General features: G+C 33.8%; 10 protein-coding genes across 11 annotated transcripts; 6 read left to right on the top strand and 4 right to left on the bottom strand.

Moving 5' to 3' along the window:
* Positions 1–762: 762 nt before the first annotated feature.
* LOC131614488 (uncharacterized) lies at positions 763–3,324 on the top strand. The gene has a single exon (XM_058886061.1). It carries the CDS (start codon positions 763–765, stop codon positions 3,322–3,324), a length of 2,562 nt encoding a protein of 853 aa, XP_058742044.1.
* A 122-nt stretch (positions 3,325–3,446) lies between these two features.
* On the top strand, positions 3,447–5,108 carry LOC131614487 (uncharacterized). The gene is made up of 3 exons (XM_058886060.1): positions 3,447–3,772; positions 3,856–4,024; positions 4,697–5,108. The coding sequence occupies exons 1-3, from the start codon at positions 3,447–3,449 to the stop codon at positions 5,015–5,017; spliced, it is 816 nt and encodes a 271-aa protein (XP_058742043.1). The 3' UTR covers positions 5,018–5,108.
* Positions 5,109–6,098: 990 nt separating this feature from the next.
* Positions 6,099–11,493, top strand: LOC131609711 (uncharacterized). Its single transcript, XM_058881497.1, has 13 exons — positions 6,099–6,395; positions 6,485–6,537; positions 6,635–6,803; positions 6,896–6,959; positions 7,518–7,597; positions 7,767–7,920; positions 8,412–8,473; positions 8,572–8,634; positions 9,203–9,261; positions 9,583–9,664; positions 10,335–10,381; positions 10,480–10,713; positions 11,197–11,493. Exons 1-13 carry the CDS (start codon positions 6,249–6,251, stop codon positions 11,213–11,215), a joined length of 1,233 nt encoding a protein of 410 aa, XP_058737480.1. The 5' UTR covers positions 6,099–6,248; the 3' UTR covers positions 11,216–11,493.
* A 1,883-nt stretch (positions 11,494–13,376) lies between these two features.
* Positions 13,377–14,156, bottom strand: LOC131609712 (protein TIC 20-II, chloroplastic-like). Its single transcript, XM_058881498.1, has one exon. It carries the CDS (start codon positions 14,070–14,072, stop codon positions 13,446–13,448), a length of 627 nt encoding a protein of 208 aa, XP_058737481.1. The 5' UTR covers positions 14,073–14,156; the 3' UTR covers positions 13,377–13,445.
* A 2,538-nt stretch (positions 14,157–16,694) lies between these two features.
* Positions 16,695–21,431, top strand: LOC131609710 (biotin carboxyl carrier protein of acetyl-CoA carboxylase, chloroplastic-like). Its single transcript, XM_058881496.1, has 7 exons — positions 16,695–16,989; positions 17,162–17,197; positions 17,438–17,592; positions 17,737–18,052; positions 18,135–18,206; positions 20,993–21,058; positions 21,151–21,431. Exons 1-7 carry the CDS (start codon positions 16,846–16,848, stop codon positions 21,172–21,174), a joined length of 813 nt encoding a protein of 270 aa, XP_058737479.1. The 5' UTR covers positions 16,695–16,845; the 3' UTR covers positions 21,175–21,431.
* Positions 21,432–33,711: 12,280 nt separating this feature from the next.
* Positions 33,712–35,323, top strand: LOC131609708 (uncharacterized). Its single transcript, XM_058881495.1, has 2 exons — positions 33,712–34,279; positions 34,810–35,323. The coding sequence occupies exons 1-2, from the start codon at positions 33,821–33,823 to the stop codon at positions 34,849–34,851; spliced, it is 501 nt and encodes a 166-aa protein (XP_058737478.1). The 5' UTR covers positions 33,712–33,820; the 3' UTR covers positions 34,852–35,323.
* A 1,377-nt stretch (positions 35,324–36,700) lies between these two features.
* On the bottom strand, positions 36,701–43,385 carry LOC131609707 (glutamine--fructose-6-phosphate aminotransferase [isomerizing] 1). The gene is made up of 11 exons (XM_058881494.1): positions 43,024–43,385; positions 42,756–42,928; positions 42,522–42,633; positions 41,744–41,889; positions 40,440–40,604; positions 39,714–40,074; positions 39,369–39,619; positions 39,154–39,268; positions 37,679–37,934; positions 37,421–37,589; positions 36,701–37,109 (listed from the first exon to the last, which is right to left on the bottom strand). The coding sequence occupies exons 1-11, from the start codon at positions 43,271–43,273 to the stop codon at positions 37,026–37,028; spliced, it is 2,082 nt and encodes a 693-aa protein (XP_058737477.1). The 5' UTR covers positions 43,274–43,385; the 3' UTR covers positions 36,701–37,025.
* A 3,669-nt stretch (positions 43,386–47,054) lies between these two features.
* Positions 47,055–49,487, bottom strand: LOC131609706 (thioredoxin F-type, chloroplastic-like). The gene is made up of 3 exons (XM_058881493.1): positions 49,023–49,487; positions 47,505–47,604; positions 47,055–47,416 (listed from the first exon to the last, which is right to left on the bottom strand). Exons 1-3 carry the CDS (start codon positions 49,334–49,336, stop codon positions 47,282–47,284), a joined length of 549 nt encoding a protein of 182 aa, XP_058737476.1. The 5' UTR covers positions 49,337–49,487; the 3' UTR covers positions 47,055–47,281.
* Positions 49,488–55,125: 5,638 nt separating this feature from the next.
* On the top strand, positions 55,126–58,971 carry LOC131609704 (aspartic proteinase 36-like). The gene is made up of 10 exons (XM_058881490.1): positions 55,126–55,700; positions 56,615–56,744; positions 56,837–57,084; positions 57,235–57,462; positions 57,661–57,823; positions 57,895–57,968; positions 58,139–58,226; positions 58,418–58,493; positions 58,593–58,664; positions 58,757–58,971. Exons 1-10 carry the CDS (start codon positions 55,483–55,485, stop codon positions 58,897–58,899), a joined length of 1,440 nt encoding a protein of 479 aa, XP_058737473.1. The 5' UTR covers positions 55,126–55,482; the 3' UTR covers positions 58,900–58,971.
* Positions 58,972–59,073: 102 nt separating this feature from the next.
* LOC131609705 (uncharacterized) lies at positions 59,074–65,375 on the bottom strand. Of its 2 annotated transcripts, none has more exons than XM_058881491.1 (5): positions 65,148–65,375; positions 64,258–64,505; positions 64,068–64,148; positions 59,447–59,797; positions 59,074–59,323 (listed from the first exon to the last, which is right to left on the bottom strand). In XM_058881491.1, exons 1-5 carry the CDS (start codon positions 65,296–65,298, stop codon positions 59,222–59,224), a joined length of 933 nt encoding a protein of 310 aa, XP_058737474.1. In that variant the 5' UTR covers positions 65,299–65,375; the 3' UTR covers positions 59,074–59,221. The 2 variants fall into 2 exon arrangements, with proteins under 2 accessions (XP_058737474.1, XP_058737475.1); XM_058881492.1 differs by having other exon boundaries at positions 64,258–64,487; positions 65,148–65,374.
* Positions 65,376–69,804: the final 4,429 nt, after the last annotated feature.

Here is a 69,804-nt window from a genome sequence, read left to right as displayed (position 1 = left end):
AATATAAGAGGTGCTCATAGGTTGAGAAAAGAAGAGGTGCTTTACTGGAGTGAATTAAAAAAAATGATTATTAACATTTTCTTTCCTGCAATAGAAGAAGAGTTTTAAAAAAAATATTAAATAAGAGTTTTCTTTCTATTTCTTCACCTTCACCGAATAATGATCAGTTTTTTAGGATAAAAAAGTTGTAATTTTTGACAAACGAGAAATGATTAATCTCACTACTTTTTAACCAAATTAAGAGCACATGGCTATGTGATAGAAAAACTCTAACAATTTACATGAGAAACTAACAATGCATGTGTATGAGACATGAATACTATATCTTGTCTATTTTTAAAAAAATGAGTATAGCTTTTCAAGGAATAAAGGAATAGAAAATATAATATATATATTAGAATGTGTTTGAATTTTCCTTTTTTTATATAGAAACCAAAACAACAAATGCTTGGCTTTTTCCCGTTAGTCTCTTTCTAGTTCAATAATACAGTGCATATATGAAAAAGTTGTAGAGTCATCACTTAAACTAATTTTTCTTTTAAATTAGAATTACAAATATATCACTAATAAAGCTTAGTTATTAAGAATAAAAATGTTTTATATATTCACGTATTTTCTCAAGTCTCACCATGGCATACTTGGATTTTTGACAGCTAGTATTTTAGTTAATAATTGAAAGGGTACTCTACTATTTTATCTAGTAATTGCCAATTTAAGAATGTCTAAAATGTATATAATTTATTTCATTTTAGTAAGCCAAACATGATAAAAAAGGATTGGGTGGAGTTGCCTCCACACAGTCAAGGTTACAAGGATGGTGTCAATTACTTTTTGGATATTGCATTCACCAAAGGAAAGGTTGAAGAAGAAGAGATTTTGTGTCCTTGTGCTGTATGTTGCAATGATAGTTGGGAAGTAAGAGATGTAGTGTATGACCATTTATGTAGCAAAGGATTTGTAAAGGGATACACTGAATGGATTTATCATGGTGAAGATGAAAGCCTTATGGATCTGGATGGTGATAGTGATGATGAAACATCATCTCATGATGATATTGATGGGTTGCTATTTGAGACATTTAAAGATGCGGCTAAAGGAGGTGGAGTACATGAAGGGCTAAATGAAGATGCAAAGAAATTTTATAAACTAGTTGATGATGCAAATCAAGAGTTGTATCCTGGTTGTGAAAAGTTTTCCTCATTATCATTCACTATTAGAATTTATTTGTTGAAATGTCTCCATGGATGGAGCAATGCTTCGTTCACTGCTCTCTTAGAGTTGTTGAAAGAGGCTATGCCAGATTTGAACATCCCTGTCTCTTTCAATAAAACAAAATCTATGATAAAAGATTTGGGCTTAGACTATAAAAAGATTGATGCATGTCCCAACAATTGCATGTTATTTTGGAAAGATCATGGGAAAGATGATTCATGTCATATTTGTGGAGCATCAAGGTGGATTGAATATCCTGAAGTTGCTAATGATCTTGAAGAATCTATAAAAGCTCACAAGGTTCCTGCCAAAGTTCTAAGATATTTTCCTTTGATTCCAAGATTGAAAAGACTTTTTATGTGTTCAAAGACAGCCGACACATTGAGATGGCATGCCGAGCATCGTTCAAGGGATGGGAAGTTAAGGCATCCGGCCGATGCCCAAGCATGGAAAGACTTTGATGCCAAACATTCAGATTTTGCTTGTGAAACTCGTAACATAAGACTTGGGTTGGCAAGTGATGGGTTTAATCCATTTAGGACTATGAGTCTTTCACACAGCACGTGGCCTGTTGTATTAACAATATATAACTATCCTCCAAATTTGTGCATGAAGGCTGAAAATTGTTTGATGTCGTTACTTATTCCTGGACCGAAGTCACCTGGAAATGAAATTGATGTGTTTTTGCAGCCACTTATTGAGGAGCTTAAGATATTGTGGGATGTCGGTGTAGAAACATATGATATTTCAAAAAATCAATCATTTCAACTGCGTGCATCTCTTATGTGGACTGTGAATGACTTCCCTGCATATGCTATGTTATCCGGTTGGAGTACTAAAGGGAAGTTTGCTTGCCCTGCTTGTAATCATAATACTTCTTCAAGATACTTAAAACATAGTCGAAAGATGTGTTATATGGGTCATCGAGTCTTTTTGGATTCAAATCATAGTTGGAGATCAAATTCAAGTTCTTTTGATGGAAAGCCAGAATATAGGTCTGCACCCTCCTTGTTAGATTCAACAATGGTTTTAAAAGACTTAGAAAATATCCCTGATGTAGTGGGGCAAAAATATCAAAAAAAAAGGGATGGTCCATGGAAGAAAAAGTCTATCTTTTGGCAATTACCATATTGGAAGGATAATTCTTTGCGCCATAATGTAGATGTTATGCATACAGAAAAGAACATTTGTGATAATATAATAGGGACTCTTTTGGAGATTGAAGGTAAGAAAAAGGATCATGCAAAAGCTCGTTTGGATCTACAACACATGGGGATAAGAAAAAATCTCCATTTGAAAGCCACGAGTGATGGTAAGAAAACTCAAATCCCTAAGGCCTGTTTCTCCTTAACAAAGCAAGAGAAATCTATTTTTTGTAATGTGTTGAAGACAGTAAAACTTCCTGATGGCCTTGCATCTAATATTTCTCGATGTGTTCAAGTTAATGAAGGAAAAGTTTCTGGATACAAGAGTCATGATGCTCATATTATATTGCATTACTTGTTGCAAGTAGCAATAAGAGGGATATCTCCTAATCAAGTTATTATTCCTTTGCTCCGGCTTTGTTCATTTTTTCGGTGTTTATGCCAGAAGGTTATAGATGTGAAAACTTTGGATTACTTGGAAGTAGAAATTGCTGAAACACTTTGCCAATTCGAGCGTATCTTCCCTCCAAGTTTCTTTGACATAATGGTTCACTTACCAATTCACCTTGCAAATGAAGTTAGATTGGGCGGACCGGTTCAGTTTCGATGGATGTATTATATGGAAAGATATTTGGGTGATCTAAAATCTTTTGTTCGTAACAGGAGTCGTCCGGAGGGTTCTATTGCTGAAGCTTACTTGGTTAAAGAGTCTTTAACATTTTGTTCAAGATATTTGTCTAGTGCTGTAGACACGAGGATGAATAGAATGACACGAAATAGTGATGATACTCCAACCATAGGTCATCCAATTGGGGGAAAGAAACTAATTTCCCTTGACCATAAGTCTCTAAACCAAGCTCACGGCTACATTTTATTCAATTGTGATGAAGTGCAAGAATACATTAGGCATAACCATTTACTTGATACAACATTTCATTCTCACAATAAGTTTTTTCTTTCGTATTAAAAAATTAGTTATTTATTTTGTAGAGAGCATGAGGTTAATGTTCATAATCCTAAAAAAAAAGGAAGTCCAAAAAAGCTAACAATCAAAGAGAAGATTTTATTCAATGGTTTGAAACACGTGTCATGGATGAGGAAGTTACTGAATGGTTGAAGGTGTTGTCTAGGGGACCAAATGATGTTGTTAAAAGGTATTCTGGATATGTTATTAGTGGATACAGGTTTCATACAACAATCCGTGAAGCAAGGCTTAAAACACAAAATAGTGGTGTGACATTAGAAGCGGTGACTCAAATTCTTAGAAATGCGAAGGATGAAAATCCCAAAAAGATTCGTGTGACTTACTATGGGGCAATAAAAGATATCATAGAGTTAGATTATTATGGTCATGAAAAATATGTACTATTCAAATGTGATTGGTTTGTGGATGAAAAGGATAAATATGGATCTCCGTTCGTTTATTTTAACAAAAAATGCTACAAAAATGACCCATTTGTGTTGGCATCTCAAGTTCAACAGTGTTTCTTTATTGAAGATCCTTTAAACAAGAACAAACACTATGTTCTGAATGCAATCCTCAAATTAATATGGAGTCAATTGAAAATTTGTTAGGATTATCTCATGGAGATGCTAACAGTTCCCCAAAGAATAAGACACAACAATTGCATTCCTCTACATCAACTCATGCTCCATGTCATGGAAAGGTAACCATATATACCAATATTATTGATTTAATAGTGAATTTTATGATACCACTAGATTCATACTCTGGTTGTATGGTTTGAATATATGAGCCACGTTGATATAATTAAATATACTCTGTTAGTTCGACAACGTCTCTGTCATCTAGATATTATACACAGGTTATATAGATCTATAAATATGAATTAGATTGATGTAGGTTTTATTTAATTAATTTGATATCAATGTGGCCCATATTTCTGTGATTCAGACCATATCAACAATATATATTTACAATAACATATAACAGAGTATATACGGGAATGACTATATTATATATATTTAGTATAATTTAAAGGTGTCAATCTAGCTTGTTGATTATAATAATCACAGGTTTCTAACATTATAAATAAATTCACTTGACAGAGTATTATATGTAGTCCTTGGAGCATGATATAATTTTACACATACATAGATTGATTTCATGTATAAATTTTGTTTCTTCAATTTGTGTTTTTTGTACAAACTTGTGTTCTCTGCATTATTAGTTTTTGTTTTTGCGTTCCATAATTGGAAAACATAAATTGAAAAAGGGTTTGATAATTCATAATTGAGTGTGTTACTCATTTTTTTGAGTTTTTATTTATGCGAGGTTTAACTCTTGTTGATGTATTTTATTTTATTTTCTTATACAGCAAGGTATCAATGAAGATGTAGAAAATGATGATATCAATGATGAAATTCAAGAGGACGACGTAGATAGTGAAATTCAAGTGGACGACGTAGATGACGAATTTCAAGAGGACGGTGTAGGTGACGAATTTCAAGAGGACGACACAAATCTAGATGATGAATTTCAAGAGGACATAGATCTAGATGATGAATTTCAAGAGGACGATATAGATGGTGAATTTCGAGAGGAAGACGTAGATGAAGAATTCTTGGAAGAAGACATGTGTGATGAATTTCAAAAAGACGATGTGGGTGATGAATTCGAAGAAGAAAAACTTAAATGAGTTGGATGATGGATTTTTTTTTACTTGTAGTTGAAAGCATTAAACTTGAACTTGTTTTTTGTTATTTTGTTGAACTATGTTTTTTGTTATTTTGCTAGGGTCATACTTTAAAGTTTTAAACGTAATATTATAAGTATTGTTACATTAGGTATTTTATGTATTGGCTACTATCTTGAATTAATGTTAGAACTAGATTTTATTATAATATAACTTTTATGGATGTACGTTTAAATTTGATCTTGTTTATGTTATTATCGACATTTTTTTTAAATCAATCATCATCGACTATATTATCAAGAAAATAATCACAAAATAATATATTTTATGGGGACAATCTAAAAGAACAGCCTATAAGCTATGGCTACACTTTGAAAACGTTCCTCCTTATTCAGATTTAAGGGAACAATTAGTAAATTGTAGCCACATCTGGCAACACTTAAAAAGCGTCCCCTAATAGGACACAAATAATCGTCCCCTATTCTTTTTTGGTTAGGCAACGCTTTTTAAAAGCGCGCCCAAAGAACACTTAAAAACGTCGCCTTTGAGGCCGCTAATAATCGTCCCCTATTCCTTTGGTTTAGGCGACGTTTTTGAAAAGCGTGCCCAAAGACCATTGAAAAACGTCGCCTTAGAGAATAGGCAACGCCTGCACAGGAGACACTTAAAAAACGTCCCCTTTTCTTTTAGGCAACGTTTTCCAAAGTTTTGGCAACATTTTTCAAGTGTTGCTGGAGAGCCTAAATGTTGTAGTGTTAGATGAAAAAATATTTGATACAATTTGAAGAGATGAAAGATCATATTAATTTTTTTAAAAGAAAAGATTTAAATAGATTTCAAATTAATATTCTTTAGATGTAGTTCTTACTATTTTCTAATAAAAATATGACAAATATACTTGAATATCATTTAGTGATGGAAAGTAGGAGAGTTTGTATACGTGTAAAATAAAATTATACATTTATCATATTTTTATTGAAAAATAGTGAATACCACACCTAAATTAAGTTTTGTCTTTTTTTTTTTAAAAAAAAAGTTATATTTTATCTATATTTTTAATTATCAAGTTAACGAGACTCTCACTTACCCGGATACCCCACTTATTGAACGTAATCTAACCCTAACTCGTCAACTCAACAGAACTCGGTAAATTGGAGTTCCAGATCGAAAACAAAGAAAAAGAGCACTGAGATAGAGCAATACCACCAGTAGTGAAACTGAAAGAGAAGGAACCATGGACGCTATACGGAAGCAGCTCGATGTGCTCATGGGAGCCAATCGAAACGGCGACGTCCGTGAAGTTAACCGCAAGTATTACGATCGCGACGTTTGCCGTCTCTACCTCGTCGGTCTTTGCCCTCACGAACTCTTCCAGTTAACGGTAATTCACTTCTCTATCTCTCTCTTCATTCTGTTATTACGCTAAGCGACGACGATTACTTAGGTTTTCATCGTTTTTGTTTGTTTCAGAAAATGGATATGGGTCCATGCCCTAAGGTTCACTCATTGCAGCTCAGAAAAGAGTATCCTTTACGATCTCACTTGAATTGTTTTTCCCTTGTGTTGGGAATGTGATTATTGTGTTTTTGGATTGTGCTGTTTGCTTAACTCTGTTTCTAGATATGAGGAAGCCAGAGGCAAAGGGATCGATAATTATGAGAGGGAGTTGGAGGATGTTATAGATAAGCTTATTGGTGAATGTGATAGGAAAATTGGGAGAGCTCTTAAGCGACTCGAGGATGATGATGCTAAAGCGGCAATTGCAATTTCAGTATCTGAAGTTACTCAGGTGATTTTTGAGTAATGATTACAGGTTGAGTTGTTTTAGGAGTTGATGGTTTCTGGCCGGTTGTAATTATAGTTGGTTTGTATGACATGCAGACACCGGAAGTGCTTGAGTTGGCCAAGGAAATCAAAGAAAAGTTGAAAGAAGCGGATAAATATGGTACTGTTAGTACTTTCAATTTCAGTAATGTGTGAAGTTTCTGGTAAAAAATAATGTGTAAAGTTCTGTTTAGTGTTTAGTCTTTAGTCTTTTACTGTGAAGATGAAAGAATAATAGAATGATAAAAAGGGTGGGTGATACACGACTTGGAGTCATTAATGTTATCTGCTTTTATTACTGCAAACACATAGTTTTTGTCTCAAGTGTAGCTTTTCCAATAAGATGAACGTGCATGTTTCTGTGGGTATATATCAATGAATAATGAAGGGGTCATATACACGACTTGAAACTATTGATAGGCACGATCTGTTTTAGGGATGGAATAAATCCTAGTGTAGCGGAGGTGTTGGTAGTAACATCCGTAGATAACTTTCTTCAATTCCAGTTATTAGTGTGCAAGATCTTGTGGTATGAATGAGAACTGCCGGTCAAATGAAATTGATTAGCTTTGGAACTGTTTGATATGTAGTTAGATGCTTTTATTTATAACCCACAATGTTGAACTATCTGGTTTTTGTTTATTCTTTTCACTGATTTGAAATGATTCTGCACTTGCAGATCTTGAAGGCTTGTCAGATATGAAGATTAGAGCTTTGGAGATTGTTGAAGAACTTAGAATCAAAAGAGCAGACAAACAGGTCAGTGATCTTCCTTGAACATGAAGATCTGTGGGTGATCCTGGGTGTGTTTTTCTTTTGCATTTGTACATTGGTAGACCGTAAATTTAGTTATTTGATTCTGTTCACTATTGTATTGGAGAATACTATTACTTACAACTCTTTTGGCTTTTTATCAATTTTCAAACAGTCTACGCTTCTTTTAGATGCATTCAACAAAGATAGGGCATCTTTACCTCAACCTCTGCCTAATCCACCACCATTGGCACCCCTTCCTGTAATTACTCCCGATGCTCGAACACAGGAGATGATAAATGAAAAGTTGAAGAAGGCTGAGGATCTTGGTAAGTCAGTGATACTATCATCTGTATCTTGTATATGTGTGTACATAATGATAGTTTTGAGCATAACTAATTAAGTACAGACACATCTTTCTTTGGTTGACATAGATACATACTCTTTTCCTTGTTAGCATGTCAAAAAAACCAATGGCCGGCCGAATATTGTTAAAAGTTCCATTAATTATATTCGGATGAAGTATCGGCTCTATTCAATTGCTTACTATCTACTACTGATTGTATCAATTCCATCATCCAATAAACATAGTAGTAGTATTTTTTAAGTTTAGTTCATAAAGGAACAACTTTGCTAATTCAATAAGTCCCCGCCATCACTGTGGATCATGTATATTTCCACCAATGCTCCTCAACCTTGTCTCTCCTCTAATATATCCTGCAAACAAATTATATTTAGCAACTCCAAAATGTAAAAAAAAAGTCTTATTTTAGGAAGGCTCTATGCTTTTTATTTAAATTATATTATTTTGAATGAACAGGTGAACAAGGATTGATTGATGAGGCCCAGAAAGCATTGGAAGAGGCCGAAGCTCTTAAGAAGGTCATTCATTTGTTTTATTTTATCATGAACTTGTTTATGAAGGTTATTATAATGTGTCATGGCTCATAAGTCTGAAGATCTTTTTTTTTTTATCACAGCTTCCTTCCAGGCAGGAGCCAGCACTGGATTCATCCAAGTATACCGCTGCAGACGTGCGGATTGTGAGTAGACTTTACATGATTCACAACTCTTTTTCTATTGATAAAAAACACTTTCTTTAATAAGATAGGCCTTAGACTTTGTTTGAGAGCTTGGAGGGGAGGGGAGGGGAGAGGAGGGTTTTGAAAAAAAGTAACGATAGAGTGGAAAGAATTGAAGGATTTTGAAGGGTTTATTTTTATTCATAACACAAAATCCCCCTAATTTGGGGAACTCCAAATTTGTATTGGAGGAGGGTTGTGAAGGGGTTTTTGGAGGGATTAGACAAATTGTTCAAATATAATCTTTGTTGTTATAGTATTGCAAAAATTAAAAATATGTTAATGGTAAACTCTTTTATCATTCTATACAAAGTCATTTTTTGATTTTTTAAAAAATGTCATAGATTTCTCTATATTTTTTTAAAAAATTCTTTTTTCAAAGCCTTCCCCTCCCCTCCAACCTCTCAAACAAAGCCTCAAGGCAATTGTGTGTATCGTCAGTTGGCTGACTTGCGATTTTCATCTGTAATCTGTTTTAGCTATAGCATAATTGTAATGATTCTTACTACTGTTTTACTCAACAATTCAGACTGATCAAAAGCTACGTGTGTGCGATATCTGTGGAGCATTTCTAAGTGTGTATGACAGGTAAGAACTTATCCTGCACCCATGCATTTTTTTGTTCTTAAAGTTTTACTAGGGATTTATAGTGTAGAATTTGGGGTTTCAACTGCTTCAGCTTTTGACCCGTTAGTAATACCTCCTTGTCACCAGCAGGCTCTTGTGCCAGTTTTACGAGGGATAACTTTTGCAGCTAAAGAATGTGCGTCTTTTATGTTTTTATGTTTTTGCTTGTAGATCATGCTATTCCTAGTTAGAAATTTATGGGGAACTCAAGCTGTACATCAATATGTTTTCTTGATACTTCTGTACATTTTGCAGTAACATTTTGATTTATATTATTTACAGTGATCGTCGATTAGCTGATCATTTTGGAGGGAAACTTCATTTAGGGTATATGCAAATTCGTGAGAAGTTGGCAGAACTTCAAGTAAGTAATCTTTCTCGAATTTCTGATCATGTGTAATGTTATCCTATTTTAAAACTGATTGCTTAATATGTATTTCATTTTAGAAATTTTAGAATATGGAGAAATTGTTAGGTTTTACCAGTTAACTGTTAACAGCGTGACTCCTAAATCTTCTCCTCTGTTCATCTTCCGGGCTATTGTTTTTATCTCTTTCTGGAATCATGTATAAAAGGAAACATGTTGTGACTCGTAGAAAATTTAGTTATTTGATTTCATTTACATTTGAAAATTATGGTATGATAAATTATGTTTCAGATTCATCTTGGTTCTAGTTAGTTATTACTAATTAGTGACGAGATGGTCCATCCCATCACAAGAAGTTTGCTACTCCACCTATTTTTCGGCCACTAACATCGGGAGTAATATTCAATTGTCTATTATTTTCAATACTCTTTTTTTGTGCATTGTTAACTCTAAACACTACTTATGATTATTTCGAAGTGCTTGACCATTCATAGACAAGCGGAAGAATAAAAAGAAATGAGGTTGACTTTGCATAACCCTGGTTTGTCTTTCTGGGCATGTGTTCAGTTTATTGTTTGATTTTGAAGCTTTTATATCATATACTATGTGAACCTTTGTTTTATTTGGAGATAGGACAGATCTAATGCTATTATTTTCTCTGGTTCAGGAAGAAAGGAACAAGAGCCGTAAGACTGATCGTCTTGATGATAGAAGGTAAATTTTCATTGCTTCTAAACTTAAAAAAGCATATTTGATAGGCAGTAAAGTAGAATTTCATATGTAGTCAACCATTGTTTGCATTATATGCACAGATCAAAAGAAAGGAGTAGGGATCGTGACAGGGAGCCGAGTAGGGACCGTGAACGTGGTGAGAGCCATGAGCGAGGGCGAGACAATGATCGCAGGAGCAGGGACCGTGATAGGCACCATGATAGAGACCGTGGATATGACCGAGATCGGGACAGAGACTCATCCCGCTCATATGATTCAAGAAGTCGTCGGAGGTCACGATCTCGAGAGCGTTCTAGAGATTATGACCGTCATAGGTACAAGCATCCTTAACTACTTATTTTATTAATTCCTTACTTTTTTAAATTGTGGGTCCTTTTTCTATGACACGCCGTAAATAACCCACTGTAAACTAGTATATACTGGATCAAATGGGATTGATACACGTCGTTCCAGGATCAGTATGGTTTTTACTAAATTGTCACTCCTATTGCATTCCTTGTTTTGGAAATGCTTAATTTCTTGTCTGTGTTGAAAGTCTAGTTCTTAGTCTTTGGTTAATCTTCCGGACATGGGTTTTGTTTAGGAGAAAAGTGACCAATTTCAACTAATGATAAAAAATCCAAGAGTGGATTTTAACCGATACATAGATTATTATGCATCTCTGATGTTATGGATTGATTTTCACACCATTGATTGAAAAAAAATTTTCTCTATTTTTTTTCTTTCACATTTATTGAAAGCCAATTGTTATATTATTATGGTTGCCTCCTACTAACATGTCTTTCCTGCTTTGCCAGGCGTCATGATCGGTATTAGCAGCTGCCATAAATCTTATGGGTGCTACAAGATGTAATATGGGTGTTAAACCTCGTTTTGGACGAATAATTTTGCATTGTTATGAACCATATCCAAATATGGATGTAATTTGAGCTTAGGTGTTACGAAATCATGGTTTGGTGTTGCTTTGCAGTAGTTAAATCTAATTTGTAATCTGCCTACTTGGAGCAGTTCTGCAGCCGTGCTTTAAAATATTGTTAGTTTTGTTTTGGCTGTCTTTGACTTATTAAAACAAAAGTGTGCATCCTTTATGTTTATGCATCATGCCTTTTTTAGTTACTAAGAAATTAATTTAAAACTTTGGCAAAGAATGTTGTGATAGTGATAATTTGTTTTGTCGATTTTGTTTCAATTAACATTTTCCATGTAGGAATGTAAATGGATATCTACGGGACGGATAGTGTGATATCCGTGTCCGCGATCCATTGGATAAATATGATATCTATATGCGTCTCATGTCCGTGCGGGTATCCGCTAAGTTGGTAATTCGTTGATTTTAAGGTATCTGTTATCTATGGATAACATTTATTTTTTTAAATTTATTTTTCAGGTTCTTTTAAAGACAAAAAAGAACTTATCATTACATAATATCTAAACAATCTCCCTTATTTTTTTCACATTAATTTTTATCACATTAATTTTTTTCACTTTCACCAAAATTTAATAATATTCAAATATAATATCTATATATTTCATTTTTAACCAAAATAAATAAAAGATATTGTAATTGTGAATTATATTGGAAGAGAGAACGAGCCAAAAATTGATTAAAGAAGGGTGGTATAGGTTTGATTAAAGAAGGTTGGTATAGGTTGATTGGACAGTGGAATTGTTAAAGGTATAAAGGTATAAAATATAGAAAAAATATAGAAGTTCAAATATGCAATGGGCAAAGAGGATGTGTGGAATGTGAAAGATTTTTTTCCAAGAAAACTTTTATAAAATGAGAAGATTGGTTTTTTCTTTTAAAATATAAAAGACTTATGTATAATAAACTAATAATATTTAAATGTTTTGAAATGTATCAGTGGACTGCCGATATTTATTGAACTACTTGTTGCATATCAGTGACAGATTTTATCGGTGGATACCGTGGAATATGAATTTTTTCCATCCCTATTCCCATGGGACGTGTAAATTGACCCTACCGAGCTCACTAAGTTTGTCATTTTCAATTAGAAGGTATATGCGCTACGTTCGCAAGGACATGGCTGTGCATGAAATTGCAACCGGAAATTCTTGCAAAGGTGGTCACCGTTTTTCTAATTTATCTTGACAATATTTGTAGTAAGCTGTAGAATGCATTACTTAGTTGCGTTTTTCAAATTTCTTTAAAAATTCATATGAACAAAATATAGTACTTGCAGCCATTGATACTTCTTTTGAATACTGTTTTTTAAGAGTAATTGAATATTGCTCTTCAGAACAGTCTATTTTGTTGACAAAATACTGCATATAACTTTCGGAGAAATTTACCTACTTTAATAGTAGCCAGATTTTAGATTTGTCATCTGCCACGTAATTATTCAAATACATTGTTATTTGTTGTGCAATTTTATTTACATACCATGCCAAAATATGTTTGGCAATCTATTGAAGTGCTTACGTTAAACCAATAAATTCAATAATTTGAAATATAATTTGAAATGTCTCAAACTTTCCTATTAACTCAATCATTTGAAATATAATTTGAAATGTCTCAAACTTATGCTTGGCACATGATGAAACGCTACCATAAAGTTTTAGTTTTAGTTCACATGCCAAAATAAGCATAATCTGTAACTTATTAGACATGTTTTCTAGGGTTATATAACAATTATTCTCTAAAACATTCTGATAGAAACTGGTATTGTGATTGTTTATTTAGGGCAATATATTAGAAAACTGGTTCTGTACCAGTCATATAAAGCAGTTATATAGCAGTTACTGCCCACTCAACATTTAATAATAATGAAATAAACTGTTTCTATAACTAACACATTCATTCTAGGCTGTATGAGATAAAATTCATTCTCTAAACACTTGTATGCAAAAACCACTTGATGATTCAACCGGGTTGATTACACATGACAAGCAATATAGTGAGTCGAAATTGAAAACGACACCTAATTGTATTCATTCAATCAATCAAGTAACATAGTAAAGCAAAAGAGAATGTTTGTTTATGATAATACAAAAAAAACACTAAAAAAAAACATAGAAATGAAGTTCAGATTTGTCTAGCAGCAGCATCAGCAACAAAAGGCAAGTAAGGAGTACGCCCCAAAAGACAAGACAAAGCACTATAAACAAAACAGAGAATACTGAAAACAAACACCACATTGTGAGACCAAACCATAACCTTAAAAGCCAATCCATATCTACCAGGAGAGAAGATTCTCTGAAACAGAAGCGGAAGAACAAGGAGAACATCCAGCGTGAGTGCTTGCATTGCATTGAATCTAACAAACTGAGGGAAATTAGGGTTCCTCACTATCCCCAAATAGAGAGCAAAGAATGCGACAAACGAAGCGTAAGGGAGGGATCTATAGAAGGAGAGGAAGGGAATGATGGGATCGAAGAGGAGTGCGAATTTGGGGTATTGGGTGAGGATGTTGTGGCCGTATTGGAGAGAATTGAAGAATGGGAGTGTGTATGCGGCGATTGAGATTAACCGTTCCGGTGGTGCGGGTGAGGATAGGTTGGCTTTAACGACGGCGTTTCGGAGTTTGAGTTTTGAGGGGGGTGGTGTTAAGGGTGAGAATGAAAGGGAATTGGGTTTTGGTTTGAGGGTTTGGGTGGAAGGTTTGTGTGTGTGGTGGAATGTGCAGGGACGGAGAAGAGCAAGGGATGCCATTTTTTTTGAAATTGAGTTTTTGGTAACTGCTGCTGCTGCTGCAATGAAATGCAACTGTTTTAGGGCTTTGTTTCGGTATTCATCCTTACATTCATTGGGCTGGGCTAGATATACTACGTAGAGACTCGTTAATAAACATTAGTATAAATTTGTATTTTTAAAATAAATTATTACTATTTTATAATTATTATACAGATAAAATATTTGGTGGAATGTTTGAAAATGAGATAGAATCATCTTCACAAATTAATAATGTATGTGTATGTGTGTACATTTTTCCATTGTGTTTTATTGTGTATGTTTTTATTTAATTTTTTTTTCAAATTTTGTCTATGTATTTAAATACATTTTATATCGTCTCAAATAATTATTTTATTTAATGAGATATTATCAACACAATGTCTATTTTATTTTTATTAATAATTTGTTTTGATTTGAAAGACAAAATCCTTATTTCAAAATATCAATTTTTTCTTTTTCTCAAGAGTCATTGTTTTTTCTAATTGCATGATTATTTAAATATCAATTTGTTTATCTATTTGTTTACAATTAAGTAACATATTTTAAATCTACATCTGAATATAATTACATTTTATATTCAAGTAAATTTTCTTTTTCATGGTTCACTCTCAACTGCATATTTAATTTTAATCAGTAATTATCTTAATTTAAAAGATATTATATATTCTTATTTTTAAATATTAAATATTTATTTTTCTTTTTCTCTCTTGTATTTTAATACAATTGAATTATATAATTATTGTTCATTTTAAAATTAATAATTGATTTTAAATTTAGATACGTATCTAAATACAATTTATATCGTATCAAATATATTTATACATACGGCCGCATAAATATCTAACTAGTTTAAATCTATAATCAAATAATTTCATATTTAAAAATTCAACCAAGTGAATAAAATAATTAAACCTGTTCATTTAAATTAAAAAAGTTTATTCTTTTACTGAAACAATTTAGAATTCATTGGAAATTGAACCCATTTAAAGATCGCAAATTTGTTTCACCAATTCTAATTTGAAAGTCGCAAATTTCATTCTTTTTTGATCAACTTTCTATAAAATCAACAATTATTTCAATAAAAGTACTCTCTAGATCTAAATCAAATATAAATACAAAGATATTAATTTTGAGCAATGTCTGGATAAGATTTTATAATAAGGTTGGTTTCAAATCTTTGAAGAATATGAGCATCTTTTGCATGGGAAATCTCAAACCTTTGATTCTCAAACGTTGTTCCTAATCTCCTGCAGTTAGATCTGAGAAACGAGTAACACTGGGAACCATATAAAGATCCATTAACTCATGTCTTTTAGCGTGATGCATTGAATCTAAGATAGAAACACATTGAATATGTGATAGAAACTTGTTCCGAGCTACAATGACTTTCTTTTGTTTCATTTTTGTGTTAATTTCACTATTTAGAGTTTCTCGATAAGTGTTTCGATAAAAATGGTAAATCGGTTTGAACCAGATCTATTTCAGACTCACCTTTTAATATAGTCGCCTTCAGTTGAGAAAACCGCCCGTAGCTGAGATATTCGACCTTTAATTAATATTTACATTCAACGAAGGAACTCGCTAGTAGGGAAAGTGACACATTTCAAACAAAAGAGGATCTTAACAAAACCCTGTCCTTAGCAAAAGTCCTCGTGTTCAAGGGATTATGTAGTGTTAAATTATCGAGGATCATAAACTAGGGCATCCTCGCATTAGACACAGATAACTTGTAAATGCGTTAGTCAAAGGAGATGGAGTATTCCACTAGCCCTTGAAAATAACTTCTCCTAGATAGGAGGGAGGGGTTGTCGTCACTCAGGGATATCAAATCCTAAGCCCAAAGGATCTCTTTAAAGGCTCTCCCCTCAAGGGAGGAAGGACAAATCGTTACACCCTAAATCATAACGCTTAGCAAGATCGTAACTTATATGATCACACCCCTTAGAAGTTTATACCTAAGCACATCGTCCATTTGCAGAGCCTTTCACCTCACATGAGCAAGACTCATAAAACCACCACAAAACACCACCATACAAGGCTTATCGTCGTTGTGAGCTAACCCTAACCACCATATAATGTTATAAATATATTAAGACCTCTGAGTCCCACTAACCTTGCAGGAGGAATACATAGACTTGTATTTTTTGACTAGTACAAACATGATTTGGAATCCTACGACTCATTTGTTTCTATGTTGTTGAAATGCATTAAACCGATAGAGTCAACCTATAACAATTTAACTTTAAATTATGAAATCTCTAACAATATTTTGTATCTACTAATTTCACACATTTATAATAATACTTATTTGTTATTTATGTGTATAATATAAAAAAAAATCTTAAAAGACAATATAAAAATTATTGATATTTATAAATTAATAATTGAAAATATATTATATATCATAGATAGAAAAATAATAAGTCATCTCATTTTGCGAGATGGTGTGAGTTCACTACTAATTAATTTATTTTTATCATTTTATTATGCTTTAAAGTAGAATAATTTGAAAATATTTTTGTAATATATGATATTTTGGGAAATTATTTAAAAAGAAAAGTTTATTTGATTAAAAAAACACAGATACACAGATATGCATTGGATATCATAAGTGTGAGCTAGTTGTACAGTTGAGAGCTGCCTCACTCATCAAAACACAAAACAAGTCTGACTGACTTACCTTTGATTTCCTCGATCCAACATCCTGACTTCCTTCTTTCACTTCACACTTCACTTCACTTTAGATTCATTCATGGCTTCCACTTCACCTTTTGCCGCTACTCTTAAACCTTCAACTCTACCTTCCACCACCAAATCCTCACGCTTTTCTCACTCCTCCATCTCTTTCCCTCTTCTCTCTCCTAATTCCAACAACTCCCTCCGTTTCTTCAACAAGGTAACTAACTAACTAACTATCTTTCTCATGCCTTCATTAATTAACACTTGTCTTCTCTCTTTTCATATCTTATCTTTTGCATCTATCTTCCATAATTATTAACTCTTACTCTTTGTTTTTTATTTTATTTTTTATAAATTGAATCTTAATTATGTCACTACTTTGTGTGCAGGGACTATGCCCCAGAGTTAAGGCCCAGTTAAATCAGGTAAACTTTCATTTTATTTTAGAGGATTCAAAAACAAAAAATTATAATCATTGCTTTGAAAATTAACTCTTGAGATTGTGAAATATACATACAGTTTGCTGCAAATTAGTATAGTTTTTTTTCAAAATTTACTGTCTTGATGCATATGTGCGCGCTCTCACGCATGTTTATATGCTGATTGCGCGCACTCACACACATGTTTATATGCTGATTTTGGTTTCATATTTTGGATTCGACAAGGTTTCCCTTGATGGTTCTTCCAATGATGTGCCTCATGTTAAAGCCAAATCAGATGTGGAACCACCTACCGAACCTTCATTTGAACAGTCTTCTTCAGTCCTGGAAAATGAAGAATCAATCTCTCAGTTTTTTATTGAAGTTGCAAGTCTTGTTAGGTAAGTAACCAGTTTCGATCTTGCTTGCTAGTTATTGATAGTATTAACTATTAATTAAGCAGTGACAAATATATTATATATGAACTTTTCTAACATTGTTGGAGTGGACCAATGAGAATCTTTGTTTGTGTTTTTCTACGGCAGGCTTGTTGATTCAAGAGACATTGTGGAGTTGAAGCTGAAGCAGTCAAACTGTGAAGTAACAATCAGGAAAAAAGAGGCTTTGCCTCAACCAGAATATGCTCCTCCACCTGCAGGGACGTATTCACCACCTTGGCAAACGGCACCCCCTGTTGCACCATCGTATTCTCAGCCTCCTCCTACTCCTACTCCTTCACCTTCACCGTCAACTTCTCTCGTTCATGTCAAGTCACCTAAGTCATCACATCCGCCTCTTAAAAGCCCCATGGCAGGGACATTCTACCGAAGTCCTGCACCGGGTGAACCACCATTTGTGAAGGTAGATCTTCCGTTTAATTATATACTACTATTCTTTGTATAGTGCTTTTTGGAAGCTGTATATAAAAGGACTCTTTCTTTAGGTTGGAGACAAAGTAACGAAGGGCCAAGTCTTATGCATCATTGAGGCAATGAAGTTGATGAATGAAATAGAAGTAAGTTCAAAGATTTTATCTTCTTTTTTTATAGTAGCTATTAAAATTTTGAATTTTACATATTGTGACTCTATAAGATGCACTTATTTGTTATACACCAACTACCTCTCATGTTTTTCTTTGCACTATTTAAATATTGAATTTGGTTCTTTAATTACCTTGCATAGAAAATAGGGTGTTGCTAGCATATTTGATAATATAAAAATGTTTTACAATCCCTTTGTTTGAATAACATAGAAATACTTGAAAGAACCATCTGAAAAGCACTAGGGTGGAGCCTTGAAACAAACCTTTCACAAAAACCAGTCTAGAAGTGACAAAATTTTCCCAAAAATCAAAATCCACTTCAAACAAAGATATCACAGAACAACACATGAAGAGGACCCCGCCATAACATCTTTCTCTCCTTACCCGTTTTAAAGCCTTGGAATTTGTTCAACTAGATTAGTTGCAAGGTCTTTGAGAAAACTCATTTTTCACCAACAATTCGAGAAAGTCCAAATGCAAAGGCAAGGTTAAAAAATAACTGTGTAGCTTTTCCTTAACAAAAGCAACCCACATCAATAGACTTTTTTGTCAGGTCTATGATTCTGTAGGACATCCGTGTATTAACAAAACTGGCCTTCCCAGTATGCCTCGGTCTATTTTGTTTGCTTTTTGTTTTCTGAATATTTCGTTTTTTGGAGACCCTGTTTCTGTAGTGGCATCTATTAATCCATTTCATTCATCCATGAGCCAATCCAGTAGTTGGTATAACTTATAAGTCTTGGCTGTTGTTAGTTACGCCTGGTGTTATATTCTGAATTTCTTGGCCTATGTTCCGAAAAATTTAGCTTGGAAACTTGAGAACATTTTAGTTTAGAATTATCAGTTGTTATGGAGAAACTATTTGAAGTAGCTTTTCTGGTTGGTATATGCCTTAAAGTCTTAAACACAAGCTGCAAGTTACTCTCCGATGCTTTTGCCATCCATACTACATCTAGGATTTTCAATTTACTAGATATTCTGAATTTCTTGGCCTATGTTCCGACAAATCTAGCTTGGAAAGTTAAGAACATTTGAGTTTGGTATTATCGGATGCTCTCTCTGTCTCATGTGAATGAGATTTGAAGTAGCTTTTCTTGTTGGCATGTACCTTAAACACAAGCTGCAAGTTGCTTTTCGATGCTTTCACCATCCATACTAATTAGCTGTCAAAATGGGCTATCCGTCCCTAAACCGGCCTCAAGGTTTATTAGATTGGGCCAAAAAACTGTTTAAATCTGGCCCTGAACAGGCCAACTCTTAAATATATTTTTTTTCAAAAACTATAAACATATTACTTATTAGTACTATATTCTATTTTAAAAAATACTATAAACTAGATACTTCAATTATTCAATAAATCTAAAAAGTTAAAATTTACTTATAATAAAGAAAGGAGGAAGTACTAGTTTAGGAAAAAAGCCACTTGAAAAATCGTGTTTACTCGCAATGTATGATTGGTGAAGGGTCGTGTCTAATTAATTATCTTCAAGAACATTAAATTAAGCCATTCACATCCATTTTTTCAGACTTAGCTTATTATTATTAAATATGGATTATTACATGTGTCTGACGATGCTCTTTTTTCTGCTTAATAGTCTCTTGGTGTACAAATGTATAATATAACATAGTAAGAACTAACCTCTACTTTTCTATCATGTAAATTGAATAAAATAGAAAAGATATTTTGTAAAGTGAGGGAGGTCTTCATTGTGTTGTTTACGATTGAGATTGAGTATTTCGGGTCAGATAGACTGCCCATAGCCCATACAGGCTAGTCCTAATGGGTAGCAGACTTTTCTTGGCCGGTAAAAAGCCCTAAAAAAATTATAGGTTTAAATTTAAAGGCCCACACCCTATGTCTTATTGGGCTTGACGACCACCCATATGGGCTAACCCATTTTTATAGCTCTACATTTCTCATTTTGTTTTGTTAGTATTTCAGGACTTTGTGTTGCATTTTTAACATATCTAGGATTATATTCCTCGATTTTGACAGTAAAACCATGATTAAACCGATGCCTTTCACTCTTACCATAAAATAGTAACTTATTGAAAAAATGTGACTTACAAGTAAGCAAATATTTGGAAAAGTTGAATGAGATAGGTAAAGGAGGAAAGCGGTATATAGGTTAATCTATTGCTCAGGAATCTTTGTTTCTTTTGTTTTCATTTTCAGCATGCTTTGTTCCACCTCTCATTAATAGCTCCTTCCTGTAGTTTTCCTTGATATTTAATAATATGTGAATAGGTTTGTTAGTAATCAAATATAAAGACTCAGTAGTTTTGAAGCTCCATGTAGTTTCATGAGTTTGTTAACATACATTTAGCTTTTTTGTTAAGGTACAGTTCTTCACCTATAAAGCATGAATAAATAAAGCAAAGAATCCTTCCAATATCAACTATTAATGAAAACTTGTACTTCAAGTAGTACTAAAAAATTGGGCAAATTGCATTTATTATGTTAGTTCAGAATAGCTAAACTTCACAGTTTTTATGGAAAGAAAAGTATACAGTGCTAAATTAATGAATTATATAAGTTTGGACAATGGTTTTAGACATCTTCATTCATTAAACTTAAACCTTGAATTTAAAACAAGAAGAAGCATAAATATGCTTAAATCTGATTCCTAACTTGGCTTGTAAGTTGTAACTATAAGATGGAAACAAAAAAGTCAACAAAAGATGTGTTGGCTGTAGCGATTTTTTATGGTCTTGATGATCCTGTGGCATCTGAGACTAAATTTGTGTACTATTTACAGGCTGATAAGTCAGGAACCATAGTTGAAATCATCACGCAAGATGCCAAGCCTGTCAGCGTTGGTACTGTAAGTACATTCCGGACCCCCGTGACTAGTAACTCAAGCAAAACTAGTAACTTTTTGTCATTAGAGATTTGATTTTGTTTGTTCCTTTGCAGCCCCTATTTGTGATTGCACCGTAGAGCCGGCAAAGTATTCAAGTAGGCGGACGATAATCTGCAGGTCGTGTTAGTTGAAAAGTGTGAGGCTTATCCCGTCCCCGAGGTAGAGGAAGTGTAGGAAGATTTTGTTTTGAGTTGGGATGTTGCAATGTTGAGAAGAATTACTAGCTTATTTTCCCTCTTATTTTTCACTTCTAGATGATTGGACTAAGTTTTGGTTAACTTTTCTTTTGTTTTCAACTTTAAGTTAAGTTATTGTGTATGATATTTATTCCAAATCTTCTGTTTTTCCTTTTTTATGTTTTTTAAGAGTAAGGGAGCATTTGATCCTAAAAAACTTTCATGTTTCTTTTTCCCAACTATGTTAAGAATGTTTCTATTCCAAATCACAACCCAAATTTGCCAACAAATTTGCACATATGGTAAGAATGTTAAGCTCTAATTTTCCAATCTAATTGATTAAACGACGAGTTCTTCTAATCAAACTTCGACACGAAAGACTCACACTATAATCTCCCATAGTCATCTTGACCATCACTTGAGAATAAACATGTAACTCAACATTTTCAAAATCAAGCCTCATAGCACAAAACAATCCTACTAACACACTCCACAACTCGCCTACACAAGCACGACAACTCCCCACAAATTTTGAAAAACCTCCAAGCCATTCTCGACCACTTACTCTAAAGAGCCGTCCACTGCCTTCTTGATTCTCATCCTTGCTCGACGACGAATCACATTAATCGATCTCTTAACTGTTATATGCTCCAACATACTTGGAGTTTTTGTCTCAAGGTTTCATAGGCCGTTGCCAATTATCCACATGTATGCTTTTGTTCTGCCACAACAAAATAGCATGGTATGTGGTAGCTCAATAGGACGACCAATCCATATCAGAACCAACATTATTTTCATTCATGATATTAAACTTAATTCAACATGACAACATGTAAGATTAGTGTTGAAAAATAAACTCCGACCATTATTACTACTCATCACATTCAACCATAACGTCATATCTTGAGGACAATCACTAAGCATGTGCATCTTCATCTCAACGATGTTACTACACTAACTACAATTTTCATTCCTCAATCCCATCTTGCTTTTTGAATAATTAGTCATTAATGTTGAAAATTTCTTTACCCACCTCCCTATGGGGGTCACCCCCAGCGAAAACCCAAAACTGCCCCTGCTTCGGAAAAGAACTTCCGAAGTTTTTTTTTTTTTTTTTACTTCGGAAATGCATCTCCGAAAACACCACTTTTTTGGTATTTTCGGAGATGCATCTCCGAAGTCATAAAAAATTCAAAACCGTGAATATTTTCGGAAGTGCATTTCCGAAAATATTTCTGCATATACAAATTTCCCTCCTTCACTATTTCATCATTTTTCTCCAAAACTTCTCAAAATCCTCTCTAAAACCCAATCAATCTCCATCAATTTTTCGCCCTAAAATCAAGTTTCAAACCGTTGATCACGTTAAAGGGAGCATAGAAAGCTACAATTTCAGGTAAACATCTCTCATTTCATCCCCTATTTCACTACATTGATTCAACAAATTTATGCTGAAAACTGATATGGTTCGGAAGTTCATTTCCGAAATATATCACCTAATAAATTTCGGAAATGAACTTCCGAAATATGCCCTGGCAGTTAAAAAAAAACAGTTTTGGCCAATTTTGCTAATTTTTGCATTTGTTAGGTATGGTGCATCCGGACAACATTGTGCAAGACGATGGAGTATTAAATCCGGAAATTGTCAACGTTAATAACGATCCGGTTATTGACGCTACTCCCATGATCAATGCGGTCGATGTTCGGCAACATTTGGTTGATTGGAAGGAAGCTAACAAACATGGATTTGGAATTGTTATTTTAAGGTCGGACAACGGAAATAGTAGGCGGAAAGCTTTCGTTGTTTTGAATTGCGAACGGGGTGGTAGATATGTACAATCAAACCGGGTGCTAAAACACAAGGACACGGGATCGAGAAAGTGCGGGTGTCCGTTTAAGTTGCGTGCCACTCGGAGGGTTGATGATTTGTGGCAGTTAACCGTAATTTGTGGAATGCATAATCATGCCTTGGATGTCAAGTTACACGGGCATCCAATGGCGTGTCGTTTGTCCTGCGAAGAGAGAAATGTGATATCGGACCTAACGATAGTCAAAGTGGCGCCTCGCAACATACTTGCCGATTTGAAGCGTAAGAAACCGGATAGCGTTTCAAATATCAAGCAAGTTTACAATGAACGGCACAATCTCAAGGTTTTGAATATGGGCCCTCGGTCGGAAATGCAACAACTTTTGAAACTTCTAGGCGATAACAATTATGTTTCAAGCTTCCGAACCTCCGAGGACAAAGTTACCGTGCGTGATATTATTTGGACTCATCCCGAAAGTATCAAATTGTTCAACACATTTCCAACCGTTCTAGTCATGGATTCGACGTACAAGACAAACAAGTATAGGCTTCCTCTTCTAGAGATCGTCGGTGTGACCTCGACGGACAAGACTTATTCGGTGGGGTTTGCTTTTTTGGAGTGTGAAAAAGAAGAAAACTTTACGTGGGCCTTGGGAATTTGCAAGTCTTTGTTAGTTGATCAAGAGGTTATGCCAAACGTCATTGTCACCGATCGAGACAATGCTTTGATGAATGCGGTCGATACCGTCTTCCCGACATCGACCGCGTTACTTTGCCGGTATCACATAACTTGCAACGTGAGAAGCAAGTTGAAACCCGCGGTTGGGACAAAAGATAGGCCGGATGAAAACGGTAAAGTTGTCAAAGCCGGTGTTGTGGTTGAAAGGATAATGTCGGCATGGAAGGAAATTTTGGATGCACACTCCGAAGAGGTGTATACCGAGAAATTGGTACACTTTAGGTCTTTGTGTGGTTCCATTAGGACATTTTGTCATTACGTCGAATCCACCATTCTTGACAAAGTTAGAGAAAAAGTCGTGTGCGCTTGGACAAATCGAGTTAGACATCTTGGTTGCACCACGACTAACCGTGTTGAATCCGCACATGCGGTCTTCAAGAGGTGGTTGGGTGATAGCAAGGGAGATTTGTGTCGGGGATGGGACACCGTGAACCAAATGCTTGAAAATCAACACAATGAAATTCAAACATCGTTCGGTCGGAGCAAGACGGTTATGGAACACCGGTATAAGGGCCAAATTCTATTCTCCCAATTGATTTACAACATATCTCGAACGGGTTTGAATTTTTTGTTTCATGAAGCTAAGCGGTCGGAGACCACGGGGCCCAATAGTTCATTATGTGGGTGCACCATTAGAAAGACATACGGCCTTCCATGTGCTTGTATACTTGCAAAAAAGAAGAAGTTGAATTCACCAATACGCATGGATGAGGTAGCCGACCATTGGAAGAAGCTTCGTTTTGATGATTTTGACCCGACGAAAGAAAATGACTCCAAAATCACCATCTCCGACGAGTTGGAAGTGATAATGGAGAAGTTTGCTAAAGCGGACGACACAACAAAAATGCACATAAAAGAACAATTGCGAAAGATCGCATTTCCGGAGACCACCGATTTGAAACCGCCATCTCAACCGGTTAAAACGAAAGGTGCACCGAAAAAGTCCAAAATTACACAAGATGACATGTCAACAAAACGATCTCCTTCCTACTTTGAACATGTTGATGCATCGTTCCCGGAAATTCATGAGACACCGAAGTCTAAGTGTAGGGGTAACAAAGGAGCCCGTATTTCGAAGCCACCTCGTACACCGCCGATCAAAAAATCACTAATTGTCTACATTGATGAGATGCCATTTTTTATGCACAAATATATCGATAACATCGTTGATGTTGGAGGCGACGACAATTGTGGATATCGGGCCGTTGCGGGTTTGCTCAGTAAAGGGGAAAATAATCACACTTTAGTCCGACGGGAACTCATTGCGGAGTTGACTTCGTATCGGGACATCTACGGCCGACTATATGAAAATCAAGAAAAGTTTGCAAAAATTCATGATGCACTTGTTCCATCACTTACCGGTATCGCTCCGGTTTCGAAGTGGATGTCATTCCCCGATATGGGTCATCTAATAGCAAGTGCGTATGATATGGTGTGTATCGATTTGACGAGGTTTGGACTAAGTGAGACTTTCTTTCCACTTCATAGTCGACCGCCGTTGGACGCGTCGGGCCGCATCATATGCATCGGGTATCTACGATCGCGGCACTTCGTTCAAGTGTTTTTGAAACCGGGTTGTCCTATACCGGCTACTTCTTGTCAATGGACGGCACATCGTTCAAATGAGGCGGAGACTTGGCCGGATCTGTTCGTTTCGAGGATGGCGGAGTTTGAAGAAATGATGAGCAAAGAGCGCGAGCAAAATAGAGAGCGGTCGAAGAACGTGCCTATTTTGGACTTAGGATCCACCGATTGGTTCGGTGAATTTTAGTTCGTTCCGGATCGTTTTTGTTTGTAACGATCATTTTTTGTATGTATTGTTGTTTATCATGTAAAATCGGACCGATTCAATACATATATAATATAAGTATGTTTTATGTTGTCATTGCCTATTTTATGCCTATTTTGTATGCTTTTGGTATTGTTTACACAAAACAGAATGCAATGCACAAAATGCAAAATTCACCTCTGTTTCTGCATAATTCGGAAATGAACTTCCGAAATATACATGTCTGGAGCCTATTTTCGGAAGTTCATTTCCGAAATGTCCCCTGAGGCAGGATAAGGTTTGTTGGGCCATCAATGCTCCAATAAGTCTATAAATACTACACACTCTTCTTCATCCTCTTCACACCACAAAACACAAATGACACAAACCTACCCCCACCTAGCATTCGTCTACTTTGAAACCGGCTACCCGATGCCGTTCCAATTTCGCTTCTCGCGCGACACGCCGTTTGCGGAATTGATACCGTCGCTCAACACGCTTTTGCGCTATCCCGAGAATCGAAAGGTTGTCAAGCTCGAGTACCGCTCGCCATCGCTTAACGACGAGGGAGGCATTAAGTTCACACCTTTTGAGATCAAGAACGACGAAGATTTAGCGGTTATGTGGACAACGTTCGACCGATTTTCTTCGAAAGGCCCGATCGAGTTGGACGCCAAACTTCAAAGATCGGCGGACGACGTTATCAAAATGTTGACTCATCCCCACCTACCCGTGTTCAACAATATGTAACTTTAATTTTCAGTAATATTATCGTTGTAATCTTCACCCGATTAAATAAAGCGAATCGTTGTTGTTTTTCATTTTTCTTCTGTCCAGACATAAATTTGGAGGTTCATTTCCGAATTCCATCATGGGGGTGCGTTCGGAGATGAACTTCCGAAACACCACATTTTCTGATAATGTAACTTTATTTCGGAGATGCATCTCCGAAACCAATATTTTATATTAAAAAAAACACGTTTTCGGAAGTTCATTTCCGAAAACACCTTTTTTCCAAAAAAAAGTACCGTTTCGGAAATGAACTTCCGAAACAAGGGGTAATGTTGTAAATTCACCAGGGGTGAGCAAGAAGGTTAGGAGGTGGGTGAAGAAATTTTCTTAATGTTTCATGATACATGAACCAAAATAAGTGTTGAACACGCTCAATATTGCTACAATTTACCAAACCCACTGCCTTCCATAAATAAGCTTAAATTTTTAGCTTTAACAATAAATTCATTATGTGACATTTATGCCGACAATGACACTTTCCTTGAAGCACTTGACACCATAACTCATTTCCCCCTTCAATAATCCATTCATAATTTCAGAAAACAAGCTTCATAACATGGAGTCTCCTCAAACCAAGTCCTCCTAACCCATTCTTTGTCAGATCTTTTCATCTGAGTATGCCATCATACAATCTTCTTCATTTCTCAATATGCCCTCATATAAGACTTATCTATTACTTCTATTTCTTAAAAAAAAAATGGGAATGGTTGTTGTCATTATTGGATAAATCAGCTAATTTTAACTTTAACAATGTAATTCTTAAGAACATATATTGGATCTCACAACTTTATCTCATATTTTGTTGTGATATTATTGTTACAGAGGGAAGCAACAATTGACCACTTTGTCCAACTCCATCGACTACAATCATGATATGAGAAACCAATTACAATTACATAGATTGCAATCAACTCAACAAAACAGTTTGAAGTATTAGACAAAGAAATTATCTCTATGTATCGATTGCACAATTTGTAAGTAAACATAAGAGAGAGAGAGAGAGAGAGAGAGAGAGAGAGAGGGAGATTTGTTTAGACAGTTCCCCAATCCGCCTCGTTATGGGTACGTCTTCCCCCAATTCCAAATGAATTGAGATAATGAAAATTAACCTTATGTTTGATGCTGATCCTATCTTCTTATCTTCCCTTGATCTTGAGCTCCATCAAAAAACTCAATACTTCTAATTTAATCCTCCGGTTACCGTTACTCTTTCTACATAACCTTTTTCTTCGAAGCTTTCACCCGGATGAATCTAAATTACAAGCTATTATGACCCAAGATTACTAAAATGATCCTCTAGTTACCATTACTCCTTTGAAAGAAACATCTTTCTTGAAAGCTTTCACTCGGCTGAATCTAAATTGCAAAATCTTATGAAAAAAAACCCTAAATCAATCCTTGATCTTGGAGGAAAATCCCAATTGGATTTATCTTGAAACCCCTAAAGAATTTTCAACCCAATTGATTACAACAATGCTAATTGGACCATATCAAAATATCTCTTGATCACACAACAAAAATGATTATGTGTAATTGTTGTATGTATGCGATGAGAGAGGATGAAGATGAAGAAAAATTCTTTGTATGTTTTTGGTTTCGATCTTTTTGAAATGATGCATGAATATCTTTATATATGTGTCTGTTCTAAAGAGATAACATAAATAACAGATTTGTAAAATTAAAACTTTTGGAAAAATTCAAATCAAAACATACTAAATTCCAGGACTTGGGAGTCGACTCATAAAAGTTAGGAGTCGACCCATAGAAGCTGAGAGTCGACTCCAAGAAGGCAATTCCAGTTGGTTTGAAAAAAGCTTCAGAGGGAGTTAACCCATAGAAGCTGAGAGTCGACTTCTACTGAACATAAGTTTTTGTAAACAATTGGGAGTCGACCCATAGAAGCTGGGAGTCGACTTCTATTAAACAAACTGTATGAAAAACGCTTGGGAGTCAACTCCTACTAAACATAATTTTTTGAAAATAATCGTGAGTTTAGCCATAGAAGCTAGGAGTCGACTCCTAACCTTGTTTTTTTTTTTACATAAAATCATAATTTTGACTTGTAAAAATGTTTTTAGCCTGATTTTAAGTGTCCTAAGATGAAAATGCATACTTAGACATATAGAGATAAAGTTCAATGTACAAATATTAAATATTACCTAGTTTTGACATCATTAAAAACATCTAAGAGGATATTGCACTCACATAAATACCATTAGTGAGTATCATGTGCAAACTAGATCCAACATAATATATTCAAGCCAAAACAAGTGCTCAATGTCACAAACTATCCATTACGAGAAAACTTTGTCTCATCTAATGTGAGATAAACGATGCAACTACCACATTGGAGACAAGCAATTTATAAAGAATTCGATGCATTGATTTGTAATGGTACTTGGTTCCAAGCACCACCACCACCACGGGGCCACAACGGATTGCAAATGTTTATTTTGCACTAAAAGAATTTCAAATGGTTCTATCTCATGATATAAGGCAAGATTAGTTTTCAAAAGGATTCACACAAATGCTTAGGTGTGGATTTCAAAGAATCATTTGCCCCAATAGTGGGACCTCGAACAATTAAACTCATCCTAACTATTGCACTCGACAATGCTTGGCCTATGCATCAATTTGATGTCAACAATGCATTTCTCCAATGTTCTCTCAAAGAAGAAGTGTTCATGACTTAACCACGTGGTATGAAAGATCAAGAACACCCTCTATATGTTTGTAAACTTCACAAGGCAATATATGGTTTGAGACAAGCACCCAGAGCATGACATGATGCACTCAAATATTTCACTACCTCACACGATTTTCCATTGAGCCAAAATGACCTGTCATCATTAATATATGCTTAAAGATCTATCTTAGCATACTTCCTTGTGTATGTTGATGATTTATTACTTACATGTAATTATGCCAAATTCCTTACAAGCTTTATTACATCTATATCAAATAGGTTCTCACTTAAGAATATGTGAACTTCTCATTATTTATTGGGAGTTGAATTCGTCCCCACAGCCGCATACATGGTTCTATCTCAGCATAAATTTATTCGTGATATTCTTGAAAAGTTTGAAATGGAATGAGCCAAACCATCTCCCACACCTCTGTCCCAAACAGCCACCCTAAACTTGTATGATGGAACCCCAACAACAGACTTCGCACACTATAGGAAAATTCTTGTACCACTTACATACTTAAACCTTACAAGCGCGGATCTTTCCTTTTCCATCAACAAACTCTCATAGCTTATGCACAAGCCTACCATATTGGATCTTCAACATCTCAAGAGATTGCTTCACTACTTGAAATCTACAATGAACTGTGATATTTTACTGCGAAAACCAATCTTGCTTACCCTGACGCAGATTGAGGTGGTAATGTAGATGATCGAACTTCTACCTCAACATACTTAATATTTTTCTGTTGGAAATCCTATCTAATGGACATCTAAAAAGCAAAGGTTGGTAGCTATATCATCCTTTGAGGCGGATAATCGTGCAATAGCAATAGGAGCAACTGAACTTATGTGACTTCTTAAATTACTGCAAGAGATACGGGTAGCAATTCAACAACTCCCAAGAATTCTATGTGATAATATAGGAGCAAAGTATCTGTAGTCAAATCTTATCTTTCATACTAGGATAAAACACATTGCTATAGATTACAATTTTATTCGAGAACAAGTCTTAACATGAACTATACATGTCTCTCATGTATCCACGAAAAATCAATTAGCCGACATTTTCACAAAACCCCTAACAACACAATCATTCCAATATTTAATATCCAAGAAACAAGTTATTGATTGAAACTTGCTCTCGAGGAAGCGAATTGGAGCGTCCTGACATATTAGATAGCAATACTACATAATCATGCATATGGTCAAACAAGTCCGGTTAATTTATAGTAATTATTTGATTTGCATTTAGCTATACATTTAAATCTTATAATTACATTTAATTTAATTATATTATCAATTGTCAAGGAATATCTTCTTATTTATGTATTTCATTCACATCAATGAGAAAACAATTGTCTGTTTTGTTTGTTTATAGTTTATACCATACGTATATTTTTTTTTTGTTTTATTTCAATTTTAATATTAGTTTGTTCACAAATTAAAATTCAATATATTAATTCTTACAATCTAAATAAAATACAATTGATTTATCTCATCAAATATCTTTAAAAATTAAAAAGTATGAACAATTATAAGTTTTATTCATTTTAAATATGTTTTTAGAAGTAATAGATGCAAGTTGGGCAGTAATGATTCATATCTCGCTTGAACATTTAAGTTAAATTTTTATTTTAACATGTAAATCTTGTTGATCGATATTACATTTGTTTCAAGTTACAAATCACATTGTAAAAGAAAATTTTCTTAAACTATAAGCCAATTTATATTTTCGCATTTAAAACAAATGACTAACATGTCAATTTTATTTTTAATAGCATATTATAATTTTTTTAGTGATAAAATGTCATATTTTTGAAATAATCGTAATGAAACAATATCATATCATCAATTTTATTTAAATGAAAAAATATTAAAGATTAAAACAGTTTGAATTCAAAATAAAAAATAATTTTATAAATGGGTTAAAATGGTGACATTAATATAATTAAACTTTTATCATACTAATCAAACATTAATGATTCTTTTTCTATTACACCATCTACTACTATTTATTATTATTCTCTACTTTTTTTTTTCAACTCTTTTCAACTATTTTTTTTTCATGTCATTAATAATTAACAAGTTTATAAACTATAGATTTTTTTAAACACAAAATTAATTATATTTCTAAATTTATGTCAAACAACTAAAATACTTTTTGATCAAAGGAAACTTAACTCATATCATTTATAAGCAACTGTTTGATACAAAGAGGTGGAAAATTAAAAATGCTACGCCTAGTCCAAAAATCAGCCGCCTTTGCTAAGGCATGAGCAACCGAATTCGCTTGGCGCTTTACAAACTTTACCTCAAAGTTGGGGAAATTAAGCAATAAATTACGAATAGTAGAAATAATAGAAAAAAATTCAGAAGAACCAATGAGACCCGTCCTAGTAGCTTGAACCGTATTTTGTGAATCACTTTCGAAGATAACATTCTCCAACCGAAAGCTCAATAGCATTCTGGATAGCTTCTTTGAGTGCCAACGCTTCAGCTTCGATGATAGGAAAAGACCCAAAATCCCAAGCGGCTCCAGCATGAACAAAATTCCCCAAATGGTCTCTAAAACACTAACCTCTATTAGTGGTACCTCTTCTAGTATTAAAACCCGCATCTACATTGCTTTTCAACCTACCATTCGTCGGCGGATTCCAATTCAAAGGTGGTTGGTAAGATTGCTCCCGATCACTACTTTCCTGAGCCAAAAACCACTCTCGCCAACTACAAAAAGCATATAATCCAAGTTTAGAGTACCCCTCACTCTCATTATTCCAAATCATATTATTACGATTTCTCCAAAGAGAGTCAATCAACACCGCGGCTCTACCCGCCACCAAACTATCCTCTTTACTACGAATATCAAGAATCAGAGAAGAAGCATCATGAAAAGAATGAATACGAGAATCAATAATATGGGACAAACCTGCAATGCTCCAACTCTGCTTAGTAATATTACACCCGAAGAAGACATGCCAAGAATCTTCCATATGATGATCACAAAATGGGCAAGCACCAGGACACAAAGCATGATACTGTTGTAACCTCTTTCTAGTGGGCAAAACATCCCTACAAATCCTCCAAAGAAGGTGTTTCACCCTAGGAGTCGCCTTAATATTCCACAAGCTCCGCCAATCTCCCTCCACACCATTAGACTCCGAGTTTTTATGCTCCTTAATCCATAACCTGTAACCCGATCGGACACTATAGCAACCATTATGTTATTCTTTCCAAACCCATTTGTCTTCCGCCACATCCTCAACCAAAGGCGTCTGGAAAATATCCTTCGCTACCGCAAAATCAAACAACTCCCGAATTAATGGACCGTTCCATTGTTTCCCATTATTAGACAAGAGCTCATTAACACTAAGATCGTACACCCCTTGATTTTGAGGACCTTTCACCCAATCACTATTATTCTCCCTAAGCCAAGGAGCACCCATTACTAAAATATTTCTGCCATCACCAATACTCCACCTACTGCCCAAGAGATAAAAGTTTTCTAGCTTGCCAAATACTCCTCCAAACAAAACTAGGATTATAACCCAGATTAGCCTCTAAGAACAACGAGTGGGGAAAGTACCTTGCTTTGTAGATTCTGGAGACCAATGAATGAGGTTTGGTCAAGAGATGCCATCCTCTCTTAGCCACCATAGCCATATTAAAAGACTTTAGATCACGGAATCCTAACTCTCCTTCGTTCTTAGAACCTGTCAACCTATCCCACGACATCCACCTGATACAATTGTGATTACTACTACCTCCCCACCAAAAAGAATTAAGCATCTTCTCAATATCAGAAACAATACCATCAGGGAGAATAAATAAACCCATAACATAGGTAGGAATAGACTGAAGCACCGATTTTATCATAACTTCCTTCCCTGCTTTAGATATCGGTATACCTTTTCATAAATTAATCTTCTTCCAAATTTTGCCCTTTACATATCCAAAAGTGGCCTTCTTGCTCCGACCTATAAGAGACGGGAGACCCAGATAGGTTCTCGTACCTAAAACATGACGAACTCCCATAATGCTGGCCAGATCCTCCTGAGCAGGGATACTGATATTCTTGCTAAAAAAACACCTCTGATTTTGAAAGATTGATTTCCTGACCAGACGCAACAACATAAATATTAAGGATCTCCATAATATTGTGAACCTCCGTAAGATTTGCCCTACAAAACAAAGAACAATCGTCAGCAAAAACCAGATGAGACACACTAGGTGCTCCTCTGCATATCTGGACCCCATGAATCTCACCGCTAGCAACAACACTTCTAACCAGAGCCGTCAGGCCTTCCGTAATGAGAATAAAAATGTATGAGGAATCAATAATATCCCTCTCTTTAAACTCAAAACTAATTCACTTTTTTTTCCTAAATAAAAATAAATAAGTAATATAATTATTCAATATTAATCATTTAATTCAACTAATATTTATTTAGATGATGACATTAAACATGTTTAATATTGAGTAAATTAAAATTTAAAATGAAAGATAAAAAAAGAATCAAGCATATATTTTGACAAAAAGAACAAACAAACGTGTTAAAAAAAACAGAACATAACAAAGTAACAAACAAACAAACAAAATAACCAAAAACAAAAAAAAAAACTATTAAATTTAATGTTTTCACTTACCCTTCGGTGTAATTAAGGAAAGGGAAAGCCGAGAATTCTCAACTCCAAAATCTTAGGCGATTCCTTTCTCTCCAGCCTCTCTCTCAGCCCCAATAATCATCATAATCGATGGCTATGGCTGGTGGGGTTTCAATTTTGCCATCTATTCATCTTCTTCTCCTTCTCGTAAGCGTTTCTTGGTATTGTACCTTTGTTAAGGGTTCAAATTCAACAACCATATATGATGAATTAAGGGCAAAGGGTCTTCCGGAAGGGCTTCTACCGAAGGGAATAACACGGTATGAGATCAATGGTACCAGTGGTGAATTTCAGGTTTGGATGGAAGAACCGTGTAATGCAAAATTTGAAAACGAGGTTCACTATGATCCGAACATTAAGGGTACCCTAGATTATGGTAAGATCGGGGGATTATCTGGTATGACTGCTCAGGAACTTTTCCTATGGTTCCCGGTTAAGGGCATTCGTGTTGATCTACCTAGCTCTGGTCTCATTCATTTCGATGTTGGTGTTGCTGATAAACAATTCTCTTTGTCCCTCTTTGAAGATCCTCCTGATTGTAACCCTCAGGTTTTTTCATCCTCCCGTGAATTTTTAATTTTTTTTAATCAAAAATTCATGTTTTCTTAGATGGGTATATCAAATTAGGGTTTTTTTTAATATCTGGGTATCTTAAAGTTGTGATTTTTTTGGATTGGGTGCTTGTAATTCAGATTTTTGATGGGTATCTTAAAGTTGTGATTTCTTGAATTTTGTTATTTGGATGTCTTGAAGTTGTGAAAATTATGGTTGGGTATATGAAATTTAGGGTTTTTATGCCAAAAATGTAGCATCTGTTATATTAGTCCATGTTATGATACATGAATTTAGGGTTTTTCATGGTACAATAGTGTTGATGATTGGAGTGAGGTTTCAAGGTATGATCTCATGTAAACAAGTCATGGACTTTGCCAATTATCGCCAGCTAATTCTAGTGGCTTAAAACTTTGCTACCAGAATATGCATTCTACATATTGATTTTGACCTAAAGAGAGTTATATGTAAATAGATTTTTATTTGAATTTGAATTTTTTAATTAATTTGGTGTTTGCTTAATTCAGGTTAATGGTGATAGTGATGATGTGCGGAGGGCAGTTTGGTAGAAGATAAGGATGTCGGCGCATTTCAAATAGATCAATCAGTTTAGCTGTGCTTGTGGTTGGTCTTTGTGAAGGTGTTTTTGTACAGTCATGGTCTTTTTCTTTTTCTGCTTGGATTGGAATCAATCTCCTCTGTCAAGGGACAAAGGATGACAATTTTGGTGGTCAACAGCAATGGCCTATATGGTTTTGGCAAAATCTGTGCTAGTCAGGGATGTTGGATAAGGTTTGGTTTTGCTATTAATGTTCTATATAGTACTAAGGTTTTGTAATTTGTATTTCGGTATTGTCATTTCTACAAACAAGTTTTTCAGGCTTGTTTTGTGTAGATTCCAGATTCCACTATTTTAATAAAGTTTAGCATAATGTGTTGGTGGTTCTTGTATTGTAACTAAATTTGATTCCCTACACTTTGTTCTTTTATGTAAGATAGTCCCATTTGCCTATAATTTTCAATTTTTGCTTGTTGGTTCAATTCAGTGGGGCAGTTTTCTCTAATAATGTGTTAGGTACTGTTTAAAATTTGTTTGTTGTTCCATATTGTATTCTATTATCTGCATAATGTTCTGTCATGGTCCTACACAGAACAAGATTTTTGTGTAGATTGAACATGGAAATGTTTGTAGTTGGCAAATACAGTACCTATGATTATGGATAACAGGACAAAGGATTTGTTTTAACATGTTATAAGAGTGAAGTATCTACCAACTTCACTGAAAACTAACCTCAGTCAAAAAAGCTGACATTTTTTTAGTGTATCTGAATATTACAATTCGTAAAAGCTTTTTGATTAAAATTTTCTTTTCTTGGTTGTTCCAATGATTTGACATTTTGTAGTGTACTCGTATATGTTTAAACAAGGTTTTCAATTTTATTTAATTAAGTTATAAGAGTGAATTCTATACCTAAATTGTGAATGATGCTAACCTCTGCATGAGCTGTGGCCTGTGGGGGCCATGAATTGTGACACTGCTACACGCGTAATCCAACTTTAATCAATTTGAGTCGAATATTTTGGCATCTAAGATATTTTTGTCCACCTTAGATCAAATGATCAGATCTATGCGTAATAGAAATATCTTTTTGGCTAAAATGCGTAATGATAACACATTGAACATTCATTGAATAAAATGGCGTGTGGGACCTTCGAATGTTGCATGGCAGTAGTGTACCAATGTGATGGAGGAAAAAACTAAAATATGTGCAATGTTTTTCTTAACTAGGATACTGGCTACTTCTACTTGATATTGGATTGCAGATATCATTGATAAATTAATGCTACTTTTGGTTATCATATTTCTCTATTTAAAAAATGTAATGAAATATTGAGTTCAATAAAAATAAAAAAAACTACTGTAGTAGATATAAACCCCTTCAATCTACAAACTAATTAAAAAAATTATAATAAACTAAATTATCAATGAGGCTTTATCTTGTTACTCGTAAGATTAGTAAGATGTCATAATAGTTATTGAGTATGTTTTGTGATGATTAAGAGTGGGTATTTATGAACTCGATTATGTAAACAATATTGAAAAAAAAAACTTACGTATTATGAGATTGATAGTTATAAAGAAAAAAAGTTAAAATGATCCTAAATCAAGGAGTAGCAATGTTAAGAATTTGTTTATTTGACTGAAATAGAGAGGATTCTAGGCTGTGTCTCAAGTCACAACTGAATTCGATACTAATAAATTGAGATATTTGTTACAGCCCTAATGTATAACATCGTTCCGTGCAGATTGATAATTTTTTTTGGCCAATGTACAGTATTTGCTCATTAATAACTTCATTTTCTTCAAGGGCGCGTGTGGTGGGTGGTTTTCAGGCTAAAAAATATTGACGTGTAATGTAAGGTCATGCCAATTAGAGTACTCATTCCCATTCCAATTCCAACCATATCAAACAAATACATCAAATACCGCAAATAAATAATGCTTGATGTCTATTCTATCTGGTGACAAGCTGACTTGTAGATAAATCAGTGAGCCTACATCTATCGATTTACAACATGCTAATATGCTACCCTGCCCATGATAAAAAAATTCAAGTGTTCATCAAGCGCAATCATGTCGCGGTGTATGGAGTGTTATAAAGGACCTTGGTAATATATTTTGTCAGAATAATGGAAAAGAACTCAACGAACTTCTTCCTCTCTCCTTAGTAAACAAACTACTTTACTGCGTAGTGACACTCTTAGCAAGATTCCGAGGCTGGTCAACGTTAAATCCCCTCAGTACGGTGAGATGATATGCCAGTAACTGCAACAGAAAGAAATGATATGTTGTAATATATACTACTCACAAATCTTTTGAAGAATGCAAAGGAAGAAGCCAGCCTGTTATTTTAGATTACAATAAAATAGAACTGCAAAACTTGCACTTGTGGAAATTAGACGCTCATTTTATTTTCAAAATGAGAAAATACAAAGAAGTTCATGGAATAATAATGAATAGAATCAGTAGCAACACAGTTGAGAATATGTTAATATAAAGACAGACTAATATTATCCCTTTGTTTAGTGTACTAATATTAGGAAAAAATAAAGTACAGTTAAAGGTTAAAAAGATACCTGTAATGGAACAACATTAATCACAGGCTGAAGACAATCCTCAACCTGTGGAACTTCAATTGTCCTACACGATTTACCAGGGCATACAGAAGCAGCATCCCCTTCTGAACACATAACTATCAGACGACCTCTACGGGCATGAAGTTGCTGAATAACAGACTGCTGTTTGCTGCCAAATGTAAAAGATAAGGATGTCAATGTCAATGGGAAACTCCTAATTTCAGGTCTTAGAGCTACTCAACAGTTAATACAACCAACCTGAAGCAAGCATCACGTGTAGCAATAACAACAATCGGGAGACTTTCATCGACCAATGCCAAAGGACCGTGCTTCATTTCGCCCGCGAGTATTCCTTCACTATGCATAAGTGCCACTTCCTTTACTTTCAAAGCTCCCTCCAGAGCGGTTGCATAGTTGTATCCTCTCCCAAAGACAAGAAGAGACTGCTCAGCAATCAATAGATTTGCTAGATCCTTCATCTCTTGATCAAGCTCCAGCACCTCTCTGACTTTGTCTACAATTCAACATTTTAATTAGATTACTTTGATAACTTCTTCTGAGCTACTTCAGGTTGCACTTGCTAGTTTCAACAGTATTTTGAAGGATTTATTATACAAAAACTAGTTTGATAAAAATGAAAGTTGCCTACAATTCCCAAATTTCTAATTTTATAAATATTTTTCTATTATAGAATGTTTAGGATGCAAAGAAGCTCCTTCAAAGCAAAGCTCAAGGCATGCAACAAGCCTTTGCGAGAGCGTTGTTCTCACAAAAATTTTAGTAGATGCTGTTTGATTGTACCAATTGTGGTATCCCCGGACAACGGCAGCTGCAACCAAGTCCAAAACAGTTTTCCAGTAGGCAGGGTCGAGTATATGAATCAAACAAAAACATAATGTCCTGATATGAATGATATTTCTTTTATTAATATGAATCATATTTATAAATAGAACATTTAACTCTAAAGCTTTATTTAATGGTTCGCCTTATAGTTTTCCTTAACCCCCTCAACCTCTACCTAATAAAAATATATTTCATTCTATCTACCCTTACTCCTTCTTACTGGAATTTTCATGGGTCTACTTCACACGTGTCTATCTAAGAAGAGTCACAATATTCTACAATCTTTTCTTCAATGAGGCAATGAGCAACCTCTACTTTTTCTCTAAATCTCTAATGATAAAATTTATAATTCTATCTTGCCTTGCGTGACCACTTATTCCCTACAGTATTTTTATCTCAACAACACTAATCTTCATTTCGTGTTAACTTCTAACAACCCAAGCTCAAGTGGCACTTTTTTATCACAAGTTACACTCAAAGCATTCCTTCATTTCATGCACTCTGCATGGATCCAATGGTTAACATCCCACTCTACCTCCCTGACATTTTTGTATGATTGACTCGAGCAACTTAAAACGTTGGTTTTGTGGTATGGAATTGGCATGTTCTTTGATTTTCACTCCTTAACTAGTATTTGTGCACTTCTTGCTAAGTTTACATTTCACATTCTTTGCATTATTTAGGTGGAAACCGTGTTTCTAAGCATGTCTCCAAAAGTTATTTCGTTTATTTCTTCTCTCGCCTATCCAACTAAACCTACCATTCGCAAAACCCAATTTGTGGTACTACCAATTTTAGTATATGTTTGATAAAAATATACTAATATCTAATAATCAGTTTTCATAAAATGACAATAACTCAGTTTTGATGCTCAACCAACAGAAACTCACTTGGTAGGTCATAAAGACTATCTATGATAGCTTCTCTTCTTGCTTTATTGGAAATAGTATCGCCTCCTATTGCAAGAGACAGCATGGCCATCACTACTATTTGGCTTGTGTATGCCTATAGTAGTTGTAAGCGTGTGAGTAGGCCATTGGTTAAATCAACAATAGGACAATATTAAAAAATGAAGAAAACGACATCCTTTAATTTCAACACTTACCTTGGTACTTGCCACACCAATCTCAGCACCTGCATTTATATGAACACCGCAGTGTGTGTTCCTTGCTATTGCACTACCAACAGTATTTGTTACCCCAACACATAATGCACCATTGTCTAAAGCATATTGCAGTGCAAGTAAAGTATCCGCAGTTTCGCCGGATTGACTAACAAAAACGGCTGTATCTTCTCGGTATATTGGTCCCTCCCGATCCAATAAATCACTAGCGATTTCCATAGTAACAGGAATACCTATAATGCAATGTATAGAAAAGAAAACATTTTAATAGCATACTTTAAATATGCAAAAAAAAAAGAAAAATTAATGAAGTCATACAGTACTAACCTGAAAGTTCTTCAAAGATTGGTCTAGCTGCCAAAGCAGCATTATAACTTGTTCCACAACCAATGAAAACTATTCTTCTACTTCGCCTGATAGTTTTGAGGTGATCCTTTAGTCCACCTAACAGAACAGACTTGGATTTGCTAGATCCCCCACGTATAAGCCTCCCCCTCATTGTGGTTGTTAGAGACTCTGGTTGCTCATGAATTTCCTTTTGCATGTAATGCTCATAATGTCCTTTATTTATTTGCTCAACCTCCATTTCAAGAACAGATAATGCACGTCGCACTGAAGAAGCTCTGGAGAAAGAAGTGATGGGTTTTCCCATGTCATTCTCATACTTCAAAATAGAAACCCCGCCATCCTGAAACAACCACTTCCAAGTCAGAACAATAGTTTATTTCAAATTGACGTGATTATGACCGGCACATAGATCCATCAACCAAATGACCAGCACATAGATCCATCAACCAAATGCAACATACAGAAACAGTGAATGATATAAACAATCATCTCATCATGCCAGAAAGGGAGGAATGTGAGGGAAAGATGAAGTGAGTCACTAAGAAATCATGAAATCAATCTTCACAAAAAATACATCATTCTTATGGAAATATTTGTGAGGGTTGTTAGGTTGCTATACATTTCAGTGATTTGAAGTGTTCCAATAGACATAAAAATACATTAATTCGCAAGCGCATTATTGAAAAGGGAGGCTGCTGTATCTACCTTGATATGCACAACTTCACCATCCTCAATAACTAGCACTTTCTTGGTATGCTCAACCACAGCATTGGCATCACTGGACAAAAACAATTCCTTGGGCTTTCCATCTTTTGATAGGAATTTATTTTCCTCAAAAACAGAGCCATTATCCTTATTTTCTTCCAATTCCTGAAATTAGATCACTAAATAATTTAAACACTGTCAATCAGAATTCAGAAATTCACCATCCTTGCTCAATCCATGTATTAACCATGAAGCATAAATTAAAGCTATAAAAGACGGTATTGTTAAATAAATGATGGAAAACAAAGGATGATGGCTCAAGTGGTGATTTATAGAAGGATTTGTGGTTTAATAGTTAACTTTCTTAATTTCCTTTCACTTGCTTCTGCCTTTTTCATCCATGCTCTATGCACTGCATTTGCAGCTGTTATGTTCAAAATACTTCTAATTATTTCCTAATGTTTTGCAGGAAACATTTTACAGATAAAGAAGCATTATTACTTAATACTCTTGATAGTTTAACTCCACGGACATCCCTTCACATTGGCATATAGTAGGATACAGGTCTTGAATAACTCTGGAATAAATTTAGCTAGGTCCTAGGATTGTTACCGGGAAAACTTCTCATGTGATTTAAGCTGTTTTGGGCAGAGCAAAAAAGGCTCTTTTGCAGTGACCACAGTATGCTTATGGTTATAGTCATAGAGGAATACCAATATTTGGAATTTTTAAGGATGCTTATTTTTCATGTTGCTTCTTTTGTGGGAAATTGGTCTTCTTAGGCTTATTACAGTGCTAAACTAATGGTTATTTTGGAGGGTTTTCTTTGTGACTTGGAAAGGTACTTGAGACTAGCAAGCATAGCTCATACGATTTGCTTTTCTTGTTTTTCCTCTTTCGATCCAAAGACTCCTAAGGTATTTTACTTTCCCCTCTGCCATATACTTCTTTCCTTTACTAATCGGTTATATGAAAAACATGGTTGGGGGAAGAAATTCAAAATATAGGTTCTCAACAGTAAGGTTTTATTATTTGGATCAATCAGTCAAGCAATATAAAATAAAATTTATGATTATTAGACATAATATCCGTCAGCATATACTGTCAAGAGCGGTGGCATTTCAACAATTGGCCCACTTTCATGCATCATAAGTCGTAACACTGAATGCCAAAAAAAAAAACAATATTCCTCAAGAGGCCTTTAGGCTGTCTAACTAGAAGCATCATAAATGAAGTCTACAGAAACAGGTAAAACCAAATTAAGGGATCCAAGAAACTCAATCACTAAATTGGATGTAACTTACTTTAACACCTAGGAGCAGCGGGCTACCAAGCTTGCAAGCAATCAATTCATTAGGATAATATGAACTTTTGAAAATAAGTGCATAGGCTCCTTCAAGATGCCTCATAACTTCCAGCACAACTTGACTGAAGGTAACAACCTGATCACCTGCAAGACAATTGGAAAACTAAGCCAACACCATCCACAATGGCATTCACACCTCTTTATGAGAAGCGAAAAATGCAGCTGAGCTATAAACCTCCTAAGACTTGCACCAAATGTAAAATTCAAATATAAGAATAAACGAGAAAAAGCATAAACCATATTAATTCAAACTCAAAACGTACAAGCTTATCATATTATTGAGAACCAAACTGAATCATAATTATAAAAACAAATTCGTAAAAAATTGAGCCTAGCATTTCAGCACTATAAAGGGCAACTTTGTCGGTCTCCGCCTTCAGTCCATCTACTTCACAATTTCTATATAGAACTAACATTTACATCGACAGAGTCTTGAGAACTTAATCATGCTAGCAGTATTGTCAATCACATATGGCAGAAAATAGCGGCTTGTTCAAATTGTATAACTCTATAGTTCAATAGCTCCGCCATTTGACAACACTTTAGTCTAAAATACCGTATCAGAAAGCAACAATGATTTGTTCAAATTTCGCAACACTATAACCCTGTACCATTGCTATTTGACAATGATGTGTTTTGGTTTTAGTCCAAGTAAAAAAAGAGAGATACACTACTTAATCCTATAAATTTTATGTAAATTCTGAAACAGAAATTACCAGCAGCTTCATTTGCTTTATCATAAACAAACTTGGCAAGTTTGGGAATGACTTCCGTATCAGTTTCCGATTTAAATGTGAAGCCATGTAGGATCAATGTTGCCTTCAAAACCTGAACAAGAACAAAAAAAAAGCCTAAAATCCACACACCAAATCATACTATTCAACAAGAAAAATTAAAAAAGAATTCACGCAATATAACATAATGCTAGTGCTACTGTATAATCAATATACCTCATAATTAGTGATAACACCATTGTGAACAACCATGAATTCATTAGCAGGACCTGAAGTTTGAGGATGACTATTTCGCGGAGCAGGCTCACCGTGTGTAGCCCAACGCGTGTGCGCAATTCCAGCATGCGTACTGAAACTCTCCTTCAAGTTCAGTGCAGTTTCATCAACCTCTGTTTCCATTCAATTTCACACACAATTGCATTGTCAAACATCAAGAATCAAAAATCAAAAATCAAAAACAAGAAAAAGATCAGAGGATTTGAACCTTGGTATACGGATTTAACGAGGGATTCGATGTTGCCTTCTTGGCGGAAGACAAGAGGAGGAGAGGAAGTGAAATCGGAATCGGAATTGGAGGAGCATTGAGGTTTTGGAGGAGAAGAAGAATCGATGGCGATTCCGGCGGAATCGTAACCGCGATACTCTAACCGTCTTAAACCGTTGAAGAGAACCTGCAAGATGTAACTTCTCTCTCTTTCCACGTTGTAATTCAGATACGCGAATATCCCACACATTTTTTCTTCTTCTTCAACTCTTCTCTTTCTTTCGCTCTTCTTCTTCTTTTAAATTTGATTTAAATCAACTCGCTCTCTCAGACTCAAGACACTCGTTACTCAAATCAGTTTTTTATTTTCTATTTATAAAAAAATAATAATTAAGAAAAATAATCACGACTAATTACTAATAATAATATTAATAATATTGCGCCTAATTTATTTGACTTTTGGTGTCACGCGATCAAATCAGAAACTTCCACCTCTGCTTCCTTTCCCTTTAACGAAGAAAGAAGGTATTCTATTTTTTCACTTTAACTCAACTTTGCAATTTGTGAGGTGTTTTGTGTATTTTTGTGCTCTGAGGGTATTTTTGTGACTCCATTTCGCATCAGACTTTCTGACGCGGCGGTTTCTGGTTGGTTAGATGCGGTCAAACTTTGTAACTCTATTCGTTGATTTTTTTTTTACAGGTAATACTGGTTGGTTGGTTGGCGCCACTACCAATTGTTGTTTGCTTTTAGTTTATTTAATTTAATTTTATAAATAATCATATCGTAAAACGTTGCTTATTCTTTGTTTTTTCTTCTCGTGGCACATGAATTGCAGAATGACAGTTGTTTTCTTCGTCATAGTTTATTGTTTTGCTTGTGTTGGGATAAACGTGACCGGTATTTAACTATTAAACTAAGAAGAATAGTTGTATTGTAATTTTGTATATTTGATTGTAACAAATTCTCATGTGAAGTGTTTTAATTTAGGGTAAGGTTAATTTGTGCCTCAAGCCATATGCTAAGAAATTCATAAATATAAAGTTTATGTTAAATGTAAAAAATTTGTTTTAAAATTGTAAATTAATTTGATTAAAAGTTAATAATTAAATTATTTATTTATTTTTAACACAATTTTTAATTTATGGTTTCTTAACATGTATCTTTATAGCAAAAATTAATGTTATTCTTTAATTTAAATGTGAATTTTGATTACCATGGGATTATCTTCATGGAGTGGGATCCCAGCAATTTCCATGTGAGATAAAATTACCTCGGATATAGAAGTTGAGCGAGGCTTCAAGGGTGTATCTAAGATGTTCATGACCTAGAAAACATGATTAAGAACTTGACTCACCTCCTTCTCTGAAACCTCCAACAATGATTTTGATTGTATGTCGAATGGATACTCCTCTATTCCATTCTTATGGCTTCGTTTCTCTCTTAGGTTGGGGATGTTTAGGCCTATCGTACCCAAAAAGGTCGTGTTTTTTCTTGAGAGCTATACGTTGCATCCTATATGTATCTCCTTAGATGCATGTCTTGAATGATGCATTATATTTCCTTTTTAATTTTGTGGCAATTGTCAGTGTCATGACATTTAACCTTATGGTATTTGCACCACTTCTTTGGCTCACTCTCCATCATCTTCTACTTAAGGGTTACGGGTTATGGACTTGATTTAGTATGAAACACTTCTCATCATATTTGTTTTCTTTAGGTGTTTAGCGGTGTATAGCTCTTTGTATGCCTTCTAGGATATTTGAAGGCTCCATTATCACTAATTAGTTAATGAAAGTTTATTTTTGCGATGTCTGGATGACTTAGATCCTTCACTAATGCGTTCTTTCCTATATATTGCTCTCTTAATTACGGTGATTTTATCTCCTTTTATCTAACTCTCTATCATACTAATTAATTTCTCCATTGAGTGTACATGTTTTTAAGCAAGGGATTTGTTGAAATATATGGCTTTGAGCCAATTCGAAAAGACCATCACAAACATATCATGGTTCTGATTTATCACTTTGATGGTAGTTTCATTGGAACATGTTAGGTACTCATATAAGGACTCAAAATGTCATTGACGCACGTTGAACAGACTTGTATTAGACACATTACGATGCTTCATCGTCTTGTCACTACTATTGTTGGATGTTCTCAACACTTGTTTGCAAGGTTTGATTATGGTGACGTAATTCCCTTATCACGACTTGCACTTTCGTTAGGCATGGCAAAAAAATTCGCTCGGCCAAACCTGGTCGCCCCCACGTCAAATCTAATAGGGAAAAACCAGATTAAATGGGGGCGGGGATGGATGTGCGGATACGGAGAAAACTCAATTTTAAATTACGGGTGCAGGGATGGAGGATGCTAGTATCGCCTCGCGCCCATCCTCACCCCGCTCTAGCCTATTAAAATTAACTTATTATCCTAATTTTTAATAACTTTATTATTCATTTATTCTTCTTAATCTTAAGATATCAAGTTTATTACAGTTATTATTCATTTTTCTAAATACAAATAAAGTAAAAATGTTTAAGTATTATGATTATTCTTAAAATGATAATATTTAATTTAAATATTGATTTTTGTTGCCGTGAAAAAAAAAATATGCATTTTAAAAAAGTACAATTTTAGGTGGGTGGGAACTGGGGGAGGTGGAGAAGCTTGTTCTTCATTGGGAGCGGGGGAGGACAATTGCTACCCCCAGCTGGGTTTGGGTCCGGGCCAAGACTATTGTACAGAGGCGAAGGTATGTTTGGTATTGCTTGAACCCGCCTCTTCCTCCGCCCTGTTGCCATGCCTAATTTTCACTGAGGTTTTCTGATGTCCGTTATTGGATGCAACCGTTACGGCAAGAAGAACAACTACTAGGTTAATCAAAAGTTGTTGAAAAAGATGCCATATTAGTTTTATTGTATACTAAGATGAACGTCAATTGTACCTATAGTGAATACAATAGTGATGTCCCTCTCTGCCATAAACTAAACAATAGATCTTTATAATTTCAAAATATAAAAAAAGTGATCAGTTTAACCGTCTTTCAATCTTATTCTCCATACGTAAGTTTGTAAGGACAACATAACACACTAAGTTTATAATTTATAAAGAGTAACTAAAAAATGTGTAATCACATATATAAACATATAATATGTGCATGTGCAAAGACACCAAACATATAAAATAAAAATATTGTATATTATAATATCAATTTTGTATATCAACAAATATTCAACAGTATTTTATTAATATATATAACTAGAGACATATATAGTAGACAATTCCTTTTTGTATGGACAACCATATTCAATTTACAGGGTTTGGAAACATGATGAAAATGTTTTAAAAGTGGATAAGATGGTGAAGACTGCTAAAATTTGTTAGAGACTTAGGAGGAGGTCATTTAAAAAAGATGAAAACTATTTACGTTTAAATTCTAGAGCATCTAATATTTTTGCGTTAGAGAAGCATCCTTGGATAATCATACATCATCTTCATAAATTGTGGCTCCAATTGTTGTCCCCTAAGTTCCATAAGAAAAATGCAGTATAAGAAACTAGTAGTAAAATGTTTATAGCAACGTGAGACAAGAGACAACATATTTTAGAGATTAATTTTTTGGTAGGAGTAGACTAGAGATCTGTTTTGAACTTCTCATCATTTGAGTATTTGACACCAGATGATTCTTGGCAATTGAATCTTTGATTCATACTTTGATTCTTGGCAATTGAATCTTTGATTCATACTTTGATTCTTGGCAATTGAATCTTTGATTCATACTTTGATTCTTGGCAATTGCTATTTGCTTGGATTTTTATATATGCATGATTTCTATGAGGACACTTTTGGTCACTAGATTACATATATTTCTAACTACATCACCTTGATTTGAAGTTTATTGAACTGCTAGACATTATTAAGTGTACAGTGTTTTGGCATACTATAATACCCCACTAGATTAGATATTCCTTGACAGCACTGACTTAATTCATATTTGTCTAATGCAATTTTATTTTCTTCCAAAAATATAAGCAATCTGATCATCTTTATAGATAGCCCATGATCAAGTTTGTAACAGAAATTATTTTGAGCAACTTTTCCCTAAACGTAGGAAATGATAAATTACAGCTTACAATAACAACATGATGACATTTCGTCGTCTTCCCCTCAGCAAGCTCACAATTACAGTAGAAATACTTACAGAAGGTATCAAACATGATATTTTTACATAGAAACAGAATAGTTATAATACTGTCTAACTAGACCGAACACTGTCAATGGCAGCGAGCAAATCATCAAATTTAGCACCAGTTACTTCTTTTACAATCTTGCTGTCCTTCAGAATTTTAAAAGTGGGAACCACCTTAATTCCTAGCTCTTTTGCCAAGGACTGCCAATAACCAATAAATACTGTATGAATCCATGAAAGTATGAGTTAATCATAGACTATCTACTTATGGTATACATTACATTGATACCTTGTTATCTTGGTTGCAATCAAGCTTTAGAAAGACAACATCCAAATACTTCTGAGATAATTCTTCGTATAATGGAGCTATCACTTTGCAAGGACCACACCTGCAAGAATTCATGATAAATCATATCCAAGGTTATACAAATATCCACTTGGTATTTAGTAGCAAGGATAACAGTGTCATAAAGAATAGATCAAAATAATAATTCTTAAATTAACAATTCCTGCAGAAACACACCAGAGATTGAGTGTGAAAACCAAAATCAATTAGCCGTTTTATCAACTCTGTTTTTGTTGTAACCTTTAGTGAATTGATCAGTTAGCTGAACATTATTTAGGTTACACAAGTACATGACATCCCAATAACAGTGACTAACAGTTCACATTTTTGCACATGGAGAAAATGTGGGGTGGAAAATGATTTGGACCCATATATTTTATATCCTGAAAAATAACACAACATTGTTCGAAGAGTGCACCATGGATTGGTCTTTGCCAAACACATCATTACCGATATTTATGATGCTTAATTGTCTGCTATATGCCTATTTTGAAGCTTTCAACTAGACTGGAAAGCATGAATGCTACAAACGCCTTTTGGTATTCAGCCTACATGTAAGTACTTTGGTCACGTTACTTTACTCCCACTTTATCACTAATTAGTTCCTTAGCGAGTGAATCACGTGCTCTTCTTTTTACTTCAAATTTGGGCTTTCAATATTAAAGGGAGGAAACACTATATAGCAGAAAACGAAGAGTTATATACCCGCTTATTAGAAAGTTAACAGTTGCAATTATGATAAAATGCATGGATATGCATAGCAAGTTGTAGTGTTATGTAACTCCACTCCCTTGATTGTTTTATCAACTGTTAAAACTAGTCACTTCTTCCTCTTATAAACCACTCAGTTTCGAGACCCTGTTTTCCGACCCTTCATTATATAACGAACTTTGTGTGACCTTTACAAAAATTCATCTTGACCTCGCTTAGAGGAAAAGTTGTAATATTTTGAAACCAATGATCAACTCACATAACTAGTGCACAATGAGAAATACCTTAATCATAAATGATGTGAATTTTGTGTGTGATATCTGGTCAAGTATCAAGATGAACGGATCAATGAGTTGTGAGTGAAAGTAATGCCATGCTAGATAGAGTAAAACAGAAAATGAGGAAAATCATAGAGTAGGGAGAGGAGAAAAATCTGATTTGGGATTTTAAAAAGAGATTAATAGTATATACATGCACAAGGCTTAGCAAAATTTACATAATGTCCAATTATAGTTTACCAAATTATGTTAATCATAATCTAAATTTTGTGAGATTTTCATATCGGACTATCTTATACTACCAAATGAGACACTTATTATAACAATTTCCTATAGCTAGCTCTAGCTGTGTGAAACAAGGTACTGAAGTATAATTATTATTTGATCATATAATAACGCAATATAATATCAGTTATGACCATAGTATATGGTGAATTAATTAATTATTCAAAAGTATTAAAACAACATATACCATTTGGTGAACATATCGAGGACGACGGCTTTATCACCGGCGGCATTAACGATGGGCCAAAACGTATCCTTGTTAACCTCAGTCACTTTCCCTACCGTCACCGTGGGTCCCGCAGTTTCCAAGCTGGATCTTACACTGAGACCACCATTCCTCCTCAAGCTCAACCTCTGTATACCAACATTCTTCGAACTTAAAATGGAAGAAGAAAATGAAGTAGTAGAAGAAGAGGAAGCAAGTGAAAGCTTCGATGAAGAAGCACTATCGAAGACGGTGGTGCCGATCCATTTAGGGGAGGTGCAGAGATTTAGAGCCATTGATGTGGGAAGAAGAGGGGAGAATTGGACTGGGATGTGAAAGTGTGGTGGTGGATGTGAAGAGGAGGAAGAGTGGGAGTGATGAGGGAAAAGACGGTGCTGCCCTTGGAGTTTGTGTATAGAATTAATTTGATCGCGAAAATGCGGTTGGTCTTAGGAAATTCAATGAAATGACAATCGTAAGGGAATGAAAGAGAAGTTGGAATTAATGAAATCGCCCAGTCTTGGTTTGATATTACCAGATTGCCCTTATCTGATATTTTTTGAGAATTTTGACAATTCTTCGGGATAATTGGATGCCAAGATTCCCATCGAATATCTCTTATTTTTATTGTCTTGCTTTATTTTTTTTGTTTAAGTTTAATAAATAATTTTTTTAATATTTAATGAATAATGCTAGATTGAGTTTTAAGAGCACTTGTTAAAAAATGGAAAAGTATTTGAAAGTAGAGCCGCATTATAAGATTGAGTTATTCAAGCAAATAAAGTAATTTTTTATTTTTTATTTTTTTAGTGACATTGTGGTCATATTTTAAAGAAAGATAAGTTAATTTGGGGTTTGCGCAAGTAAGAAATTATGTACCGCATCAGTATTAGCACTTATTAATTTTGACAAACTGTTCCAAGTTGAATGTGATGCTATTAGAGTGAGAATAGGAGTTGTGTTATCTCATCAGAAGAAACATGTAGCCTTTTTCAACGAAAAATTAAGTGATGCTCGCTAGAAATGGAGTACTTATGATCATGATTTCTATGCATTTTTTATAGCTCTACGCCAATGGAAACATTATTTTGTTCAGAAAGAGTTTATCATATTCAGTGAACATCAAGCTTTGAAGTTTCTTCATAGCCGAAAGGTGGTAAACAAGATGCATGCTCGATGGTGAGTTTTCTGCATAAATTTCCTTTTATTATTCAACATAAGTCGAAGGCTCTTAACAATGTAGCAGATGCATTGAGTAGCAGAACTTCCTTGCTAATTACCTTAGCGCAAGATATAGTAGGTTTTGAGTGCTTGAAAGAGTTATATGAAAATGATGTTGAACTCAAGGAGTTATGGGTCAAGTGCAGTGGAAAACATCCTTGTGCAAATTTTCATATTCAAGATGACTATCTTTTTAAAGGGGATCGACTATGCATTCCTTGCTCCTCTTTACGAGAGAAGCTAATTCGAGACCTCCATGATGGTGGTCTTAGCGGTCATATCGGTAGAGACAAGACCATTGCTAGCCAGGAGGAGAGATATTATTGGCCATATTTGAGGAGGAACACTAGTACTATAGTCATAGGGTGTTATACTTGTCAGGTTTCTAAGAGTCAATCTTAAAATATTGGTTTTTATATGCCTTTACCCATTCCTGATAATATTAGGCAAGATTTAGCCATGGATTTTCTATTGGGCTTGCCTCGTACACAGTGAGTTATAAATTATGTATTTGTTGTAGTAGACGGATTCTCCAAGATGACCCACATTGTTGCTTATACGTAGACTGTTGATGCGTTCGACATAGACAAATTGTTTTTCAGGGAGGTTGTGCATCTTTACAGGGTTCCTAAGTCAATTATTTTAGACAAGGACACCAAATTTCTTAGTCATTTATAGATTACTCTTTGGAGATTTTTTGGAACCACACTGAACAAGAGTTCTACAACTCGTCCTTAAACATATGGACAAACTGAGGTAACCAATAAAACTTTAGGAAATATGATTCAAAGTGTTTGTGGGGACTAGCCAAAACAGTAGGATTTAGCTTTGCCCCATGTCAAATTTACTTACAACAACTTTGTGCATTCAACTATAGGGAAATCACCATTCTCTCTAGTTTATACTTTTGTTCCTAAGCATGTGGTTGATTTGGTTAAGTTGCCTAAGGCGCATGGAGTTAGTACGGCTACTGAGAACATACCCGGGAAAATAGTGGATGTTAAAGAAGTTGTCAAGGCTAAGTTAGAGGCTAATGGGCTGAAAAATAAAACAGCTGTTGACAAACGCGTGAGAGTCAAAGTTTTCAATGTAAGAGACAGTGTGATGGTGTTTCTGCGCAAAAAGAGGTTCCCGATTGGTACTTACAGCAAGTTGCAGCCACGCAAATATGGCATGTTCAAAGTGACCCAAAAGATCAATGATAATGCTTATGTGGTAGCTCTCCCAAATGCCATGAATATATCAAGTACCTTTAATGTTGCTGACATTCATGAGTAAGCATATGAGGTTCTTTATTAAGAAGTGAACTTGGGGTCGAGTTCTTCAGAGGTGGAAGAGACTGATGTAGGAAATCTGGTTGCATGTATCGAAGAAGAAATTGTCGTCGAAAAACATTTTAATATTTAAGCAATTTTACTATTTTTTTGCAATTCGGCGATTTTCATTTTATTTGTTTTATATATTTATGTTTTGGATTAAAGGACCATAAAGCCCATTAGAATTTGTTTGTTTTCTGTATTTAAAGACCTTTGACGTGGCCATAAAGATTTTCTTTCATTATGATAAAATCTATAAAAAAAACTGGTGGATTCCATGTTATCAAATAGATTTTGCGTTTGCAATCCAGTGTTTTATTCTAGGTTTAGTGCTTGCTATTCCTTTTGAATTTTCGATTGCAAATTAGATGAAGACAAAAGCAACAAATCAAATAATTGAAAAAACAAAATTACGTGCATGTAACCGGTTACACAAAACATGTTACCCGATATAGCTCCTAAAAATTCTTTAAAAACTAATAGTGGTAACCAATTATTGTGAATCCATAATCGATTACATCGTCAGAAACACTTTTATTCAATTGATTTGACTTTGTTTATACGTGTAATCAATGACACACCAATGATAACCACTTACAACACTTAAATTATCAATTTTTACAAACTATGTTTTTTTATTTAACGGAATGGATTTGCTTCAAAATTGAACGCTTAAACTGGATTCTAATAGAACTTAAATTTTTTATCCAACATTTAAAACAACTTCATACACACAAAATACACATTAGAGAATAATACTCCCTCCAGTCCCATTTATAAGAAAAGATTTCTTTTTTAGATATATTGAATAAGTAATGTATCTGAACAACATATTGTCTAGATACATTATTTATTCAATGTATCTAAAAAAAGAATTTTTTCTTATAAATGGAACTGGAGGTAATATTATTTTTTAAATGTTTGTTATAATTATATGCAATTGTTTTTCAAACTAAATTTATTATATCAAGATGTCCTATCAATATGTTGATTTTCGTCTTCATTTTATTATATCAAGTTATGGTATCAATAGGTTATTTTCGGTTCATTTATATTTCTCCAAAACTATTATATTAATTTTTTTTTGTCTAACTAAGGATTAAATTTGTGATTAATGGATGAATTTTTTCATCGCCTAACATGATATATTTTAAAAAATTAAAGATCAATATGATTTTTTTAAGTAAAAAAATTAAAATATTAAGCTAAAAATAATTAATATAATTGAAATCTGAATAGATGTCTCACAGACTCGCACAAAGGGAGAAGAAAAAAATTTCAAGTGTTTTATATTTTGAAAATTGGTTAATAAATTTTACTCATAAACTTATTATTCAAATCAATTTGATTAAAAATACTCTCAATAGTTGATCTAGCGGTATAAGTTTGAGTCTTAAGTAGAGGAGGCAAAACGAGCCCGACCAGCAGAGAAAGCGTGATTTGCCCACATTTTTTTACGGCCGGGGCGATGCAAGATTTTAGATCCGTTCTCTTTAATGTGTCCGCCCCACCGCGTTCTGTTTTTTTTTTTTTTGCAGACATGATCTTTTAATACGATTTTACTATTTTTAAACCTAAAAAGTTCAATGTCCGGTGACATTCCCCGCTCCGCGCCCTGCTTTCACTTTTTTGTAGGACGGGGCAAGATTTTAGATCCACACTTTTAAATATGTCTGTCCCGCCTCATTTTTTTCAGGATTTTGCATGATGGGCATAAACGTAACAGACTGTTTACCATCCCTAATATTAAAAGTGCAACGTGCTCCTTTCAAAGTCCTAAGTCCTGAATTCGAATTTAATAAAAACACATTACCATGAGAAGAAAAAAAAAAACTAAAAATACAAATTATCATTACCGATGGATCTAAACTAAAGCACGGTTTTGACCTTTTATCCCATCAACGACGGCCTCTTTGAAAAATCCTTAAGAACGGCTTTGACGTCATTAGGTCATTAAATGATGCCTTTGATCATCATCATGTCATTAAAGAATGTATTTAAAAATTGTGAAGGTGCACCACTCTAATCTACTATTAGTCTCTTAGTAGTTTATAGGGTAAGAATTGGACTAATAGTAAAATCTGCAAGTAGTCTCATGACTATTCTTAACAATTAATCCCATCGTAAAATTGTAGTAAAAATATCATTCTGTTAAATTAGTATTATAATTAAAATTTATCATTTAACTGAAAAAAGTAATTTATCTTACAATAAGACTAAATTATTTGAATAATTTAGTTTTTGAATAATAAAATAAATTATTTTAAACATTACATTCATAAATATAAAAGACAACATTGTTATGCATCACCCTATAAATTATTTGGGTAAGATTTTTAATGGTATAAATGTTGATTGTTAGAATATTGTTTGACCACTTTACTTAAATCAACTTTTAAAATTGTCTATTTTACAATAAAACTCTCTCATTAATTAACAATGACATCAATTAATAAAAGTGGAAAAACTCCAATCAAATATACATTTTCCACCTACCGACCTCTATACTAAAATGTCAATCTTCTATCTTATGAGTGGGTCAAGAAGTTCATACACATCTTCTTTTACATATATATATATGGTCATCTAAATATATAAAAATGACATCGTAAAAAATTTATGTTGATATTTAAGGTTTGAAAGCTCTTGCGCTGATTGTGCCTTCTTGAAATATATTTAAACACATCTTACGATAAACAAAACATACTTCACTGATATGAAATAATAAAATTATGAGACGATACTTAAGGAGTATGGATAATATAATTTTTAGTGATGAATGATGACCTAACCATCAATAAAAATAGTTAGAAGAAAATCGTGAACGTGTGATCATATTTTCATGTTCTACATACTTTACTAAAAAATTATTCACTTTGGATTTTAGGGGGATAACATTCTTTAGTAAACTTTTAAGGTATAAATTCAGAATCATACCATTGAGACTATTGAACATTGTTCATATTACATATTTCACCATATTTTAATATATAATATTATAACACTCAGAATTGAACCATAAAACTACAAAAATTACGAGATAATCTCTATTGTCTAGTACAAACTCAACTTCCATCTTAATAGGTAAATAAGTCACATTCAACTAAAAATCTTTTAAAATCAGTTTAGAGTTTGAGCTAACTCATCCTTATAAAAACGACTGATAAGATAAGGAGTGTCACTTTATATAAATTATTTCAATACTCTATCTCTATCTAATATTCTATCTCTATCTAATATGAGACTATAGAATCTCCCTCATATAAGATGGAGGAAGTATTTAGGTGTGTGCAACAAATATTAATTTAAATTCAATATTATCACGACACTTTTGTTGCTAATTACGTACCCATTTTTATTGCCATTTGCTAATAATGGGGTGCATAAAATGGCTCTATGAAGTCAATGGCGTGTGTGTTTGGGATCTTTTAAGAAAAAGAAAACAAAATGGATAGAATGAGAAGAAAATGAAATGATAATTAATATATAGAATATACTATTTAAACATTAACGAGTACTAATAATCATCATAAATAGAACATGACATGAATCCAACGGAAGGAACAATGTGAAAGAAAAGAACCGAAGCAAAGGAAACCAAACCACAACAACAAAAACAACGTTGTCTAATTTCAGCTTTTATTTATTTATTTCTAAAATCTAAATCACCACATTTTTAGTTTGCCGTTGAAACCGCGAAATTCCCTCTTTCTTCTTTCTCCCTCTAGTCTTTTATTCCTTCTTCTCTTTTTCTTCACCTTCCTTTCCCTCTATTCTTTCACCGACCCTTTATTAGTATGCTAATTGGGTCGGCAACGAACTAAAGAGCGTCGTCTCTTTCAATACCTTTTCTTTCATCTCTTGATTTTGTTTTCTCTCTCTTTTTGTTGCTTTTTATTGAAGCAATGGATCGTGTTAGAGGGTTGATTCTTGTTGTTTTCACCTTGTTTCTTCTTCTTGTTGTTGCTGATGCTTCTGATTTTGTTTTCCCTGTGGAGCGTAAATTCAAAGGGCCTCATCAGAGTTTAGATGCGATGAAAACTCATGATGCTAATAGACGTGGTAGATTTCTCTCTGCTGCTGATATTCCTCTTGGTGGCAATGGTCTTCCTTCTTCCACTGGGTTTGTTTCTATCACCTGTTTTGTTTACTGTTTTATAGTTTTTCCAAAATTCAATCATTGATCGTGTGTTTGGAAATGATTTTGTTGTGGCTTATTACCGTGATTCTGATAATTCCACTGTCAATTTAGAATTTTAGATATGCACTTTGCTATGAAAGTGGTAGGAGTTGAACAATCCGAATATTGGAATAAATCTTTAACCATGTTAGTCTTCTTGGATTAGTCAATGCAATTGTTGGAATTCTACCAAAGCGAAGGGACTAATTTGATAGATGATAGCCTGTTTACCCATTTGTCTGCTCTTTCTGTATAATCTTTATTGCAAAAAGTTAACCAGTGGATTTTGGGAATCATGTTGAAATTTCATTAATGGATTAAATTGGTGATTCATTTTTTGATGAGTGTGACTCAATTGGTTGTGTGGGATAACCAAGGCTCCATCCTCGCAGAAAGGAGGGACGGACTTTAAGCTGTGACCAGAACACCTGAGCGAAGATTAGTCCTAGAGACTGTCCAATATACCAAGACTCGGGGGGTAATACGTGGAGCCATTGGGATGCCAAAGGCTCTAATTATGGTGGTTTCCTACCGCGATATAATATTATAAAATAAAAATGACTATATATCACGAAGGTTATACTGAGACTCACGAATGCTTGCGTGCTATTGCAAACTTTCAAGCCTCAACCTGTGTTTTCCGGAAAACACATGAGGGAAAATATCAGTGTTTGTTATCTTTCATGAAATTGCATTTTGCGATAAACATTTTCTTAATAATTGATGATTAGTTTGGTTAAATTATTTGATGTATGTTTCTGCTACAAATCATCTAGTATAGTAAAGAAGAGAAAATTATCATTGATCACCACTTTCACTTGGATGCTTAATTAATGTTGTATGTTTCATTTGGTTAGGCTGTATTATACCAAACTAGGGCTTGGCTCTCCTTCTAGGGACTTCTATGTACAAGTTGACACAGGAAGTGACATTCTTTGGGTGAATTGTGTAGGCTGCACAGCATGTCCCAAGAAAAGTGGTCTTGGTGTATGTAACTAAACTAAACTTCTATAGTTATCATGCTTTCAGCTTGAAATATAAGAATATTAAGAGTTTCTGCTTTGATTATCATGTTCCAGATGGATTTAACCCTCTATAACCCAAAAGCCTCGCTAACTGCAAGTGTGGTGCCTTGTGATGATGAATTTTGCACTACAACATATGATGGTCCAATTTCTGGATGCAAACAAGAGATGTCATGTCCATACGGCATAACTTATGGAGATGGAAGTACAACCTCTGGTTCCTATGTGAAGGATGCTCTTACATTCAACCGAGTGAGTGGTAATCTCCAAACCGCACCAGATAATAGCAGTGTGATTTTCGGGTAAGCACGATTTATAATATTTTAAATCACACACACAAATATGCGTATGAATAATTGAAACCATCTTCATATTCTAACCTTGGTTTTATCGTTTCTTTTTCTTCATAGCCACCTTTTATTTTATTTTTAACTTTCACTTGATGATGACAGGTGCGGCGCAAAACAATCCGGGACATTGAGTTCATCGTCTGATGAAGCCCTTGATGGAATTATTGGTTTTGGACAATCAAATTCTTCTGTACTTTCACAGCTTGCTGCATCTGGAAAGGTGAAAAGGATATTTTCGCACTGCCTTGATAGTATCAATGGAGGAGGAATATTTTCCATAGGACAAGTGATGGAGCCAAAATTTAACACTACTCCATTGGTACCAAAAATGTATGTGTATAATCTTAGCTTTTTAATTCCTATGCCATGTTATATTTTAACCTTTTAAGGCCTTTCATTCTGCAATATCGAATATAAGCTCTCTAGCATATTCTTTTTTAAACGTTCTTTTAGATTCTTGTAATGTTATTTTATATCCAGTTTTGGGATTGGAATTATGTCGTAACTGTAATATATTGACTATTTCAGGGCACACTACAATGTGATCTTGAAGGACATGGAGGTTGATGGGGATTCTATACAGCTCCCTACAGATTTATTTGATACTGGAAGTGGAAGAGGAACAATAATAGATAGTGGTACCACCTTGGCTTATCTTCCAGCTTCGATTTACAACCAGATAGTAACGAAGGTAAGTGTGACTTCAGAGTTCAGAAAATCAATTTTTCTCACTTGAATGCTCATGATTGTTCTCTGTGATAGATTTTAGCGCGGCAACCGGGACTAAAATTGTATCTTGTCGAGGACCAATTTACTTGTTTTCATTTCTCAGACAAGTACGATACTCTTATCTTTGTAACTTTATTTTATTTTGTACACAAAACATTTTTTGAAGTCCTCTTTTCTTTTAAAATAAGCATCATTTGCCAATAAGTGTGTGACATTCTTTTTTCTTTCTCGATATCGTTATTGATAAATTGATGACTGATACTGTGGAATTGTGCAGTTTTGATGAAGGATTTCCACTTGTCAAGTTTCACTTTGAGGGTCTTTCTCTTACAGTTTATCCTCATGACTACCTGTTCTTGTATAAAGTAAGTATAAATTTGGTTATTGATTGTATTTGTACTCAGATTCCGATTCAAGAAGCTTTATAAAATTTATTTTCATACAAAAACTATACTCTTAAATTCAACGTGCCGGGTGAATTCATTTCGTAAATTTGTTTACGACGTTACAAAAATGTTGTTTCTTGATACTATTTTCTTCTCAATGTCTTTTCCAGAACGATATTTATTGTATTGGCTGGCAGAAAAGTAACACACAGACTAAGGATGGAAAAGACCTGATTCTTCTTGGAGGTAAAGTTGAAAATTTTAATTATAATTTCATTTAGTGACTCTATGGGAAAGTTTTATACTTCATGATTTGTTAATTTTGACCCTCTTAACTGTGTACAGATTTGGTGCTATCAAACAAATTAGTTGTATATGATCTTGATAACATGACAATTGGATGGACTGATTTCAATTGTGAGTTTTTCATTAATTTTTTTCAGCTTCTTTCATTTATGACTCTTCTATTGTTAGCTTTTTGACTTTGCATTTTCTTCTTGATTTTTTAGGTTCTTCCAGCATTAAAGTGAAGGATGATAAGAGTGGATCTGTATATACAGTGGGTGCACAAGACCTTTCTTCAGCTTCCACTGTGTTTATAGGAAGAATATTGACATTCTTTTTGTTGATTATTGCCATGCTAAGCACTTAAATGACTAGTTTTTTTTACTATATGTGAGGAATAACATTTATTTCATATGTTATTGTAACATAATTCTTTGAATGTTCTGCTTTGTGCATAAATTTTTAAAACCATTTCTCAGAGTGAATATAACTGAGAAAAGGACGAGCAAAACTTCCAAGTATTTTTTGTAGAGAATCATAATTCGTAGAAACGGCTGAATTTATACACACAACATATTTCATTGTAACTTTGACAACAACATTATGATTATAAGCTGATAATTACACTGATATCTTCATGTATAAAAAAGAGATGTAAAATGAAGATCATAACAAGACAAGCATGCTTTTTACAAAGTTATCCTCAGAACCTGTACCACGAAATAAATAACTGCCAGGAGGAGTGCAATCTGGTATATATCTTGCTGAAAGCTGTCGTCTTTCTGGAAGAACTGAATAAAACCACAAACAAAACAATCATCTCGTGAAAGAAAATAAATGTATGTCTAAAGAAAAGGACGATGAAGCCACACGGAGTTTAAGATTCTTGTAAATAAAATAACAGAAGAACTCACCTTTGTTGGATCACCAGAAGGATCTGGATAAATATCCATGTTCTCGTTCTTAGATGAAAAATTGGCACTTAAATTCTTGGCACTATCAGCCAAATCTTTTATAGATTCAACAGTAGTATACAGAACACGCGACGTCCAGAAAAATGCCTGAGCAGTAGCGGATGAAGCTGATAAGTCCCATAATTCTTCATGCTCAATGACTTGTCCACTAATTTGGTTAAGAGTAAATTGGGAAGTAACTTTGAGTGTGAGATCTCCTCCTAACCCAGCAAGAACAGATTTAGGCTTCCCTCTAATTGTCCACTTGATCCTTAAAACACTTGTTGACAGCATAGTCATTTCCTGCACAGTCTGTTGACCAAACCAAATAGATTTCATAAAATTCTACCTTCATGTTAATAATAAGTCAGAAAAATCTAGTAGAAATGCTAAAAACAGATGGAATATTTCAATGAAAGTTCAACTCAAATGGAAGTTTTTAGACAATTACCTAAAATGAAGTTTTTAAAGGAATGTGGAATATCCAAGAAGAAAATGAACTTTGAAATTGAAGACACAATTCATCTCTGGCAATAGGATTTGTTTCAAATTCTACTATGCTATATTGTTGCCATAGCTGTTACTTGACAGCATTTTGTATGCAATAGGGTATAATAACAGTGGTTTGTTCAAATTTCACTGTGCTATAACTATATAAGATGGCCTGATTAACACCAACAACAAAAAAAAGATGGTATTGCTTCTCATGTGAGAGGTACGAGTTTTTTAATTCAAAAACGGTTAAACTCCTTGTTAAATACTTGGATATTAGACTCGGCTACTCCTTCGCATATTGCTAATTCCTTTGCTTCTTTTCAAGATTTTGACTAATAAATTTGTTTTTTTTACTCAATAACATTAGGGTTTGTTTATGCGGTGGAAACTGTTTTTCCAAGTCCAACTTAGAGGGGGAATATTAGACACTGTTATGTGTCTTTTATCTTTATCTTGCTTTACTTATAGTTGTGTTGACCTTGGTTTAATGCAACTTTATTGATTAGGTTAATTTGTAATTAGGAATTTAATTATTTTGTTTTAGGTTTGTTACACTTACATCGAGATTGAATATCAAAGAAAGCTTTATCTTTCTCCCAAACTTAGTATATGCGTGAAGTTTAGGGAATAAACTTGCATATCAAACTTTATGGTTGTACGAGATCTAACCGTCTATAAATAAATATGATTTCTAATCAAAATACCCAACAACCTCTAAGTTGTTGTAATATTTCAAAGTATACTGGCATATCGTATAAATTACTTAGCCATATGAACAACAAACACCTCTCTTGTGTTTTTTATTACAACAAAACCGTCTAAAAAAAACTATATCAATAAATTTATTACTATGATCTAGAGGATTCCTGCCAACCAAAAGGAAAATATTTTTCATAATAGTTTTTCTTATTTTGTACACTTGAAAATAACACTTCTCCTTAAGCAAAACACAAATTAGAAAAAGAAAAAATTAATTAATTAATACCATAAATAAATTAACATCTAATTTTGTATGTAGCTCTATTGCAATTTTCCTTAACATACTCTCATATCTAATAACTTAGATTTACTTTGAGATGAGAGAACTCGTCAAAACTAAGGGCTTGTTTCTTTGATAGCTAAAATGTAATTTGCTTTGACCGCTTATTTGATTTTTTTTAATTTGAAAACCATGTTCCCATGGGAAATAGATTCAATTACGGAGTTGCACTTTAGGCAACCTTATAGTTTATTGATATTTGATATCATTTGCATAATTTGAAAACCATGTTCTCATAGGAAATAGATTCAATCACGGAGTTGCACTTTAGGCAACCTTATAATTTAATGTAGAAAAAATTCTAATTGGAAGGGAAAGTGAAAGAAATGCTTGTAATTAATCCCAAAAGAAGACTTTTTCGGCCTCGGATCCGTGCTCCATCCTTTCCTAAAGGATTCCAAGACATCCATGTAACCTTGAATGACTTTTCAAGGTCAAATGTAAAAGTTTATTGATCATTTGTCAAAAGTAAACTTCCACTTTTTTAGAAATCAGTTTTTCAAAAGTCATGATGCAATACATGCCTTAAAATAAGTCTCCGACTTATGGAAAAGAGTCTAATAAAAAAACAAAAGAAATAGTATAATAATAAGATTTTAATTGATCATGGCTTGGGATAGTTAAATACTATGAGACTTATAAGGCAGTTACCTATCTTATAGTATTTAATTATGTTCAACCCAAATCAATTGATTGTCGATGCCGGCTCCTAACATAAGTCTTTTTGACTGGAGTCCTATTACTAACCTATTTCATTTCATATCTTCTATTATTTCTTTTGTTCTCATTGATTAGGCTCTTTTCTATGCACTCAATTGGATGAGACATATTTTAAAGCCTTTAAAAAATTGATTTTCAAGGAAGTGGATGTTTGTCTATTGCCAAATAAATCAATAAAATTTAAAGATACTTACCTTTCATCTTGGAAATCCATTCAAGGTCAAGTGGAGTTTCTCCTCTTTAAAATCCTTTATGAAAGGATAGTGCACAGGATCGGAAAAAAAATCTCTTTTTGGATTAAATAAAAGCATTTCCTTTCACTTTTCCTTTTAAATTAGGTGTTTTTTTCTATTCATACAAGTATATTTGTTGTCTTGTTTGATTTGTAAGTTTTTTCATATTCTCTGATTTGATTTATATTTAGCTAATTATGTTATTTTTTGTGTGAATGTACCAGAAAAATTATATGATAAAGAACTTAGTATGTTAATAGGTGTAACAGTAAAGCTTGTAGATGCAAATGATATTTTGAATGATATCAATGAATTGTGTGGTTGTCTAAAGTGCAACTGCTGGATTGAAGTTACTCATCATGTGAAATATGGTTTTCAAATTCAAACCGAATCGAATATAACAACCAAAGTCTCTCATATCAAATAAGCAAGCTACATTTTAACTATAAAAAAAAGGCCGTTTGTTATGACAAAGTCTCTCATGTCAAAGTAAATCTTAGTCACTAAATTGGATTAGTCTTTAAGGGAAGTGTGTTCGAAGGTAGATTGCAATATAGCTACATTCAGAATGAGGTGTGATCAATTTGTTAATTTATTTATGATATTAATTAATTAATTTTATCTTTTTCAAATTTTTCATTTGTTTATATGGAAGTGTTGTTCTCAAATAGACAAAAAAAGAGAAACCATTTTGAAAAGTATTTTCCTTTCAGTTGGCGGAAATCCTCAGATCATACTTATAAATCTATTGATACAGGTTTCTTTTGATGGTTTTGTTGCAATAGAGAATCCAGGAGAAGATGTTTGTTGTACAAAAGGTGGAAATAATTTATACTATATGATGGTGGTAACAGCTCAAAGTTTCATATAATGATGCTGGCTTGTCACAAGTATTATTTTGATTAGAAATCATTATTTATTTATAACGTTTTATCTACAAGTTTATTCAATCTAAATGTGAATTGGATTTAAATTAACATCTATTAGCTTGTTATATTGACTATCATAAGTCAGCAGCGGTGTAACAAACTTAAAACAGAAAACTTAACAAAATAACTAAATCTATAATCACAAACTAACATTATCAATAAAGTTCCATTAAACAGGGTCAACACTATTAGAAGTAATGGAAGATAAATATAAAAGACACACAACATAGTTTAATATTCTTCCTTCAAGTTGAACTTGAACAAACACTTACCACCTCACTGACAAATCTAGTGCTATTAAGTAAAAAAACAAATTTACCAGTCAAAATCTTCTAATATTGAAAAGAAGCAAAGGAATTAGCAAATGTGAAGAAGCATTCAACTTTAGTAATGATTTTTGAATTGAGAAACTCTGTATCTCTCAACATGAGAAGCAATAACATCTTTTTTTTTGCTGTCGGTGTTACACTAAGCCATCTGAGATTGGAGCTAGGTGTAAGGAATGTATGTTTTTTTGGTTAGTTATATATTCATTTTATTGCACATAATTATAAATTTTTGGTATGGACCACAATCACATAATTTTGATAAATAAGAACAAAATAAAATTTAATTAATCTTGTTTATATTTTAGAGGGGTTGTTACTATTGAAATATAATTTAAAATATATCTTTAATTAAATATTTAAATATAATAGTTTAAATGAAGAGCATAATCGAAAAAATATATATTACACCAACATTAAATATTTATTTTGTGTATAAACTATGAATTAAAAAGTACTTCATTTTATATACGTTTTACTATATTTATTTTAATTATTTTTTATCAACCATTTATTAATTTTTTTGTAAAAGAACTATTTATTGTTCTACATATTTATCTTTTTCTTATATTTAAAATAAAATTAATGAAAATTCATTTTAAAAAATGAATTATAATTTATATTTCATTCAAGTTTTTTTAATTTTCATTTAAGTTGATATTTTTATTTCTATTTATTTATTAATTTCAAAGTTCATTGAAACCTTTTTTTTTTTGTTGAAATAAAGTTCATTGAAACCTTGATTAGTAAATATTAATCTTGTATGTTGAGACTTGAGAGATAAATAGAGAAAAAGATTAATTGCTTTCTTAGGAGCATGACTCAGTAATTTAAACTCACCACAGATGGATTGTCTAGTGCAATGGTTGCCCATAGAGGTCTCTTATACTTCTCACGACCAGTAAAACTCCTTATGGGATCCTATAAACAATAACAATATCATAAACTGCTTTGATTTGTTATATTACAAACCATGTTGTTTCCTTGATGAACACTACATAGGGCTTTGAACAAGAAAAGAAGGTACTACCTTATAAGTGACAGAAACTGCATAGGTTCCGAGTGCTCGATTTCCACTCCTTAGCTCGAATATATCTAGAGCAAGTTGTCTTGCAGTAGATTCTATCGAGGGACTACTGTTGCACTCAAACTCATTGCACAGCTCACCAAAGTTCATACTATCAACTATTTTATCAGCCTCGGAGTATGTTTCAGTTTTGGCATCAGATGACAATTCAGTCCTATCAGAATCATTGACAACTGCAAAACACATGCCACCTAACATTCATCAACTTCATCAAACATACTATTAAAAAGTCTTACTTTTATGGTCTATATAAAATACAATTATACAATTATCTATTATCATTCATATGAGCCTAGAAGAGCTTATTTACAGCTTACTTGACCTTATTTTTTGACACAAGCACATTTTTAGATATTAGGGATGTCTTGAAGCCTGATTGAATTGACTTATTTGAGTTTATCTATTAATATAGACACTTGTGAGATTATTTGTGAGAACTGTTTAAAACATGTTGATGAGATATTTTCAGCTTATTACTATAAGCTCTTCAGAATAGCTTAATTTATATGAAAATAATTTGACTTTATCTTATCTTGTGTTATAGAAATAGTTTATAATTAAGTTGTATAAACTATTTAAAGCAGATTATTATGACATATTACTAAGATGTTTTTAGCTGATTCCAATAACCTTCCCACAATGAATAATTTATTACTAACATGAGCATTTTTTAACTATGCTTTATCTTTCACTACAGATATAACTTAAACCATAAGCACTTTATTAAGTTGTTAACCTTAATGTTGCATGCATCAATTTGACATGAAGCTAGCAATGATTTGTTACTGTTGTTGTTGGAATATATTTGTGTGAGAAAGAGAGAATGAAATTACCTCGCAATGAAGAAGAGTGGTTGAGGCAGTGGCGATGACGGAAGGAGAAGGGAGTGCATGGACGAAGTTTTGATGGACTTCTCCGGTGGAATGCGGCGGAGGAAAGAGAAGAAGCGGCAAGAGAATAAGAAAGTGCGGCTGTCGGATTCATGTCTCCCCATTCCGTGGCGGAGAGTGTGCTTTTTGGGATTACAAGTACAAACCAGATACGTTGAGAAACAAGAGCCTCTTCTTTTTCATGTTTAGTTTTTTGGATAAGGTGGCCCCATCTCTTTTAAAATACAATACTACCCTTCATTTTAGTTTAAACCTGCAAAATATTCTCTCCATCACAAAATATAAGAGAAAAAAAAAATTCTTTCTCAGGGATTTTTTTTCATATTATTGACTTTGATGAAGATTCTACTCATATTGCTCTTCTTGAAGCCATCAGAATGTTGTTAAGTTTATCTTGTAGCCTTATGTTCATACTTTATCAGATGGATGTGAAAAATGATTTCCTCAATAGGTACTTGTATTTGGATGTTAGTAATTATGTTATTGACAAGGATGTGTCATTAAGAAGGATGATTATGTGAAAGTTAATGATGACAATCCTTTTGTCAACATACTGAAGAGAATCATTAAGAATATAACAAAGTCTCAAGAAAATGATAAAGAAGTGGTGAATTTGGATAAAGAGACTAAAACTAATAAAGAACACGACGTTACTAGGTTTGTTGTTGACAAAGCTGTTGAGAAAAAGCCTCTAAAGAGAAAGCTTGTACAATCAAGTAACTCTATGACACATGCTAAAAAAGATGTCCAGGACATCGTGTCCACCATAAGGAGAAAAGTTGGTGGAAAGAGAATTCCTATGAATATTCATGTTGCCCCTATAAACAATGAAACAAGTATTCAGAAGTGAAAATATATATTTTTAAAAAGGATTATAGTTAAGAGAGAGTTAGGTAAAAAAGCTCTTGATTGCTAAGAAATCAAAGAAAAGTTGCTGGATTAATGAAGATAGTTACTAATATTGCTCATTGCTATGAAAAACTATTCAAGAAATTTATTATGAACATCTCTTCTGACTGAAATGTTGAAGGAAGCAATGAGTATATAAAGGTGTGTGATAAAGGAAAATGTGTGACGTTTTCCCCTTCCATCATTAATGATTATTTGGGCAGAAGCAAGTCCGCAGAGTTAGTCAAGTTTCCCTCTATTGACAAGATTATGAAAGAGATTGGCATAATATTAGTGTCTTTATATATGGTAATGAAGATGTCAACTATAGTGTGTCAGACAACCTATATGACATGTTGGTGATTGAGTTTCCAACTAAGAGGAAGAAATGGTAAGTTACCCCAGTTAATTATGAAGTGAGTGATGTGGTGAATAATGTGAGTTACAACATTAATGATGTTGTAATGATTTTGTCAGTGCATATGAGGGTTCTATTCCTAAGAACAATGAAATTCATGATGGGTCTGCCTCTGTCAATGAAGGCGTAACTAAAGATGTTAGTCTTAGCAAAATGTTTGACAAAAAGTCAAAGAAAAAAAAGGTGGAATTAAAAAGGATGTGCTGAAGGCTAAAAAGACTCCTTCCAAGGAGATTCCTACTCCTACCAAGACAAAGAAGACACCCAATAAGAAGAAGAAATATGTGGTTGTTAGTAAGAAATCAATTAGGAAGAATTGGAATATTGCTAATCATATGAGATTGGCTCTTGAAAAAGAACATTATGTTGAACCATTGAAGTATAGTGAAATTATGAAGTCTCTTAGTTATGCTCAATTTGTGAAGGCAATGTTGAATGTTGGATCTGGTTATCCTAAGTGCATAAAGGAGTTTGTGTTTAAGAATGATGGTATTACTCCTGATTTTCTGTATTTCAGTTGCAAGTTATTTGTTGGGAAAGATGTTGTAGACATTGTGTTACACATCTGTGCACCTGTTAATAAAACTGATATGTTTTTTATGGAGAAAGGTTGGAACTTTTTTCCACCTCAACTTGTTGTTGCTGCTATTGCAGCTATGTGGGGGAGATGATGATATGATGATACTCAAGAAAGAGTGTTGCTTTTATATAGTGATTCATAAAATGTTGTGGGTTTCTTTCATATGTAAGTTTGTGCTTATAAACTATTTTTTAGTTAACATTGGTTGAAGAATCTGTACTGTGAAAACTCTAATATTTATGTCCTAAAGAATGTATTGCTCTAGTATGTCTATCTTTACCTTTGCCAAATTATGGCAAAAAAGGGGGAGTGATGATTGTGTGCATACGAGCTTGTGTAGCAAAGTTTGTTAATCCAAATCAATTTAGAAAAGGTTTCATTAAATCATGATTATGAATGATATGATTTAACTAAAAGATTTGGATTTGATTTAGTCAAAAATATTTGATTGGATTTGCTTTGAAGGAAGATTTGGTTCATATTTATTTTATCTAAGATTTGCTCTATAAAGATATTTATTGAAGTTTTAAATAAACAAACATCCCATGAAGATATTTTATTGGATTTTTTTAATTAAAATATGAGAAAATCTCCAATCTCTATTAAAGATGATTTAAAGTGTAGGTTCACCTTTTGCAAGAAATTTGTTCTGAATCCTTTACTTGAGAAGTTGGAATTGTGATTTATATCAAGTAAAAAATTCATTTGATTTATTCAAGATGCAGAAGCCTTCTACGAGGACAGATGTCAAGGCAAATGTTCCAACACTTGTGTGCATCATATGGTCTGTTTGTTGCACTGGTTTAGCATGAATTTGTGTTTGATTGTGTTTGTTTCCAAAAAAAAGTTATTGCTATCTTTTATAAATTGTTGTTTATATTTGTTTGAAAGATTCCATAAGCTCAAATATATTTATATAGAGATCAAAACAAGTCAAATCGTCCAGGTGGATGTTGTTGCAAAATAAATCAAAACATAATCCAATTTAAAGCTGCATAAAAATCGTATATGCTATTATCAAATCTTATGCCTAATGGAGAAAATCCCATTTGATATATTGTTATTTAAGGAGACTCAAACCTAACGTTTGAAGTGTGCGCAAGAATTGAAGATCATTGTGTTAGGGTTTCTATTTTGAGTCTTTGTTTGTGTTGTTATTTGTGTACCTCCCTAAGCGCCAGAGTTTCATATATAAAGGCTTAGAGATTGGTTTGTTAGTTGAGTTGTAATTCACCATTGTTTAATATGTTTATTGTATCGACCACTAGGGTTAATGATTGAGAGAAATTAAGAGGGGTTTCTTATTTTGGGGGAGTCTGAACGAAGTTTCCCGAGTAGTATTAGGAAAATGGCCTTGAATTAGGAAAGTTCATAGTAAGTTCATTTGTCCTTCTGAGTATTGATGATTGAATAGTTCTATGGGGAATCATGAATACTAAGACGCAATTAGTATTAGGGGAAAAGGCATTAAACAAGAGGTTGTGCATCTAAGACTATTTATACTAATACTATTGATAATGGTTTTCCTTTCTTAGGTTGGAAGCCCCCAGACGTAGGCGACGTTGCACTGAACTAGGTTTCCACTTCCTTTGCATTCTTTATTGCTTTATGATTTAATTCATAGTCTTTGTTTTTTCTAGTATATGTTGTCCTAAACATCGTGTATAACACATGTCCTACAAAGAATCTGTCATATGTTATAAACTTGTTGAATATGTTGTCCCAAACATAGTGTCTGACATTTATCCCCATAAGAATAGAATTTCATCATTCCTATCAAATTAGTACTAAAGATGAAGGGAATTAAATATACTTTTCAATTTCCAAATCAGAATATGTAATGGATTTTACAATTAAAAGATATGCCCAATTTCATGTCAGGTATGTCATACAAACTCTGAATTTCAACATCATAATATTGAACAACAACATTCTAATCAAATGCCAAATAAATACTAAACTAATATTTTGGAGATTTCTAAAGAATTGGCTTATTTTCTCTAATTAACCATTAGTTACTAACTAATTGCACTATTACTTCAACCTCATAATCAAGTTCTAAAGAAAATCACCACTTATTCAAAAGAGTTGTTCCAAGTTCCCTACGTTCAATCTCGGCCTTAAACATTCTCCAAATTCATCGTTTTAGTTTTAAAATTCCAGAGACAACTCACATTAGCCTTAAGCATACAAATGAGCGCAATAAAAGACAACTAAAACTCAAATTCTTGTATACTCCTAGGATGTCTCGGTCAAAAAGGAATGAAAGAGTGAGGAAAATTTGTTTTGCTTACCTCTTGTAGTCTAATTGGCCATAACTTTCAAATTTGTTAGAAACTCACACATGCAATTGAAGAAGATGAAGTTCACGAGTTTAAGTTTTCTATTTTTTTAGGATTTGGTTAAAATTGAGGAAAATAGGATGAACTAGAAAATATAGCATTATTTCTTCCTATTGAAATGCTTTTGGTGATTAATTCATGATTTGAAGTGAATTTGACGGAAGGAATTGAATGTTTAGGGCTTGGATGAAAATGGTGGATGTGACAGTTTAAGGTTCGGTGGGAGAGAAAGAGAAGAAAGAGGAATTTTCGCTGATTTTTTTTAATTCTTGGCTTAAGTCATTTTCTAAGAAAATGTACCAATTTGCCCTTACCACTTACCATTAACTACACTTATTCCACTTCTACCAATTATCATAATTTAATTTATAA

Source organism: Vicia villosa, linkage group LG6 (genome assembly GCF_029867415.1).
Source record: "Vicia villosa cultivar HV-30 ecotype Madison, WI linkage group LG6, Vvil1.0, whole genome shotgun sequence".
Lineage (NCBI taxonomy): Eukaryota > Viridiplantae > Streptophyta > Magnoliopsida > Fabales > Fabaceae > Vicia > Vicia villosa.
This window is presented reverse-complemented; position numbering and strand designations above follow the sequence as displayed.

Bases quoted from the DNA above. Each gene is read 5' to 3' on its own strand.
- LOC131614488 (XM_058886061.1), top strand. From the start codon at position 763: ATGATAAAAAAGGATTGGGTGGAGTTGCCTCCACACAGTCAAGGTTAC.
- LOC131614487 (XM_058886060.1), top strand. From the start codon at position 3,447: ATGGATGAGGAAGTTACTGAATGGTTGAAGGTGTTGTCTAGGGGACCA. The intron at 3,773-3,855 runs GTTCGTTTATTT...TCTTTATTGAAG, and splicing joins AAGGATAAATATGGATCTCC to ATCCTTTAAACAAGAACAAA. The intron at 4,025-4,696 runs GTAACCATATAT...TTTCTTATACAG, and splicing joins ATGCTCCATGTCATGGAAAG to CAAGGTATCAATGAAGATGT.
- LOC131609711 (XM_058881497.1), top strand. From the start codon at position 6,249: ATGGACGCTATACGGAAGCAGCTCGATGTGCTCATGGGAGCCAATCGA. The intron at 6,804-6,895 runs GTGATTTTTGAG...TATGACATGCAG, and splicing joins CAGTATCTGAAGTTACTCAG to ACACCGGAAGTGCTTGAGTT. The intron at 9,262-9,582 runs GTAAGAACTTAT...TATTATTTACAG, and splicing joins TTTCTAAGTGTGTATGACAG to TGATCGTCGATTAGCTGATC.
- LOC131609712 (XM_058881498.1), bottom strand. From the start codon at position 14,072: ATGGCATCCCTTGCTCTTCTCCGTCCCTGCACATTCCACCACACACAC.
- LOC131609710 (XM_058881496.1), top strand. From the start codon at position 16,846: ATGGCTTCCACTTCACCTTTTGCCGCTACTCTTAAACCTTCAACTCTA. The intron at 18,207-20,992 runs GTAAGTTCAAAG...TACTATTTACAG, and splicing joins AGTTGATGAATGAAATAGAA to GCTGATAAGTCAGGAACCAT. The intron at 21,059-21,150 runs GTAAGTACATTC...GTTCCTTTGCAG, and splicing joins AGCCTGTCAGCGTTGGTACT to CCCCTATTTGTGATTGCACC.
- LOC131609708 (XM_058881495.1), top strand. From the start codon at position 33,821: ATGGCTATGGCTGGTGGGGTTTCAATTTTGCCATCTATTCATCTTCTT. The intron at 34,280-34,809 runs GTTTTTTCATCC...TGCTTAATTCAG, and splicing joins CTCCTGATTGTAACCCTCAG to GTTAATGGTGATAGTGATGA.
- LOC131609707 (XM_058881494.1), bottom strand. From the start codon at position 43,273: ATGTGTGGGATATTCGCGTATCTGAATTACAACGTGGAAAGAGAGAGA. The intron at 42,634-42,755 runs GTATATTGATTA...GTTCTTGTTCAG, and splicing joins GTGTTATCACTAATTATGAG to GTTTTGAAGGCAACATTGAT. The intron at 39,269-39,368 runs GTAAGTGTTGAA...CAACTACTATAG, and splicing joins TTGGTGTGGCAAGTACCAAG to GCATACACAAGCCAAATAGT.
- LOC131609706 (XM_058881493.1), bottom strand. From the start codon at position 49,336: ATGGCTCTAAATCTCTGCACCTCCCCTAAATGGATCGGCACCACCGTC. The intron at 47,605-49,022 runs GTATATGTTGTT...GAATTCTTGCAG, and splicing joins CTCGATATGTTCACCAAATG to GTGTGGTCCTTGCAAAGTGA. The intron at 47,417-47,504 runs GTATCAATGTAA...GGTTATTGGCAG, and splicing joins ATTGCAACCAAGATAACAAG to TCCTTGGCAAAAGAGCTAGG.
- LOC131609704 (XM_058881490.1), top strand. From the start codon at position 55,483: ATGGATCGTGTTAGAGGGTTGATTCTTGTTGTTTTCACCTTGTTTCTT. The intron at 56,745-56,836 runs GTATGTAACTAA...ATCATGTTCCAG, and splicing joins CCAAGAAAAGTGGTCTTGGT to ATGGATTTAACCCTCTATAA. The intron at 58,665-58,756 runs GTGAGTTTTTCA...TTGATTTTTTAG, and splicing joins TGGATGGACTGATTTCAATT to GTTCTTCCAGCATTAAAGTG.
- LOC131609705 (XM_058881491.1), bottom strand. From the start codon at position 65,298: ATGAATCCGACAGCCGCACTTTCTTATTCTCTTGCCGCTTCTTCTCTT. The intron at 64,506-65,147 runs GTAATTTCATTC...GATGAATGTTAG, and splicing joins CCACTCTTCTTCATTGCGAG to GTGGCATGTGTTTTGCAGTT. The intron at 59,798-64,067 runs GTGAGTTTAAAT...TTTGGTCAACAG, and splicing joins CACTAGACAATCCATCTGTG to ACTGTGCAGGAAATGACTAT.